This window comes from Panicum virgatum, chromosome 5K (genome assembly GCF_016808335.1).
Source record: "Panicum virgatum strain AP13 chromosome 5K, P.virgatum_v5, whole genome shotgun sequence".
Lineage (NCBI taxonomy): Eukaryota > Viridiplantae > Streptophyta > Magnoliopsida > Poales > Poaceae > Panicum > Panicum virgatum.
The window spans coordinates 42,001,882-42,061,447 of NC_053140.1; the positions used below are offsets into that span (position 1 = coordinate 42,001,882).

The window sequence follows — 59,566 nt, forward strand, 5'->3', positions numbered from 1 at the left end:
AAAAAATCTCAAAAAAAAAGGTTACATGTAAAATTTTTGAGCTGGCAACAAATTACAATTAATTTTTTCCCTAGCCTAATCAAACTTAGATGCAATAGGCCCTCCAAGGTGTGCCTTTCGGTACCACCTAGTTGCCTCTTCACCTCTTGTTCTCATTTTCCTCTTTAGTGGGTGAAACAAGTACAATCTTAGGGCTTCTCCAGTGACGAGTTTAAAGTGAATCATCGCCCGAGGTGGCATTCACCGGAGTCGAATCAACTACTGGAGATATGCGGTGCATGGAGGAGAGAGAGAGATAAATCGAATCCTGATTGGGAGTCGACTAATGGTGAATAAAAAAAATCAGGCCCACCTCTTAAGCTTTTTTGCTCACATGCTGCTGCCGCTCATGGAGGTCAGGGATAGCTTGCGTTTTTCTTTATTTGTTTTGTGTGGAACCCACACTTTATTTGTTTTGTGTGGAGCCCACATCGCTTTGATTGAGGAGTCGATTTCTTCTTTTAGAGTACGTGTCTCTCTCTCTCTCCTTCATGCACCGACGCGCCACTGGAGAAGCCCTTAGATCTTCCCACTCTTTGGGGAGTGGGGAGTAAACTGCAATATTGAAAAGAGCAGGCTTATTCGTATAATAAAATTCATATTAAATGATGAAATAAATGAGTGCCTATTAGTAGCTTTGTAATTCGTTGGGAGATATATTTAAACAGTAAATCTTCTTGTGCCAACTTGAGCAAAAAAAAAACACAAAAAAGGTAAAAACTTAGATTCAATTTGTTTGTTAGACAAAAAATTACAGTTAGTGTTTTCCCTAGTCTAATCAAACTTAGAAGTGGCAGGACCTCCAGGGTGTTCCTCCAGGTACCGACCAGTTGCCTCTTGTTCTTAATTTTGCTCTCCAACTGGTGAAACAAATACAATCTCAGATTGCAACATTGAAAAAAGAAAGGCTATTAGTTCATATAATAAATGCAAATTAAATGATGAAAGATTTGAGTGCCTATTTGCAACCTTGTAATTCGTTGGGAAATATATGTAAAAAGTAAATGCTCCTTTCTATCATCATAAAAAAAGCATAAATATGAACATGCTCCTAGAAAAACTTTTCATGACCAAATGAATTGCAAAATGGTTGAAAGGAGGACATTCACTACGATTGTCATTAGTAAGCCACCACATACAGCATAAGCTTCCTTGTTTTATTTTGGCAATTCATGAATTGTTCTAGGTATAAAAATTGAAATCTAAGATATAAAAATTATATAATTATTTTCAAATTACAGAAGTGATAGCCGCGTCATATTTAGATAACACTTTTGGAAGGTTTCGCATGGCAAACTGAGCTTCTAGCAAATGCGACATTAGTGTCCTATGATACAAAGCATAAAAGGAAATGAGATCCAACTATAACATTATTTGATTGGGTCCACGGACGACACCAAGTTATACTACAACGAATCACCTTAAAAAGGGTGTATCCAGTGTCGTAGGCTTCCCCCACAACGCGGAGTTTGGGGAAGGGTTGTTTTAAGCACCAAGCCTTTCCTGCCCAAATGTGAAGAGGCTGGGGCTCGAATCCGGGAGCTTCCAGTTACAGACGGTAGGTTCTATCGCTGCATCAGCCCATCTTGCTAACAACGAATCACCTTGAAAAAATAATTATATGAAAAAAGAACTCATAGATCATTTTTTCAGTGATCTAGTAGAAGTACTTAAAAGCTTCAAAATGGATAATAGAACAACATTGCATATGAAGTCAAAGGTATGCACAATTTATTCCTAGGGGAGTGGGACACCATGCAGGAAAAAATCCAATAACTATAGTACAAAATTAATAGAGGTATAAATTTAGATCCAATAACATAAAATTGGTAAATAATGAATAGCCAAGATAATACACAAGGCAGGAAGCATGACTCAGTGAATTCATCGACAAAACATGGAGATGATAACTAGAATAGAGGAGATTGAAACAAGTAACAAATGACAAAATAATTTGGCCAAGTCATAGAATAATAAAAAAAAGCAAGCCTGACGCTGCTGGCCGTTGTTTGGCTGGTCATGGGCTGATTGGCTGTTGTTGGCCTAAAATACCTATTGCGCTGCTCCCACCGAGTACTATTGAGCTAATTGTCTCTAGCGGCCCAACTTTACAGCTTCAGGCGATGAATTCACCAGTGTGCATATGTGATATATAGCTTCTCCGTCGTGCTTGTAAACCAAACTAAACTGGGCAAGCCCATTGTCCCTGATGGAGAACCACTCGGGCTCAAGCCCAAACTTGATGTCTTTGATGTTATTTTGGTTGGACCGCAGCCCAGTTGCACTCTGTTTTGACCTCTAAAAAATTGGGGGGAAAAGATTCATTTTACCTCCCTGACAATGGGTCGAGTCCATTGGTTGGTTTCTCCAAGTGGTTTTTCTTTTTTTTCTTTTATGTTTGTTTTGGATAAATTTTTGAAAAATTATAATAAATCACATAAAAATCATAAAATAGAAAATTTAATTTTGTTAGACTCCACATGAGTAGATCTATACAATGATTAGTAAAAATATTTGTTGTACTTTTAGATATATATTTTTCTGTAATTAATTTATAGCTACACTTTTCATGGTCTAATTATGGTGAAACATTTATGAAGGTCTAATAATTATATAATTTATGCATAGTAAAATTTTCATTGTATCATGTATGCTTGAGTTATAGATTCAGGAGTTTAATTCCAGGCTATATCATAGTCTTCACTTGCTCAAGCATACATGATTTAACGAATATGAAATTTTTACTACAGCTCAAGCATACAATGATTATCCTATCATACAAATTTCACAATAATTGGACAACAAAAAATTCAAGATATGAATTAACTACAGAAAAAATATATAAGTAAAAACATTTTTTACTAAATTATATCATATCGTCTTTTCACTACAAAGATCTACTCACGTGGAGTCCAATAAAATTGAATTTTCCATTTTCTTTTTATAATTTGCTATGATTTTCAAAGATTTATTCAAAATAAATATAAAATAAAATAAGGAATACGACTGAGAGAAACTAGCCGTCATGTGTATGGTGTCGCGAGTCCGAGCAGCCTAAATGGCCTGTTTTCGAGCCCATGGTGAAAACATAGACTCGGCCCATTGTCCTCGGAGATAATGAGAAGTTTTTCCAAAACCGGAAACTCTGTTTTGGTCGATACAGCAGCGCCACACCGGTGATGAATGAACTGAAGACTGATGAGCTTATGCGTCGGTCAAGTAGCTCCGTACGTTGCAGAGGTGATGCATGCAATACGGCACGCTGCATCGCATCGGAATGGTTAAAAGTTACTGCTCTACGCTCTTCTCCCCGCATTTCACGTGAAAAACTCGACGCGTGTTGAGCAGCGCGCGCTCCGGTGCTCCGCCAGCGGCGGTTGCCATCCACGCCGCTCTCTGCTATTTGCTGCTGGTCGGTGGGTCAGGTTGTGAGGAGTGGGCGAGTGGCCCACTATCAGTTGCTAAGGCTATCTGTATGTCAGTGAACTGCTATCTGGCGGTGGATCCACCCCAATCGTCTGCCACTTGACCACCTCCCATGATTCTCTCTCTGCTCCGACACACAACAAAAGAACCACCATCCTATCTCTGCTCGGCGGCCGGGCGTGGCGAGCTCGGGACGGAGGAGCGGCGCGGGGCAGCCGGATGCGGCCAGCTTGGGCGAAGGAGGGGCGCGGGGCGGCCAGGCGCGACGAGTTCGGAGGAGCAGCGGCGCGGTGAGCTCCCTCCGCCCGCGCGGAGGCCGGGGCAGGGGCGGAGCGACGCGGCCGGCCACGGCGACCTCCCCTCTACCCTCCGCGGAGGCCGGGGCAGGGGAGGCGCCGAGCCTGCGTGGCGCTCCTGTTGATGCATTTTCTGATCAACACACGAACGCGCTATATCGCGCGGTGCGAGGAGGGGCTCCTTGCAGCACCTCCTGCGTGGAGTGGTCAGACCAGTCAGAGGGACCGGTCAGACCGGTCGCCGTGCAGAACGGCGACGATCATATGAACGCTCGCCCGGGAGGGACCCCGTCGGGGCAAGCACGCGTAGGGTTGTCCTAGGCTCGGCAGGCCAGCTAGGGCGTTCTCAAACGCCATGGAGACGAGAGAAGAACAGCATGTCGAGATTGGAAAAGTAGGTTAAGGTAAAGAGATAAAAGATGTGTTTTTGATAGATTCGATTGGGTTGGATCCTCAATCGGCCGCGGCCCTTTATATTTATAGGGTGGGGAAGACTTACCTCACAAGAAATCTTGTTTACAGATCTAAATCTATTAAGAATCTCTAATTACAGTCGGATTCCTCCTAGACCGGTCAAACCGCTTGGTCAGCAGAGCTCCTCGTGCATGATGCTCTCCTTGGGCTAGGTGGAGCACATGCGAAGTTTTCGCGGGGACGGGACCGGAGTTCGGCGCAGTCGTCGCGGGCGGCCTCCATCGTGGGTAGACGGGCAGCGGGCGGAGCGCGGCCTCGGTGCGGGGCGAGGCGGTGCTGGGCGCTGCCATGGGCATCGGGCGAGGTGGCCAGGCGGGCAGAAGCAACTGGAGCGCATGCATGGAGGCGGAGTGAGCCGCGGGGGCAGCGGTGCGGGCAGGTCGGCGTCGTGGCGAAGCTAAAAACAAGCATGGAAACTCGCGGAACGAGGGAAGCATGAGCACCAGTGCATCACCTAGGTTCAATTTGAGCCGCTGGGCGAAAAAAATGGTGGCTGGAGCTACGAGTTCGACGACGAGGTGGATCTCGGCGGCTGACGGCACTGGCGGCCGCGGGATCTTCAATGCCCGGCGATTGGCTCCATGGGAGAGGTGGCTGAGGGGTCGAGCATGAGATTTAGAGGGTGTAGGAGCTCTAGCTTGGAGCGATTCGGAGACGATGAAGGGAGGGGCTCGGATTTTCTGGCCGGCGGCTCTAACAATCTGGGCAGCCACGCGCAGTCTGGACGAGGAAGGAAGGGTGTGGCGTAGCTAGCAGAGGTGGCCGAGTGGGCCCCATGACCCACCCTATTTTGCATCTCCATGGTATTATATGCAAATTTCAAGCTTAATCGTTGATTTTCAGATGTTTAAAATTGTAAGACACCTTATTACTATATTATTAAGTATCTTTGATGCGTTTTATACTTGTATAGTACTATATATTTGCCATGATAAAATTTTATATCAAGTTAGACCACCCTATCTTAAAATTCTAGATACACTATTGAGCCCGAGCAAATTCTAGATACACCGTTGAGCCCGAGCGAGAGAAGAGAGCAACGGCCAGCCTGGGAATAAGGACGAGGATGGAACGAATGCTAGAGGTTGGCCGAAAAAGTGGGTACTCGTGCCTAGGCGGTTGACGCGCGGCGGTTCACCGGGCTGGCGATGCGATGGGTCTCTGGTATGGGCACATTGTGGCCATGGAGTGGTGGTGCTTGGCCGTTGATGCAGCTCCTGTCGATTCGAACGGTGTGGCAGGCAATCAGTGCATGATACGGCGCGTGGCAATCAGTGCATGATACGGCGCGTGGCAATGCTGTACACTCGCCGGCGGCGATGGCCGATGTGCGGCGTTTCACGATGCGCGGGTATGTGAGCCACCCGCCCGAGTCATAAATGGAACAGAGCATGGAAATTGAGTTGAGTGAGAACGAGTCGAGCTGAATGAAGTAAGCCAAATCAAAGATTCAAATTCAAATTTTGATAAAATTTGTTCATATTTTCTGAATTCAAATTTTCATTTTGAATTACATACATAACCGTAGTGTTACAGACTGCAATGTGGGAGAGAGACGGTTTAGCAAGCTGGCGAGCCGCGAGGGAAAAGGCAAAGCTGCTGGTGATCTATGAAGGCGGAGCGGACGGCCGGCAGCGGGAATAGGAAGCAGAGCAGGTGTGAAGACAAGTAGGTCGGCGAGCACGGAGGTGATGAAGGCGAGGCAGGTGGAGGGCAGAGGAGAGAAGATTGGATTCAAATATTAAACAAATACCTACACAGTAGTTTCTATAAAAATATTAATTAGAAACTTATTTTACCGCGCCACGACTGTTGGACAAGTAGTGATTACTGTATCCGACAAATAAAATATTCTTGGACAAGTAGTGTTTACTATATTTTACTGATATAGTTGTTTCCTATTAGTTCATCTTATACTATATCTATATCTATAGTTTGTCAATTTTTATTGTCTTATGGTAACTTTTTTTTTCGCGACCGTGCCTGAGCACGTTTTTCATTAAGAGGATAGAAAAAAATGTTTACAAGAGGGATTGGTTCCGGAGAGATAAAACCAACCCTGACCCAAAGCACTAAACACGATTAGCCGGCTAACAATTCGCGACCTGATGGGAGCCCAAGAACTGGAAAGGCTGCCTCAAGATGCCTAAAACCCGCGAGAGACCAAGCTTTGATCTCATCCAAAACATGCAGTACAATATCGTCAATCGTGCGGACACAACGGTCGAAAGTTCTGTCATTACGCTCTTTCCAAATGATCCAGCACACTAAAATAACTAGAGAATCAAAGCCTCTTCTACCCACCTTTGGGATTTGCTTCCGTGCATCTGTCCACCATGAAGGAAAATTGAATGTCAATGTGCTGGGTGTGACACGATCCCACCCAATTTTACGCAAAATCATGAACCAAACCTCCCGGGAGAATGGACAAGTAGTTAGAAGATGATCAATGGTTTCCGATGACTGGGCACATAGCACACACAAGTCATCATCCTGCAGGCCATGTCGCTTGCTCCGTGCAGCAGTCCAACATCTATCATGGAGCACAAGCCAAATGAAGAATTTGCACTTTCCCGGAGCACGTGTTTTGCGAAGTACTTTAGCCCCCTCAATCGGGTGTTGTCCATTGAAAAAGGCCAAGTACGCTGAGGCAGTAGAGAAGGTCTTATCGGGCGTCCACCTCCAGCAAATCATATCCTCTTGATTCTCTAATAGTTGTATGTTGCGTATTCGATCCCAGAGCTGGATATACTGTAGGAGTACCTGCACGGTAAGTGCTCCCGAGATGTCCTGAATCCACTGGTCACCTTGTAGCGCCTCGGCTACCGTCCTTTTCTTTTTTACCTGAGCTCTGAGTGCATTGCAAAGGCATGACGGCAACTCGGGTAAGGAATGACCCTCGACCCAACGATCTGACCAGAATAACGACTTGTGTCCATTACCAAGCTCAACATAGATGGAGGCCTGGAACATTCTATCGACCACATGCTCACGTTCGATGGGGAGCTCATGCCACGACCTCTGATTCTCAGTTCGATGCAACTAGAGCCATCTCATGCGTAGGGCAAAACCAAACCATTGCAGATCAAGGATTCCAAGTCCGCCGAGTTCAGGCGGCCTGCAAACACGCGGCCAGGCTAGTAAGCAATGACCCCCTTTTGCCGACTTAGCCCCCTTCCAAAGAAAACCTCTTCGAATAGTGTCAATGCTTTTGATGACCCATGGAGATAGGTTGACAGCAATCGCAGTATGTGTTGGGATTGCCGACAGCGTGCTCTTAATCAGGACCGTTCTGCCAGCTTTATTCAAAAGATTGGCCTTCCAAGCCGGCAGCCTATTAGCAACTTTATCAATCAGTGGTTGAAGATCATGCATGGCTAGTTTTCTTACACCAAGCGGAATGCCCAAATAGCGGATGGGAAATGGGTCAATTTTTCCTGGAAAGTGGCTAAGAAAAGTCACCGTGGCCTCCAAATCACATTGGAATCGAGAGATCATGCACTTGGAAAGGTTTGTCTTGAGACCCGAGGCGCCCGCAAAAATTTCCAAAATTAATTTCAAGGACGTCAGGTCTTGCTGAATCGGGGAGAGGAAAACGACCACGTCATCGGCGTATAAGAATGACCTTTCCTTGACAAATCGTAGGGCGCGCCGAATGTTCTAGTGGAACTTCATAGCTGCTCGATCACAAGTCACAACCCTCGCATCGCAATCACATGCATCGCCGCCTCCCTAAGTAACTTCAGCCATGGAAAGAAGCCACGCATGATGCAGCTAGCAAGCTCCCAAGTGAAGGTCAAATGCCTTCAAATCACTCCACCTCCACTGCTCCTTCTCCAAAAGCCGCGCTGAATTCTGAATCCGCTTGAAATCCTACCCATTTAGCTCCTCGCCCCGTCTCCCCTTGGCGCCATTTTGGAGACTGCATGGGCCGCCTTCCTTGCACGCCTAGCTCAAGCTAGCTCGCTCGCTCGCGGAGTGGTCGATGGCGCTGCTCACCTCACCGCCGAGGCTCAGGAAGCAGCGGTGCCCGCCCCACACGATGCTATCCCTCTCGCCGTCCGTCCTCTCCCTCATACTGCTCATCCCCTTCCTCTCCCTCCTCCTCCTCCACCGCTCCTCCTTCCCGGGCTCCTCCTGTGCGCCGGCCCTGGCGGGGGCCGCCTCGCGCCGGGACAGCGTGGACGGCTTCTCGGGGGACCTGCGCGACATCGATTTCTCGTGGAATCACCTGCCGTTCTCGGCGTCTAGGCCGCCGGCGGCCAAGCTCAAGATCGCGGTGTTCTCCCGGAAGTGGCCCGTGGCCTCAGCGCCCGGCGGCATGGAGCGGCACGCGCACACGCTGCACACGGCGCTCGCGGCGCGGGGCCACCGCGTCCACGTGTTCACCTCCCCGCCGCCGCACACCGAGGCGGCGCCGTCGCCGTCCCCCGATGGGCCCCACATCCACTTCCTGGACGGCGAGCCGGGGCAGTGGCGCTGCGATGAGGCGTGGAAACTGTACGAGACCGAGGGCGAGAACGACCCCTTCGACGTCATCCACTCAGAGAGCGTGGCCGTGTTCCACCGGTGGGCGCGCGGGGTGGACAACCTGGTGGTCTCCTGGCACGGCATCTCCCTAGAGGCCCTGCACTCGGGCATCTTCCAAGATCTCGCCCGCGGCGAGGATGAGCCCATGTCGCCGGCGCTGAACCAGACTCTGGGCCAGTCCGTGTTCCGCGTTCTCTCCGAAGTGCGCTTCTTCCGAAGCTACGCGCACCAGGTGGCCATCAGCGACTCCACGGGGGAGATGCTGCGCGACGTGTACCAGATCCCGTCCCGGCGCGTGCACGTCATCCTCAACGGCGTGGACGAGGCGCAGTTCGAGCCGGACTACGCGTTGGGGCGCGCGTTCCGGGAGGAGGTCGGCGTGCCCAGGGGCGCCGATCTGGTGCTCGGCGTGTCGGGGCGGCTGGTCAAGGACAAGGGCCACCCGCTGCTGTACGAGGCCTTCTCCAAGCTGGTGCTGCGCCACCCGAACGTGTACCTGCTCATCGCCGGCAAGGGGCCCTGGGAGAACCGCTACTTGGACCTGGGCCGCAACGCCAAGGTGCTCGGCGCCGTGCCGCCGGCGAAGCTCAAGGCGTTCTACAACGCGCTGGACGTGTTCGTGGACCCGACGCTGCGGCCGCAGGGGCTGGACCTGACGCTGATGGAGGCGATGCAGTGCGGGAAGCCGGTGGTGGCGACGCGGTTCCCGAGCATCAAGGGCAGCATCGTGGTGGACGGCGAGTTCGGGCACATGTTCGCGCCCAACGCGGAGTCGCTGCTGGAGAGCCTGGAGGCGGTGGTGGCGGAGGGCGCGCGCCGCGCCGCGCGGCGGGGGCGCGCGTGCCGGGAGTACGCAAGGTCCATGTTCGCGGCCACCAAGATGGCGCTCGCGTACGAGAGGCTCTTCCTCTGCGTCAAGAATGAGACCTTCTGCGTCTACCCCGCCGAGTTCGATTGATTAATTAGCCCCCATTTATGTTTTTTGCTCGATCACTAGCTACATACTACTACTGTGCATGCATGCGTTTTATTATACTACTCTCTCTAATAACCATACAGATGTTATTTAAACTATTTAAATCGGTGCTCCCCTCTTGTTTTTGCATTGAACTCCCAGCTATATAGATGTTTGGAGATGATTTATTTATGAATATATATAGATTAACAAATCTAGATTTTTTGGGGGTTACACATTCTGAATCCATGTCTTGCTATTGACCTTCATCATAAGTATACACACAATATAATACATGCACGGTAGTACTTTGTAAACTTAAGTATGTACTCCCTGCATCGCAAATTATTAGTCGTTTTGGTTTTTCTTTGTGCATAAATTTTACTATACATTTAGATATAATATATCTGTCTAGGTGCATAGCCGACTTTATATATATAGAAAGGCTAAAACGACTAATAATTTAGGACAGACACTCCGTTCGCTGCATCCAGCCAACAGTATTTTTCTCTCCCATCAAACCAGCATCAACCACCAGCTAGCCAGCAGTACTTTTCTCTCACAACAAATCAACATCAGCCACCATTCACAGCATAGTGAATGAAGTCATAGTGAGTAGGTTGAAGTGTGCGTCATACGGAAACTAGCGGACTTTTTAGAGTTGACCAATGCTCATGTGGCAAGCAAGCGAATAAAGCACCTGCATCATTGACCTGCCGCGCATGTTAGAACGGCTGACTTTGAGGGATGTCTCGGGACTGGCTTGCTAGTGCCTGTATATCTGTTCTCCCTTTTACGCCTTCACGGCATCCATTTCAGTCAGTAGTATATTTCTGGTACTATGACTATTTCCACTGAGTCGCAGGCTTGCAGCTTAATTGCAGAGGCACGGATTGCCATTGCTGACTTGCTGTGTACCGTACTTTGTGTGTAAGCTTTGCGTAGAGGAATCTCTTTGATCCACTTGATCCAAATCAAAGCGTTTTACAAGCTAGCTAGTTCATTTTTTAACTATGGAAGCAGAACAATTCTGCATATTTGGATCGATGTGGCAAGGTAGGTAGATATTTTCTTTTCTGCAACGAAGTAAACATACAAATTTGGCAGTCGCGGTAGAGAAAAATTAGTTACACATAGATACAGTACCAAGTACAGAGGCGATAGCCAGTATAGACGGATGGCTATCAACAGCTCTCTTCTTTGCACGAGTGGCGATCTGCTTGTCTGCTCACGTACCCTGCGGACCCAGCCCCCTGGGCCGCCGCTTCGTTTGGTCTTCGCTCGGACGACACGTCCGACCAGTCGCCGGCCGCCGCGTCCCTCCCGGTGAACCTCTGCACGACCGACTTGAAGCTGGACCGGTCCGCCTCGACGTGCACCGTCTCGATGATCTTCACCGCCGGCGGCCTCGCCTCGCCCCCTCTCGCCGCCATGGAAGGAACACGCGAGTTCTTTTCAACCAATGCCCGTGCAATCTCCAAACCCAAGATGCAATGCAATGCAAGCAAGCATGTGCGGCGTCCTGCTGCCTCTTATAGCCGTGGTCAGGAGTTCGGTCGCAGACGAGGAAAGATCGGCCGGCATCTCCTAAAAAACTAGATGGGTCGGATGAGACGTGCAGCCACGGAACCCTCCGTGAACTGGAGCTGTCTGACGGCGGCGAGCCGGCGACCGTACGGTGGCAGATACGTCACAGCTGACCGGGAAAGTCAGGAGGGCAGGTCAGACTTCAGAGCAGCTGCACCGCGCCGCAGCTGCGGTCAGGGTTTTTTTCCCCCGACCGGTTGACCCAAACCGCCGGCCACCGGTTCTGGTTTACCGGACCGGTTTGACCGGTTACCGGTAGAAACCGGTCAAATTCAAATTTGAATTCAAAAAACTCAGTTCAACCGGTTCGTACCGGTATATAAATATACCGACCGGTTAGACCGGTTTACCGGTCGGTTTGACCGGTTTACCGGCCGGTTTGACCGGTTTGAATTCAAATCCAAATTTAAAATCGCATGTGTAACCGGTATACCGGCCGGTTTGACCGGTTTACCAAGTGGGCCTTAATGGGCCGTCTCATTTTTTCCTTTTCTTTTTTCTTTTAACTTTAAATGTCCGAAAAGTATGTTAAACGAACGAATTTTTGAGAAAATTTGACACCATTAGATTCATCGCACCTTGAAGTATTTTTAGTATTTTTTTAGGAATTTTTCTTTTTTGAATTCAAATTTGAATTTTGAATTTTAGCCGGTTGGGTACCGGCCGGAACCGGTCCGGACCGGGTCAAACCGGACCGGTTCCCACCGGTTAAGTGAACCCTGCCTGCGGTTGGGCCACATATTTCTCGTGTCGAAGTCAGCAATGCCGGTCAGGCCGGCCGACGAGGGGCTGCCGTCAGAATTGTGCTCTCACTTTGATGTTGCCTACTTGGCCTTTGACATGCCCCGGCCAGTGCTAGCAAACCAATGGGCGACTGGCCAAAACGTGCGTCTTTGAGCGTTTTTTTGCTCTAGCTAGCAGACCGGCCGACATGGAGCTTTCGGTACGCACTGCACAGATTCTCAAGTTAGATGACCCAACAAGACATCTGCATATCTCAGCACTTACGTTAAATCGGCAAAAAAAAAAAACTTGACCTGCGGGGGTGAGACCGCCCCCACGGCATTGTTTGAGAGGTAGAATGACCTTCTCACAGCAGGCCAAGAAAACCCCCGAACCCCTGCCCCACCCGTACACGGGGCCCGTCGCCTTGTGAGTTAGGCCGGGCTCCACAGTGCTTTGGACGTGGGACAAGCGAGGGAGTTTTTTTAACCCCAGAGCTGAAATTCGCCCCCGAGGGGGATCGAACCCAGGACCTCTGGGGAGTGCCTCCAGCGGTGCTACCACTACGATAGCAGGCCTTTGGCTAAATCGGCAAAAGAATATGAAGTTCCAGGACGAATCAGTCGGGCAGGAAGAATCAACTCATCAAGCAAAACTTGATCTGTGGTCCTGTCAGCTGGTCAAACAACATCAGCTATGCTCACACGATGGTGGTAAAGTTCTCGTGAGACGCAGGCAGCAGATGTACAAGGCCTACTCACATACTGCCTGACGTCTACTGAGATAAGAATAACATGGACAACAAATACCTATACCAGTATATGGGAAAAACTTACAGTGGAATGGATGCACCGGCATACAAAAAATTGGCACACTGCTAGAAGACTCGACAACAAAATATTTTATACAACAGATTCATAAGTTGGGGGTGGAGGTGGAGGTGCCGGGGATGCCTCTGTTGACGATGGCTTATCCGTTGCCTCGGGTGTCTCGGTTGAAGGGGCAGAGGTTGCAGCTTCAACGGGTGTAACGCCAGATGCACCAGCACTATTGATGTCCGCTGCAGGAGCTGGAGCAGCAGCAGGATCAGTGTTGCTTGCTGCATCTGTAACTGGAGCTGCTGCGGCTTCCTCGGTGCCTGGAGCTGCGGTAGCTTCCTCACTGCCAGGTGTGGCTTTAGCTTCCTCACTGCTGGGAGCTGCTGCAACTTCTGCAGCTGGGGTAGCTGCATCGGATGCTGTAGCTTCCGATGGCTTTGCCTCATCAGTTCCCTGCGATGGAGGAGCAGCACTTTGATTCATGGGAACTCCTTGAGCCCCAGGAGCACCTTGAGCGATGGGAGCGCCCTGAACCATTTGGGTGCCTTGAGGCGCGGTGGCACCCTGAACCATTGGAGCACCTATAGGCCCATTTGAGGCCTGTGCTGCATTAGGTAGGCCAGGTTTTGTGCCAGACTTTTTAATCACAATCGGAGGTGCTGATAAGGGAGGCATCCCAGGAGGAAGTATTTCAATGGGAGGCTTTTTCTCAGTTTCTCCCAAGCTGGTGAGTTTTGGATCCTCAAGAGAAGCCAAGAAAGCTGCAGCCGCATCAGTTTTAACTGTTGGTGTGTGATCCAGCTCCTTCTGTAGCATCTTGTTCCATGCTATAACCAAGTTCCTTAATGATGGACGACCATGGGCCTGGCGAGTTGATTATGCTAGTGAGCAATCACACTAATTATGGGTAATTTCAGGCAAATAAATAAATAATGGATACTACAGTAGCAGTAATGGGACAGAATGGAAGGACAAAAAATCACTTTATTTCATGAAACCCCTAATGGTTTACTCTCATAAACTAGGACTGGGCAATGCATGAAAGAATTCAATTCAACAGAGATCTTACTTGAGCATGTAAAACAGCCTCAGCCAACATTCCTGTGTCCTCCCATGCTTTCTCCATTAGGGCATTATCTCCCAGAACTGCAGCAGCAAATGCTGCTTCACGTCCATGGCCAGCTGCGATCAGATTGGTTACCAAACCCTGGGCAAGCACACTGGTGTTAGTGGTTATTCCTATGAACTTTTGGCAATCCACAATTCCACATATAACAATGTACAGCATTTGCCCCCAATTACTTGGGGTCATGTTCACACAATACATGGAGCATGTGTATGGAAGAGTCTTTCAGCATTGTAATCTCAAAAAGGAAAGACGCGGTGCAACATCAGGCCTCAGTTTGCACTTGTGCATGAACTGTGTCATGAATGTTATATCCCATAAAGCTGTACTACAAATGTTTGCAACTGTATATTTTGCTGTCAAACCTTGCCACTATTATGGATGGGAATTAGAATTCCTAATCATCAATAATCATATGGATAAGAAACCAAGATTCAAATGTAAATTAGCCATATATTGTGGTCAAAGTAACATACCGACAATCTAGTAAGCTCCCCATGGTTTGCAAGACGGAGTGCCAGGCCTCGCAGCATCTGTCCATGCAGAGCACCTTTTACAGAAGCTGCAGCTGCTAATCTCTTAAGAACTTCGCGAGCAATGTCAGCTTGCCCAGTGGCATCTGCTGCATCAATAAGGTCAAAAAATTCCTTGACAAATTTCACTATTCCCTGCACGGCATCTGAAAGACTTTCTTGCTTAGCTTGCTTAGCTACCGCCAAGTTAAGAATCTGTGTAACATCAGTGGCATCAGCGGCAGCTGTTTCTTGTCCCACATCTCGGCTGTTGCTCATTGTCAATAAACAAGCAAGTGCTCTTTTCAGGTCATTGCTCTGCATTGCAAGGTCAAACTCCAACCTGAGGGGTATCAACACAAATTCAAATAAAGAAAAAAAAAACAGATATGTCCATCAATAATATTTGAAATTCTTACTTTGAGAGTACAGTTAACTTGATACGCATGCCATAGCATGTTATAACATCATTTAAAACACAGCTCAAATAGCCACAAAGGTCTTACCTCTTAGATATTCCAGGCAAATGAAGAGCTTCAGTGGCATAGCCCATACCCAGCATAAACTGAGCCAGGTCATCGTGATGCTCTCGGCCAAGTCTTGTTGCCCTGCACAATAGTTTGGATATAATTATTATTATTCTCAGAACCTAAAGACAGCAAGAGGCAATCTACAGACATACCATTTCACAGCACTAACAGGATCCCCATATGCTGCAAGGCAACGACATCTTATACCAGGATGGCTGAGTGACAAGGCATGTGCACACATATACCTAGAAGGAACATGGAATATTTCTGAGTTACATCCAGGTAAGCATGTCAAAAAGACTAACAAAAATGTAACCTACTTGAAGAAAATCTAATCTCAATGTATTTCATTGTTCAAGGAACTGCTCTTGTTCTTTTGATAACAAAATGAGATACAGGTTATACATTACCTGTCAACAAGCCAGAGAACTCCATCTCTTACACCAACCACAACAAGAGGTCCAATAGGTCTCTTCTGCTCAGGAGGGAAGCGAGTTACTGCAACAGACACCCCTCCTCCAGCAACAGCAACTTCAGCATATCTTCTGTCATCCAGTTCTTTCTGAAAAACTGAATCATCTCCATCCAATTTGGATTGCTTTGGTACTATAAACGGTGGTATTGATGGAGCATGCTGAAAGGAGGCTAAACGAACAACCTGGAGTAGAAGTAAAGGATGTAAAAACAATACATTATGCACTAACGGCTTGACAATTTTCATGAAGAAATAACAAAATATTGAAAGATACAAGTCTGGTTGACACTGCATCCCATTACTGAAGAATGCATTACTGCATTAGCTAAATGTATTCTGAAGAGATATATTACTACTCAAAATAAAAATGCCAGGTTATACCTATCCTGATTTTTCAAAAATGGCTTTGGTTCACAGAAGATTTGATGATAAATTGTGGCCATGGAGAACTTTGATCCTGTCCATTCGCAAGGGCTAGAATACTTGCAACAATATAATATTATTTTTTTCAACTGGCATTCTCAGCATCATGTGAATATAGACACGTCAAGATACAATAATTCTGTTTCTCAAACAAATAGACAGCCTCAAAATATTGACTAATAAGTCATCTCTTTATACATTTTTATCTAATGATATAGCAGCGTGAAACTATATTTTTTATTTAAAATAGGACTTCAAAAAGAAGTACAGATGGCTAGATTTATCTCATATGCTGCCCCCAACTCATTGTCTTTGCTAGTTGGTCACTAAGGTGAAAAGTCGGTGCTTTAGAAACAAACAAAGTTAACGACGTGGGATAACTTTTGCTTTTTGTAGATAATAAATGTCACAAGTCCGAAACACCAAAAATAAAATAATTGTATATAAAGAAGTTGCAAATACAGGAAAGTACACATCACATATTGTTAGAGGGAATAATTGATCTATTCCTCCAACCCTAGAAGAGTGGGTATATATAATACCTATACATGGGCCTCTAGATGGGCCTCTATACACATGGGCTCAATATACACCAACACATATATCAGTTAAGAATTTCTTATTGTTTACACCAAGGGAATTGATCTACAGGGCATTTATATAATGTGTCTTGGTTTGCAAGGAAACAGTTAGAAAAACTCCGTTTGCAGTACACTACCAAGTGTTCTGTGGATAGAAAACATGTGTCCTAATCCACAAACAAAATCACAAAAACTCAGTGCCCTACAGGCAAAAATCTCTTACACTAACTTCAGGTAACACTTCAGAAAACAGAAGACAGTATATCAATAAAGTAGAAGTGAGTAACAAAAGCACAGCATATCGAATACGGTACCTGCAACATTGGTGGTCTTAATGATATTTTTTCACTAGCAGTAACCTGGGGAGCTTCAACTGTGATAAGAGCCAAATCTCCATGCTCTGCAACTGCCCTGCCCTGAGCTTCTCTTGCTTTCATTTCTTCTTTTCTCTTTTTTGTTTCAATGTCAATAGCTGCCACTCCAGCATCAACAAAGACACACCTGGAAATATTGTTTAGAAGATCAGGGGACAGAAGGCGTGTTGCATCAAAAGTTGAAAACATACTGCGCGTTCGAGAAAAAAAACTTGAAAATATTGTTTGCTTAACACAAATGTACCTAGACTACAGAATATACTTAATATGCAACTAAAATCCAGGAAACAAGCAAATCTCTTCAACATGAATGATAAATTATGGAACTAATCAGAAATGAACTGCACGCTCAATATTTTAGCACCACCAATTTCAGTTCCACTAAATGCGTTTTGAATTTTAAAATGCCTCTGAAAAGTGAAATTCTTTGTCATAAGCTGCCTATTGGATACTGCAACTCTAATCATAGAAGGAATCTTTCATAACCCACACATGGCATCATCCATTTTTATTTACAAGCTTGCATCACATAGCCATAAAATCATTGGCACATGCTTCAAAGGAGCATTAGATGCCATCAAAGCACAAAAAAGGAACACTAGAACTAAAGTAATTATATGCAGAAGATTAATATCTTACTCGATCGTTGTTGGTGTTGCCACAAATAACTGTCTTCGATGCCAAACGGCACCAGTTGCAAAGGGAATTGAAACATCTCCAAGGTACCTAAATTGGGGTCGCAAGGAAGAAATTACAATGTACTGCTGATAAGCGAATGCACAGTACTCAACAGTTTGGTCCCACACGGTCCACTCAGGTTGTGCAAGTAAGCCGCTTACAGGCTGATAGGTCTCCCAGCTGCAGCAATCAAATGCAACTTTAGTCTAGCAAATATATTAGCTGCAAATATCATCGTATTAGGAAGCAAAGTGTTAAAAATACACAAACTGTACCGGTACATCAATGCATTAGCCAAAAAGAGGGAATAAGGAAGCAACAAGCTCTAGCATAAAATGTCAAAAAAAACATCATGCAAATCTGTACCTGTATAGCTGGAAATTTTGTGGAGGCCCTTCTTTAGAAGAAAATGGATCATCAGAAGCAAAAGATGATCCACTTCCACCAAAACCTGATAGGGGCATCGATTGAACAGTCGATATAGCTGTTGCTGTCAACGGACTGATTCTACGAGAAGTACGGTATGTGACACCAAGCAAAGCACCACCATGCAATCCAATAACCTGAAATATCACAACGATTAAACTAGACTGAAAAATTCCTGCTGTTGAATTTATGTCAATGGTTTCTATTTCACATGCTAATCAAAGACATACTCAGAAGTAAAATCAAGAAATTTAACCTAGCAAACACCTATGTTTCTATCAGTGTCACTGATGCGTAATGCAACTACAGAATCGTATGAAAGCACAGCAGGTTTCCAAATGACACAAAACAAGACATGGTAAGTGTAAATATAAAATAAGATTTGATATAAAATTGTGAAGTGTGCTATTTCACTACCCACCAAATAGGAAGGTTTTTGCAACTAAGCAAGCATATAAAAACCGAATGAACAAATTATAGAAAATAGTTACAAATCATATAGCTTAAGTATGTTATATAAGTAGGTAAAGAGAGCTCAGTTGTGCCCAAGAAATAAAGCAGTGTCACTCTTCCAAAAAAAAATGCAAGCTAAGTTTGTTAGGAATTAGAATGTATGAAATGTAAGTTAAATTTTTTAAGCTGGAATTTTTCAATCACAGGCTGCCACGGGAGCATGTTTTGGACATATTATGAGGGTATGTGCGAATGATGGTGCTCCATAGGTTCAGACTTCCATCAGGATATAAATAAAGAGAAAAAATCAGGATTGAAGATCAAATTGGTGCTAATCACTGACCGGCTCACTACGACCATCAATCGATCTCTGCAAAACATGTGCTGTTCCGTCATCTAATAAGATGCGCACTTGTACTGTTGCAGCAGAAGCTGCACTAGCTGCAGCTGCTGCTGCTTGAGCTGCAGCAGCTGCTGCTTCTTTTGCCTTTTTAGAAGAACCGCCTTTCACAATTAGTGGCATTCTTGGAGCCAATGCAGTCTCCACTAAAGCATATCTGTCTCGACAGGTATCCCAGGCAAAAAGCTTCCCTGTGCCTGAATCAACAACTGACCAATCACTTGCTTTGTATACAGCAAAAGAAGGAATATCTGGCCATACAATTGCAACATACCTGCAAGAAAATATAGCATTTGCCATTAGAAAATTCATTTTAATCTGGGGAGCAACTATTAATGCCTACAGGGTATGCAAGCAAAAGGAAATTGAAGAACTGAACCAGACCACAAACCAGACTAATCGGTTTTTCAAGTTTCCAATGGCTTTTTGAGATTTGATCACCAAACCATAACAAGCAGTAACAAAACAAATAAAAATATTCAACTAAATTGGGGATCACTGGTGTGGTTTAGGGCCTAAAATATTTTCTTCAGGAAACTGATTCCAAAACAGTTTGGGACAAAACAAGTAGAATCCAAACAATTCAACAATTTTCCAACAGCACTAATGGTAAATGCAAAGCAGATTAAACATAAGCAGCATTGGCTTGTAAGCTGAAAGATTGAACCAAAATAACACAGCTCATAATCATAACATCCAATGTCTACCTTTTACTACTGGAAAATAGTGCAGTAGACGAATAATACAATAACCAGACAAAGACTACATCAAATTCAGCTAGGACCTAGGGCGTGTGTGTAGTGTAGCCACCACAAGCTAGTTGGTAAAGCAAATTGAAAAATGCTTGCATCTACTTTATTGTAGTTAAATTCTATTTCCTCCAATCAGAAATATAAGCCCATCTAGGATTGTCTAAAGTCAAACTTTTCTACCTTTGACTATTTCTAAAATTTATATAGATTTACACATAAGATCGGATGGCTAGATTCATTATGAAAAATACTTGCATAATAAATAACTTTCCATTTTAAGATAATATATAGATAATACTAGTTGGTATGTCATATTGGAGATCATGATGATGTCCTAATGGACTTATATCTGTTATTGGAGGAAGTAGATGACAATATGGCATGTGCATAACTTACTTTCCAGAACTGCTAACTGAAAGGACCGAATAAGAATCGTGGGGAGCAGGAGTGCTGATATGCTTCTTGGTCTGCTTTACAACCAACTGTTCTATTGATTCATTCCTTAATCTTCCTGTATCAGATGCAACACCAGCATTACCAAGGGATGGATTTGCTGTGTTTGACAATTGGAAATTCAGTAGCTTAAGTTCTCTTTCAACTATGTAAACAGCAGAATGTTCCTTGTTTCCTGTAGGTGTCGGTAAAGGAGCAATAGCTGGAAGTGCTCTTGGATCAAACTCGCTTAATATGATACCAATATTAGTTCCAGTAGCAACAAGATGTGGCTGTAAGGGGTGTGCCACCATGCAATACACCTAGAATAACCACGAAATTCAGTATATAGTTAGCAACACACTTGAGGAAAATGCATCAAAATGGCTCTGAATGTACGTAGAAACCAGCATTTCCAAAAATGAGAGTACTGACAATTTGAGGTAAAAAGAGAGAACCACTCTTTCATGTACTAAATTGTGCCTTTCGAAGAAAGTTATTCTCTCGGAAAGCAAGCTTCACTTTCAAGAATACATATCAAGCAGAAATTATAAAGTCTTGTACCACTCTAGTCCCTGGGATACTTCAATATTATATCACACATCCTCTTGAGTCTTGAATGACAGGGCTGGCCTAAATAAATGCATGTATAGGTGGTTCCTCACTTTGTGCTAAAAGGGTACCGTTCCGGTGTGCATGATTTCTGGAGGTTTTACCCGCAATTAATTAGGTAATGTGAGATTAAACCATCACTATCAGCTTGAATTTTGGCTAACCATCCTTAAAGATCAAATTAACTCTATGAAACTGTAGGCGTAGTGTATTGGAATAAGGAAGCCTTTGAGTTCCATTTTCTCTTTTTCTCAGTTAACGCTATTTGCGATGTGTGCATGCCCCATAGACACTCATGGTATATCAATGGTGAGATTCTCCTTTGAAGGGCAACTGCACTCCATCTCTTCAATACGTTCAAGTATAGCAAACAACGAAAAAAGAATAATCAATTCATCACACTATGCATGGCCTAACCCTTTGAAGTTAATAGAGCAGAGATATGTGAGTGAGATATTTCATATTTTCAAAATGTGTTAAACGTAAGATCAGATACAGTAGTACCACATAATAAAATATCATTGCTGAGATGCAAATTAGTATGCTCTATTAAAGGAATATAAGAACAGAAGAATACCCTCAGTTTCTTATGCTGTGCAAGGACCTGGGGAGGAACTAGTGATGACAATTCGCAGAGTGGTCTTGTTAAAGCAGAATAAGTTGGGTGTTCTATGGCCCTGTGATAATACAGAGTGCAGAACCGTGCAGACAAACCACGATTAGCGTCATTACAGAAAATCTACAACTACTATTCTTTGGAGATGCAGAAATGCATACCAAATATGAGAGTCCTTGACACAAGTTAGAATATCAAGGTTTGGTGCACGGGGATGACACCACGATGCAACGCTATGACAAGCAAGTTTAGGTACTGGTTTAATACGCCTGATTTCCTGCACAGCGAATGTGATACTGTAAGTTCTTAATGAAATAAAAAATAATAAGACAACTTCATGCAAATATCTAATATAAGTACCTTGAAAGTAACAGTATCCCATATGGCTAAAGTTTTGTCAGCCCCTATTGTAATGAGCTGTGGAGCACTCCCCATCACCCTTGAAAGCTCAACTGCAACTACACCTCCATCATGGGCCTTGACAAATACACACACACACACACAAAAAGCATTAACCAACCCACATACTAAGTGATGTTTTTTTTTGCGTATTATTTACAAATGTTCTATGTCGTCAAAAACTCAGAGTACCAATGTTGGTACCTTCATACTAATCTTGGGTACAAGCTCACGCGAGTCATGTATATGATCAGCACTCCACAATATCAACAGGCCGGCACTGCCACCAGAAACTAAATGTACCTGAACAAAATATAATTATTGTTAACGGAAAGATACAATAGTAGCATCCGGAGAAATGAATAACAGAAGAATTAAGAACAAGTAAATGTAAAAATAGCAAAAATGCAAATAGAAACTCGCCACGCATGCAAACAACAGAAACAGCATACTTGTAACCACCTAATGAAGCAAACAGAGTCAAAGACAAGACATAGTTATGTGAAAATTTACCTCACCAGCTGCAGACATGTATGTCATCAAGCAAGCTATTGCTCCTTTGTGTCCACCTGTATACCTTCGCACAAGCTGCAAGGATCAAACTGCTCAGCTCAATCTGCAGTAAGCCAGTAATGAAGAAAAGAAGGTAGGGTAGAGTATGTTTAACCTTCCATGTTAACATTGAAAGAACTCTGATTACGCCATCAGATGACCCAAAGGCAACGAGAGGGGCATCACTAGAAGATGACCTAGAGAGGAACTCCATACTGCAAAAATGAAAGCAAAATGTTTCGAATTACGTGCTGCACAACAGGTAAATCTTGAATAAATACAACACAAGCCATTTGTATCATACAAACAAAAGAATAAGGGGCAAACAGAAGCAGCTCCTTCTGATCTAATATTGGTGGTAATTGATTTATTTTCCTTACAGATTGCTGGACGGGTCAAAATTTAGCAGAAAATGCAACAGCAGCACCATAAATTGCAGGGCCGTAAGGTTCATAAACAAGGTTAAGGTTGAAGTAGTAGATACTATAAAACAGCTAAAAGTGCCATGAAAGGTCATGCGGAGCAACTCAGTCATTCATTCATGAATGTTAGAATCAACCAGATCAGGTCCTGGTTGCAGTCAATAAAGTATTGCTTTAGTTTCGACAGTACAAAATGAAGTCATGTAGATGTTTGTTAATGCCACCAAAATACCCAGTGAAATCAGTTGATGAATATGCTAATGATCCAGGATATCAAAAGGAGTACACTGGTGATGATCACTCAAAGTCAATCTACAAGGTGGGGTCTGGGGAAGGGAATTCCTAGACAACCTTAACCTCATAAAATTCTTTTTAAAAAATTCTGCAAAGAGGCTGGTTCAAACCCAGGACCTCCAGGCCTCAAGTAGAGAGCCTCTACCAGTGCACCAGGTCTGCCCTTCTTTAGGTGAGTTTAGTGATTTACAATACATAAAATAAATGGTGTAAAGTAGCGTAATAGCAGGAAGTAGCCTATAGGCCTTAATTGATGTTCAATGTAGGTCAAACCCTAACCATCATAGGTTAGCTTTTTTTTCCCTCCTTGAATCAACTACCCAGAATTAATATTGGTAGGAACACAACCTGATATGCATAATCCAACTAGGTTCACCTAAATGCCTTGAACAGATGAAAATAAGTTAATAGAGAAAAATAATGATACCATAGAAGTGATCTGTTGTCAAGCTCCTGTTTAGGAACGTCACGGCCCCGCATAGTCACCAAATCTAAAAATATGACTTTGTTCTCACAGCAAATGACAACAAAGTGCCTTCCTCGTGTTGATGGTGCCGGTGCACTGATTGTGGAAGATTGCTGACTGACTGCAGTTGGGGCCTCAGCAGCAGCGGAGCAATTGCGCCAATGTTGCCAAAAGCGAACATCGTCATCATAAAAGGAAACCTGCTTTACACTTGGGGAAGAACAATAGGCCCATCGGGAGTCAGTTAAAGGTAATACTTGCATGATCATCAGAATTGAGGGACAGAAAACTCAAATCGATACCTTCCCCCTCGGATGGCCTCAGTGGGCTTCCCTTTTGAATCTGCACATAATGTTGCAAATGGGTACAGTAAGCAAAAAGGAACATGTTTCATTTTACATCCATTGGTCTAGCTTGATAAAGGGTAATGAAACAAAATGAAGATAACAATTAATACTATGTATAACGAAAGTGGATGGGAGGGCAAACATGTTAAGGCAGAAACAACAAAAACAACAGTACAACTAGATTAAACAAGGATCAAGAGTTAGGCTGCATTCAGGATGAGGGGTGTTGGCATGTTGCGGATAAGCAAGTTTTGCAAATGACATTTGAAAACATAGAGCCTGCAGCAATATCAAAACAATACTTAATACAAGTTTTTGTTGCATTTGAACATAAGTGCAAGCCCAAGTACGAGTTGAAGGTTTATTCGTCACTTGGGATCAGATTACTACAGGAAATTAATAAAAGTGCCCTACCTCTACAAGGACAGAGAAATGACATGTGGGCAAACCTAACTCGCAACAACTAGTAGTAAATAAACGCCCATTTTTCAACAAATTAAGCGCCCATCCGTCACAATTGAACAGCGTGAATAGTATTACCTCTAAGCATAGAAACCACATGGCGTGCCCAAACCACCAATAACAAACGAAACGACAACTACTGCGCCACGTACCGTCTCCCTCGGCGAGCTTCTCAAGCTTCGCCCCAACCAAGCGCCGCTCGTCGACGCCACCCGCCTTCAGTTCATAGATCACCTAACGAATTTCCAAAGCACCGTGAGATCAAATGAGCCACCAACACAGCTTCGAAGCCGGCTCTGCACTGCGCGGTCAAATTGGCCGAGCGCTAGAAGGGAGCTGTACCTGGCGGTGCTCCCAGTCCCAGACGGAGACGCGGTCGTTGGCGTCGGCGGTGACGAGCCAGGGGTGGGTGGGGTGGAGCTGGATCTTCACGACCTTGTCGCTCGTCGGCCGGAACGCCCGGAGGCGGAGCATCTCGCCGCGGCCGCCGCGTGACGCGGCGGGGTCGTCGCGGGCGAGAGGCGGGCGGGGTCGGGAGCAGAGATCTGGAGTGTGGAGATCTGGGGAGGGAGCGAGGGGGAGGCAGTGTTGTGTGGGGAGCTCGCGGGTGGTGGCAGGTCGAGGAGATCTGAGACCTGCAGCGGTGAGAACCCGAGAGAGGGGAGAAAGTTAGGAAGAGAAGAAGAAGAAAGAGCGAGATGAGCTGGACGAATGGGCTGGCAATGGGCCTTGTTTGCTACGGCCATGACGAATTCCAAGTTGAAATAGATGGGCCGGAATGTTCATAAGCCTCTTACCGGTGCAGGCTGCAAATCCTACCTGCGTCGCCGAATGAAATGGTGTGTGTCGCCTTCGGTTTTAGGCCCAAAAGATGGCTCTGCAGATGATGAAAACGGGGATTATTAGTTCATTTTCCAGTGAAAATCGGATCATTTCGAATGCTGCAATCTTGATTCTTGCAGACCACGTATTTACATCACGAAAATAAATGACTCACATATTAGTCTCTGTACTAACTAGTAACCACATATATGGCCTGTGCATAAGAACTTTCAATTCTCCTTTTTCTCGCTATACCTTTTAACCTGCGCTGTTGCTTCCTTGACCACCTTTTCGACTTGAAGCTGACTCTAGCACTCTACCACACGAGCCAGGCCGCGGCTGGTCAAAACACAAAGAAAAGAATGTGAAGCCGCCGGATCGCAGAAATAACAGATATTATTACATGAGGTACCTGAACAGTGAGCCAGAACGGATACTGTACTCTGTTACCCGAACACGCGTGACATCAGTGGCGGAGCCACGTATCGGCCATACTGGGCCCTGCCCCCCCCCCCCCCCCCCCTACCTCAGATGAAATTATGTAGGTCTAGTTGTTCTGGTCTTCAGGAGCCCACCAAGCAATCCAGGAGTCCACGGTCCAGACATCTGGTCCAGGAAAAACAGCGGCAACGAGTTCCTGAATGCGGCCGTAGCTTGCTCCTTGCTGCCTCGCTGCCCGCGGCCTCGGCGGTCGGCGCGCAGCAACGCGGCAAGCCAGACTGCTAGAAGGTTGGTCTCGGTCATCGCTGCCTCTGTGACTTCCGCGGCTCCGCGCTATCCGACGGTGCAGACAGGCTCGTGCTGGTGCTGCAGTCTGGCCCCCCCTTGGTAGGATTCCTGGCTCCGCCACTGCGTGACATGCTACTGCATGCGTAATGAGATGCCCCTGCCCTGAAAGAGATGCGAGTGCCTTTATTTTGCTATCACAGGGGAGCACCTGAACTTTGGAGAAAGCAAAGGTGAAAGAAACGTAAACGGGACAAGAGCGACGCGCACATGGTGATTCATGCTGCACCGGGCCGCCCTTCGACATCCGGCCGCGCGCATCAGAGCCGCGAGTTGGCGGTGGACTCCGGGGTCCCGGGCCGCTTCCGGCAGTCCGGCGGGGCCAGGGGCAGCGTCACATGCCCCTACCCGATGTCCCGATCGATCTCGGTGCCCCCTCCTTTGGTGAGTTCAGTGGCTCCATCGATCACCTCTCCACGACGGCTCCACCCGTCCACCGCGCCCTGGCCTAGGACGGTCGCGCCGCACCGTCACATGAGCCCCAGCTAGGACGCCCAACTGCCTGCCCAAGCACGTCGGGCCATATTCCAGGACGGCCAGGCAGGGATGGCCCAGAGCCGGACGGGATAAGGCAACGTATCGCGCGAGGTGGCGCCGGGCGGACACGTGCGGAGGCCACCGGCGGTTGGACGGTGCGTGCGTGTCCGGTGTCCCCGTTACCAAGCAGCAGCAGCACCGCAGCAGGCAGGCAGGGGCGCGCCAGCGGATCCAGCGGCGTTGGCTCGCCGGTCGGGGGCGGAAATGGCAACGCTAACCGGCGGGCCGTTTTTTCTTTTTTATATTTAAAAAAATTAAAATTTCAAAAATATATGTCCGTTTTGAAATATTTCAAAAATATACCCCGGTCGCCCTCCCATAGGGCGACAGGCCCAAAGTGTAATTTTTTTTTTCAAATTTACAACGAAGTCCCTGGAGAAAAAAAAGGGGCTGTCGCCCCCCCAACGGGCGACAGGCCCTGTCGACCATCCCTCGGGCGACAGGGGCCTGTCGCCCGTTGGGGGGGGCGACAGGCCCCCCTTTTTTTCCCCTCCAGGGACCTATTTTGAGCTATTCGAGTGTGTATTCGTTATCATCGTCCGCAGGATCTCGGCCGCTGACTCCTACCGCACCTAACTTGTCCTTCATTAAATCACGGGAAAAAATCGCAAGAATTTCCCTTATTTCACGAGTATTATGGAACCCACAAACATAATAAGTTCACATCAATAGTATCTATAGAAATAAATGACAAGTAATCTACCACAATCATAAACATCGGATACAAATAAGCAGTCCACAGCTATCTCATTACAAATAAACATCAGAGATACAAACATCAGATACATCTAACCACCCCTAGGGCGTCGGACCCTCTTAGCCCTCTGCTGGGCACGGACATGGCCCTCGGAGTAGGTGAGAACATCCGGAGACCTCACCTGTCGCTCAGGACGCGCAAGGGGCTGCGATGTCTGCTACTGAGAGATCCCAAGTGGTGCTCCTCCTAGCTGTGAATACCCCAAGACATCGGGATCACCTTGAGCGGCAGGCTCTTCTGGACTCAAGCTGTCGAAGTCGTCTAAGGTGAAGGTCTCGTTATCTGGTCGAAAGGAGGAAGAAGAAGGTCCGGCGCTCGCATGGGGTAGAATCCTACGCAAAAAATGTGGATGTTAGCGTACGCTCGTATATTTTGTAATGTCATGTAGAAACCGAAATACGAAACATAAACTAACCTGTGTAGGCCGGTATCTGTGGCCCCGGTACCATCCCTGGATACGGTCTGCCAACTGGTGCTGTCCCTCTAAACATTCCAGTATGGCCGAACGCAGTAGCTGGATCGTATCCTGTATGTGATATTAGTAAATATGTAGGAACACTTGATGTAATTTTAAAGAGATATGTACGTTACCTGCACTTGGGAAGAACTGCGACGTCGGCCCGTGCATGGTCGAGGGACACGGGAACGACGACGAGGCCTGAGATGACCCGTGGCTGTCTGCACACGGCTTCCGAAGTTGTGCACTACCTGACGCAACTGATCACGCTGCCTCGACCATGCCTCTGTCTGCTCAAACTGGGTCATTGGGGATCCGGCACGTACCCTCGTCAAGTAAGTCGAGCAGTCCGTCTCCATCATATTGCATAGGCGAAGCTGCATCAATTCAGTAAAGATACAGTTACAAACACATAAATTATTTTATGAATATGATTATATATATATATATATGCAAATATGATCAAGAGACTCACCGCGCCAGCTAGTGCCTCCACGTGGTGCCAGCCATAGCCATCCTGAGGCCTCGCCTGGTGTGGCTGCGGGTGAGTGTCAACAAAAACCAGACGAGCCCGAGTCCGGGGTAAGTACCAAGTGAGGTAAACCCTAAAGGAGCTGTCTGTGTGTGGTCCTGTTGGATGGACCAAGAGCTCGTCTGCCTGTTTCCATTGGTCCACCCACGGCTGGATCTTGGTGAGCCAATCATCAGAGCACGGCAAGCCACTCCTTGACAACCTACAAAGTGGACCACGAAGAATTGTTAGATTCGACACGAATGTATGAGCCAAGTTCATTCATAATTACCTGTGGTCCTGGCGACTGACACGCTCCAACGCGGTGGGCACCGGAAACTCCTGGCGCTGCCCAAACTGTCTCCTGACTCTCCAGGGGCAATATGCCTCAACCGCGATGTCATAAATCAGGACGGCGGAAGTAAGCCACAGGCTCGCATTCGCGGAGCAGTGCGAAGACAGGCCTGCTGGTGCACGGGTAGCCACAGCCTCTGGGCTGTAAGACTCCCAGACAACGTCCTCGGGCGTCAGCATGTCGAGCTCCGAAACAAACTCAGGATATGCGCGTCTAACCCGCGCATGTGCCTAGGACCTCTGCATTCCGAATAAGTAAAATTAAAAGTGCGCTAATACATCATATAACAATGAATAACAAAATTAGATTTGTTGCGATCGTACCTGACGCCAGATCCAGATAGTTCCCATAGTGGGCCTCTCGTCCTCCTCGTCGCCGTACATGCCCCCGTGGTAAGGCTCGTGGCTGACAAAGGGCCGACCAACGGCTAGCCTCTCGTACGACCAAAGCTGTAGCAGTAGTGGGCACCCTGACAGGATAGCGTTCCTCACCCCAGCTGTAGGGCGGTACGTCCTCGTCCCCATCCGCAATCTCCAGTGCATACGGAAGGAGAATCCTATCGGCCGAGTTGCCATGAGTGTTGTTGAACATGATGTAACCAAACAACCAAAATAGATACGCCTCCAGCGATCTGGTCACACTGTACTCGTCGGCATCCGCAGCCAACAGGGCAGGGTGCATAAACAATTAAGATTAATGGTTTCAACTATCAATGGAACATGTGAACTGTAACAATTAAATTTATATATGGAATGAATACGTACTATAAACTGTAGGAACCAGGTCTTCGAAGGACCTGCTGCTCGCGGGTGCGGGTTGATCGGACCTGCTTCTTCCACGCGGTCAACCAGGGCAAAACGGGCCTCCAGCTCATCCTTCCATGAGGCCGCCACCACACGCGGACCTACAGCCTCCCCGCCGATAGGGAGGCCGAGGAGGTAGGCCACGTCCTGCAGCGTAGGAGTCATCTCCCCACACGGGAGGTGGAATGTGTGTGTCTCCGGCCTCCATCTGTCAACGAGCGCCGTCAGGAGGGATCGGTCGAGCTGAATAGGCCCAACCTCGACAAGACGGCTCAGAGTCAGTAAGCCGGCCACACGTAACCTGCAAAAAAACAAAAAATGTCGAAACAAAGGAATACCGGCGAATACATAAGTGATAAACAATAATATTTCATTACATACCGGTCACACCAATCGTAGTGTATAGAGATCGCCTCGCCGGGTGGACGAGGACGTAGCACCTCTAGGGCTCGGTGCTCAACAGCTCGAGTCGATCACTGGGTCTAGCAAGGAGTCCATCTCCATACCTGCATTCAAAAATATATGAGAACACATAGGTAAATATATATTTCATACAAACTGGACACATAGGTACAATAATAGTTCATTACATACCTGTAATATTTCATTACTACATATTACAAATAATGAAATACAATTGTGGATCATGACACCGAATGCCTTCCGCGAGCAATTCTCGCCGATGCTCGTCTGAACGTAGGAGGTGCTCCATCTCTGGGATTTCCGGAAGGACCGACGTCAGCAGCATCGTGAAGTGCATTCTGAGGACACTTCTTGTAGTTGTGACCCAATGCTCCATATTGGCTGCAACGCTTTTGTGCCTTACTTGCTTCCGACTCGTCCATACCATTCCGAATACGACGTGTCTGACGACGGCCTTTGCCTTTCTTAGTGGCTGGATCAGGAATAAACATCTTATTCTCATTATCCTGAGTGAAAGGCCCCACAATTCTAATCCCGTATACCTCATGTCCCCAGGTGGATACAGCTGCTTCCTTGCTGAAGTACGGTGAAACAAATACTCCTGGCTGCAACGCAGACTCTGCACATGCCGCAATGAGATGGGAGCATGGCAAATGCAATAACTTAGGCTTCATGCAGGAGCAGAAGACTTTGCCATCAACTGTAATCAAACTCTCCTGTACCACCATATCTCTACGGATACCACGACCACTTCTATCCTTGCATAGAACCTCAAATCTATGCTCCATTGTACCTGTCGATATGACGCGGTGCAGTTTGGCCTTTTCAATCTTCTCTTGCATATATTGTGTCACTCTTTTGCAAAACTGAATTTGGGGGTTGCTGATGTTTATATTTGCAGCTGTGTAACGCTCTCTGAAATACTTCATGCACCCATACATGATGAACTCAACAATCCCCACAAGTAGAAAGGCATGACAAGAACGCATAACCATATTGAAACACTCTGCATGGTTCGTTGTCTGAATACCATACCGTATTCCGTTGGTATCATAAAGGAATGACCATTTCTCCTTAGGTGCACCTCGAATCCGGTGTGAAAATGGCTTCTCAATTGAATCCCTAGCCTCTGCAGCCGGACTCATGCCTGCTCCTGATGCCCTTACCTTCACTAGCTCTGCAGTCAACTGATCAAGCATCTGCCATGATGCATTGAATTTTCTCTGTTGATTTTGGGTGCACAACCTCTTAAACAGGTTCTTAAGATCCTTGTTCTTGAAGTGTTCATAGAAGTTTGCACCCATATGACTAATGCACCACCTGTTTTGGACATCAGGCCATAATGGAGGCGTTGTCGCAGTTCCACATTGCAATTTCAGTATTGATTGCAGGATACCTGCATGCCTATCACTAATAAGGCACACATCTGGACGTGCAGCAACAACATGAATCTTCACTCGTTCAAGGAACCAATACCAACTGTCTATGTTCTCATTCTCAACAAATGCAAATGCGAGCGGAACAATTTGGTTGTTGCAATTTACACCGATTGCGGTGAGTATCTGACCTTTATACCTTCCAGTCAAAAATGTGCCATCAATGCAGATCACCGGAAGACAAAACTGAAATGCTCTAACACAAGCACCTATGCAAAAGAAGGCTCGTTGCATAATTCTTTGTCCCCTAGTTACGGCTGGTACAAGGTATGTGTCATAAAAGCTTCCAGGATTTCTAGCTGCAACCTGGGATAACATACGAGGTAGGTTATCATATGATGCCTCGTATGTGCCGAACCGCATCTCGAACACCCTTTGTTTAGCCCGCCATGCCTTCAAATAACTGATGGTGTACTGGTAAGTCTGCTCAATGTGTCGAACAATCATTTTTGGCTCATAATTTAGGTTGTCCATAATAAACCCATACATTTGCTTTGCAACAAAGTCGCATGATATATTGCGATGCGAGGGAAGAACTTCTGACAGCAAACAAGTGTGCTCTGTGACAATGGAACATTTCCAGTTTGACTTCCATTTCCCCTTGAATGCATGTACTCGCCATGGACATCCAGCATTCACACACTTCACCTCATATTCTTTACTGCCAGACTTTACGACTCTGAATTCTCGTTTCAATGAGATTGCCCATAATCTCACAGCATTTTTTACGGCTTCAATGTTTGGATATGTTGCACCTTGCACTACCTCATTCCCTCTGTACTCCCACTCCTGATTTCGTACATCTTCTGCGACATGACTGCCAAAACCATACTCTTTCCACTCTTTTGGCAATGAGTACTGCTCGTCATCAGATGAGTCCTCACATTCTTCCATCTCTATTGCGGTTTGGTATTCTGCCTCCATCTCGTCCACAATGCTATGTATCCTTTCTCCCTCATCAGCAAGGCCCTGTGGTCCCATGTTTTGGTTCTGTCTCTTCTGACTCATCTTGCTCAACATAATTGGTCTCTTTTCGAATACTCGGAGTTCTTTGATTTGCACAATGTTAGATTTCATTTTGTGTCTTCTCCTGAATTTGAACAAGAATGGCCAGAGGCCACCCACGCTCTAGAGCTGCTTGCATGTACTTCTGCCAGTCATCAGTGCTGTGTATCATCATTAATTCACATAATTCACTTTCTACCTCCCAATTAACAAGAGACTGGACAGTGATCACATGTGTCAACGGATCAACATAGAACCCACGCTGCAGCCACTTACATATGGAACCAAAACTCCTTTCCAGAGGTTTATCTATGCCGCTAGATGTGCGCTTAAAGTCAGAAAGATCTACTCCATTTGGCCCATACATAACATTGTATTCACCATAAAATACTTGAAACTACATCTTGCTCGACATATCTGTATATCACATAATACGTATCGAGTTATACTCTTTACTTAACTACCTTATTCAATAATCCATAAAAACTAAGTATGAAATTCAACTACAACGTATAAGTATTCATAAGTACGTGATGACACTCAAATTCTATACTGCATATGCCAAATTCTATTCTAAATCATAATTAATTTATAAACACGTCTCTAATAGTACTGCTTGTAATAATAAATACGTAGAACTAATTTTCTAAACTAATTTACTACTACGTAACTACAAACTAAAGTATCATTGAACTCCTACTTAAATGGTTCTACTATAGCACTAATTAAATTAAATTACTCACCCCTACTTAAATTACTCATATTTAAATACGTAGTACTTAAATCTAACAATATATAAACTAAATGTACTAACCTGCAGATCACAAGTGCTGAATCCGGCAGGGCTTCACCGCTTTCCTTCTCCTCACTCCTCTCTTTTTTTTAGATTTTTGGTGGAATTTTCGGTCTCAAATGAGGAGGGAAGGGGAGGGCTGGACCTTTTATAGGAGGCTACCCCGGTCGCCCCCGGGGGGGCGACAGGCCCCCCCTGTCGCCCGCGTGGGGGGCGACAGGCCCCCCTGCCGCGCTACCGCGCCCGTGGGCTGGGCCCAGCGGCGGTCGCCCGTGGGCCGGGCGACAGGCCCCTGTCGCCCGTTGGGGGCGACAGGGCTTTTTTTTTCCAGGGACCTCATTGCGAATTTGAAAAAAAATTTACACTTAAGGCATGTTGCCCTATGAGGGGGCGACCGGGGGGTATTTTTGAAATATTTCAAAACGGACATATATTTTTGAAATTTTAATTTTTTTTAAATATAAAAAAGAAAAAATCGCAACCGGCGGCCCGAGGCGGCACGCTTTGCACGGCTGGGCTGGGCTGGCCTGGCCGTTTCCAGGAGAGGGACCCGCGTAGGGTGGCAGGCCGGGGGCCGCGTTATCCTGCTGCTCCTTCCCTCGCCGGTTCCGTGCTCGAGCTGCATGCTCTGCCCGCCGTTGCATTGCGTGGATGGCGGGTGCGCACTGCCCGGCGAACAAGACCTGCTCGGACGACCGTGGGAAGCTTCAGCGCGAACCTGGCGAAAGACACGCGTGTTTTTACGCACGCAGCAGCTGCTGCTGTGGCACCGACTTCCGGAGAAGATCCCATCGCCGGCCTATCTCGCAGGAAACTTGTAGCGATCGACAGGTAGCGATCGTTTCAAACGGGCAAGCTAGCTAGCTAGCTAGCTCGCCGTAAAACTAGCTAGATAATTTGATCTCGTTGCGCCCCTGGTCCTGTGTCATCAGTGCTAGCTCGATCGCTTGGCCTGCACCCGGGCCGCCCCGGTGGGGAAAAGGGGAAGAAGGCACGCAGAGGGCGGTGGATCTACTGTGACAGGCATGCAGATACGGTAGGTGCAATCGAGAGAGCCATAATTTGTGGGGGTGACAGGCCCGGCACCGGCGCGCGGGGCGCCACCACTGTTATCGAGTGCCGCCGGGCGCGTCGTTGCTGCAGTGCGGGGGACCAACGGAGGGGAAACCTAAGACATTGCCATTGGTTTTCTCTGACGACGTGCTACGATCATAATCATATCCGACTGGGCCAGCAGGCACCGAACTCCCCCATGCTCTGTGACAGCGCGTGCACCGACCATCCGCACCCATGGTGATGGTGGTCCGCCCGGCCTCGCGAGTCACGACGCGACGCGACGGTGGAAATCACTCCGATTAACCTGAGATGTGGAAAAGCATGGACACGAGCGATGTGGAATCTATCTGATGAAGCATGCGACGACAGACAGCTCCTCCAAATCTGCCAGTATTCCCACCGAGTGCGTGCGTCCACCGTCCGACGATAGATCTCGCTGCGTGCACCCCGTCAACTCCAGCTCGTTGTTCAGGAATCAGGACCACTGGATCAGACGCCGGCTGGAGTCTGACGAGCACGACGCAGCACGCCGTGCCAGCATAGCGTACGTTCTTCATGCGCGCTCCCCAACAAAAAGGACGTCAACTAGCAAGCGGATCGGAGCAGCAGACGCCGCGGGCCTACTACGAGGCTGGCCATTGCCGGTCCAATCGGAAACCGACGTACGTAGGTGATCAGGTGATGTGATCTCTGCGACAGTTAGGCCTCCTCCGGCGGTTGCGCCGGCACTGGCGAAATCGTCAGATGAGAAGCAATTCAAGTTGCCCACCACCCTTACCCAAATCCCTACGCGATACGCGATGCTGAATATGCGGTTGAACACATAGTCGATGTCCACGCGTGCCCTTCCCCTTCTTTTTTTCCCACTCCACTCTCTCTCGTGACTTCCATTCCAAAATTGTCCGCTCCTTCCTCCCGTGCCTCCCTCCACCTCGACGATGCCAAAACCCTAGATGGAACCCCACCCCACCTCTCCGCCGTCCTGTTCCTCGGGGCGCGGCACCAGCCATGGCGGAGCCGGCGCTCCTCGACCCCTCCCCGTTCGACCTCCGCCACTACCCGGCGCACCACTTCGACCCGGATCTCCTCCGCTCCCCCGACCGCGGCGGCGAAGGCGACGACTCCGGCGAGGGCTCCGCGGCCGGATCCGGCCCCACCGCGTCCACCTCCGCCTTCCCGGTCACCTCCGCCGCCAATTCCGCCGTGGCCAGCGCCGGCGACCGCGAGGTGAAACACGAGGATTCCGGCGGCGGCGAGGCGGATCTGGGGAGGGAGGCGCTGAGGAGGGGGCTGGCCGCCACGATTCGCTAGGGAGGGTGGAGGGAGGAGGGCCGCGCGGATCTGGAGCGGGAGGTGAGCACCGGAGAGGGAGGAGGAGGTGGTGGGCCGTCGCCGGCGAGGTGGTTTGAGGAGCGGCGCCGGCGAGGGCGGTGGAGGGAGCTCCACGGGCGGCGCACCGGGGAGAGCAGGGGCGGAGAAAGAGCGAGGAGATTTTTTTCTTTTTTTTTATTTTTTACCTGAGTTTTTTTTATTAATTTTTTCTGTTGAATTTTTTTATTTGTTTCGTACAATTTTTTTCTCTTGAAGGTTCCTCTCTCCAAATTTTTTCTTTGAAAATTTTTCTGCTCTCTATTTTTTCCTTGAAAAAATTCTTGCTGCTCCAAAAAAAATTTGAATTTTTTTTCTCAAAAAATTTTTCTTGAAAAAATTTCTTGAAATCAGAAAACGACAAAAAACTTACTAAAATAGGAAAAAAATGAACGGTCGGAAAATCGACCATACGGAACTAGTATGGTTGACCGTAAATTAGCGGTGCCCAAATCCATACCCGTTGTATTTGGGTAGAGTATCGATTATCCATCTTAACTTGAATATGGGTAGGATATATATGGATAATACATGTTTTACCCACATACCCGTTAGTTAGTTATTTTCTATTCTCTTATGTTTGGTAGCTCCGCTCTTTGACGTGGGGCCTATGTGTATGTGTAGCTACACTGCTTTGCACATAGTTGCTACCGATTACACTGAGTCATCTACAACAAATTTTATTCAATTTTGATAAAATTTTATAGTGTGAACGCGAGGTTTTATTTTCAGGGTCCGGCTCTTGACGTGGGGTCCACATGTAGGTCTAACCACATTGCTTTACACAGAGTAGCTACCGATCATACTGAGTCATCTCCAACAAATTTCAGTCAATTTTTATAAAAATTTATTGTGTGAACGCTATGTTTTATTTTTAGGGTTCGGCTCTTGACGTGGGGCCCACGTGTAGGTCTAGGCACACTGCTTTGCACAGAGTAGCTGTCGATCATACTGAGTCATTTCTAATAAATTTCAGTCAATTTTGATAAAATTTTATAGTGTGAATGCGATGTTTTATTTCCAGAGTCCGGCTCTTGACGTGGGGCCCACGTGTAAGTCTAGTCACACTGCTTTGCACATAGTAGCTACCGATCATACTGAGTCATCTCCAACAAATTTTAGTCAATTTTGATAAAATTTTATAGTGTGAACGCGAGGTTTTATTTTTAGGATCTAGCTCTTGATGTGGGATGCATTTCATCCAACTTCACTTGCAGGTCTATTGCCCACCCATTGGATTATCTATACCCGTTAAGTAATTATCCACTCATTTGGATATGAATTAATTGGAGATGGGTAATATATGGGTGTGGGCGTGGATAATCCACCCCTACCCAACGGCAACGCTAGAAGCAATAGAAAAGAAAAATCGAATGCATGCAGTTTTTAATTCTCACGCTGCTCTCTCAGCTCCTCGGCAGCCGAGCTAAACAATCGCTAGCGGAATCTGTTTTCCACTGTTTAACGATTAAAAAATTGCTTTAGCCCGCGATGTCGCCTCCCGTTGGAGGAGGCCTTAATAAGCGTCGCCTCCTGAATAAAAAAAGGTTGGCTGGCTAGTAAAAGCTATACTATGCCTCATAAACACTATGCCTCATAAACATCACAAGCCTCGCATAGCGATAAGGAGATCTTTTGAAAGAAAAAAGAAGGATCATCTATGTTGGCGATAGTAGCAACAACATCAGAAGTGGAGAGCACGTCCTAGAAAACGAGATACGTACGAAGCAAGAAACGTCGAGAGCAAAGGGCCAGAAAGACTAGGGTAAGATAATGTAACTAGCTAGGCCTATCTACAACTACACTACAACGGCCCTAATATCTTCGTGAACACACAAACGGATCGGACACAACGAACGCGCTTGTGGCCCTGTTCCCACCATGTATGTAAACGCAAAAAAACCGTAAACACAAAAAAAAATGCAAAGGAATCTTTCTAATTTGAAGTACTAAATGAAGTCTATTTACAAAACTTTTTACATGGTTGGGCTGTAAATCGCGAGACGAATCTAACGAGCCTACTTAATCCATGATTTGCAACAGTGATGCTACAGTAACCATCCGCTAATTATTTATTAATCATGGATTAATTAGCATCATTAGATTCGTCTCGCGATTTACAGCCCAACCATATAAAAAGTTTTGTAAATAGACTTCATTTATTACTTTAAATTGGCAAGATTCTCACGCAAAAAAAATTTGAGTTTACAATTAAAACGATCTAAACAGGGCCTGACTGAGCATCTGTGCTGATGGGGACTTCGGGTTAGTTGTCGCTGTCGCCGTATCTTGATTCTCGACAGATGAACCGAGCCCTTCTGATCGGATGATTTGGTCGGCCGCCTGTCACACCCTGAAATTTTTGAATTTCTGGATGTGATTAAAATTAAAAATAAAACAGCAATTTTCTCTTAGATTTTAAAATTTTCCAACATTTATTTTCTTTACAGGGAATTTCGTACAAGAAAATAAATATTGGTTGTTCTTCCAAATTAAATAGGGTCTTTTTGTGTGTGTTGCATCTATGCTGCAGTGCATTGTCTATTTGTTTGGGTTTCAATTTGAATTTGAATTCTTTGAATTCGAATTTTAATTGAATGTGTTTGTTTCTTCTCAAGAAATTGCCAAACTTTTTCTCCCCCTAACCTGTTTTCAGCCCAGCCCGGCCCATCTTTTCCTTTTTCCTTTCCTTTCCTTTTCTTTCCCGCGGCCCAGAAACCACCTAGCCGGCCCATTCTCTTCTCCCGGCCCAGTCCGCCTCCCCGCCCTCTCTCCCGCTCACGCCGACGGGTGGGCCCTGCCTGTCGGGGCTGTCCTCCTCCTCGCGCCCGACCGGGACTCGAGCCGAGCCTGAGTCCGACCGCGTCCCACCTCGCCGCGGTCTTCGTGGCCCGCACGCCAAGGGGTCATGCGCCCCTATAAATAGCGGCCGCCCGCGCCCCCTTGAAGCCCATCGAACCGCAGCCGCCGCCCCAGTTTGCGCAAACCCTAGCCGCCGCCATTGATGAGCTCGGAGCTCGGTTTCACGCCGCGCCGCCACTCCGCCGCTCCTCCTCAACAAGTTCACCGCCCCGGAGTTCCGCAAGGTTGAGAGGACGCTCGCCGACCCATTCTTTCTCCCTATCCCTCGCTCTCGTCCGCGCGGCCTCGCCGGAATCCGCGCGCCGCAGCTCGCCGTCGCGAGCTCTCTGTGGCCGCCTATGCCCGCGCGAACCCCGTAGTCGGGTTCGCCACAACACCCTCTATCTCCCAGGCCCAACCGCGTTCGGTTTTGTGCCCGGACGGCCGACTTTGGCCAAGTCCGGCGAGCCCGCCGCTGCAAACCCGCCGCCGGCGACGCTCCGCCGTGACCAGCGCCGCTTTTCCCCGCGCCGAGTGAACCTTGGCCCTTGGATCCAGATCTAACGGCCTACACTAGATCTAAACCCAGTCAACTAAATCCATACCGGTCAACAGCGGATCTTTTGCAAATAAGCCCTCCGTTTTATGGAAATCAACCCGCAGTCCATCAGTGTTCAAAAATAATTATGTATAGGTCCATCCTTTTACGTTTTAAACCCTGAGTTTTTCTAAAATCCAACCCGCCGTCCGTGAGTCGTGTTTTTGCAATCTAACCCCTGCATATAAGGTTTATTTATGTTTAGACCCCTAGTTTCTTTTATGCTAGCCCCTGGAAGTTCAAAACTCTCACAAACAAGCCCCTGGTGCACCATTTTAGCCATATCTTTCACGTTTTAACTCCGTTTTCATCGATTCTCGCGCTCACGTGATCCTTGCGACGTGTGCGATAGCTTTATGACCTTGTTATCCTCTATGAGCACAGTTTTCCGTGTCTTGCAAATATTTTCCGCTAGCTCTTAACTCTATAGTTAATCGCGACTAAATCCCTGAAGCACCGTTTAACCCATAGAATCGCCGTTTTAGCTCCGTTTTCCGTGTTTCTTGCGCCTTCGTAACCATAGCAGCGAGCTCTATCCTTTAGTGCGTTCTTTTAAAGCTTTTCTTTTGTTATGGTGTAATGTTCTTAGTTGTATCTTTTTGTTTGTTTTGTATGGTTGCTCGTTGATTGCTCCGAGTAGGAGGATCGCTGTTTGAAGATTGACGATCAAGAATTCCAAGTGCGCAAAAGCTGAAGAGCAGTAAGAGTAGCTTTTCGTTGGAGAAAGGCAAGTGACCCTAACCATCTTTCTGTCTATACTTATTTTCAAGAGTATTATGATGATTTAATTGGAACATGGAGAACCACCCAAGAAAACCGTACAACCACAATACTATATGGCTCTGGTCTTGGCTAAGTAATTAGATGAACTATATGTTGTATTGGGGTTGTTCTGCTTGGTGGTTATGAGTTTGTGTTGTGGAGCGGGTGAAGGAAGCTGCGTCTTCTGATGGACCGCACGGTAGGGACCAACACATACATATAGGGATTCTTTGTAAAGGCCTCGTAGCGTCCCTATGCAATCACACCTCGGAAGTGTGGTATTGTTCCTGATCAACACATATGCGTGGTTGGGTTCAAAGTTCTTCGGAACTTTTACGCAAATTGTGGTGAAAGTGTACAACCTCTGCAGAGTCAAAACTAACCAGTTAGTCGTGCTCACGGTCAAAAGCGGCTTGGACCCTCACATGATTAATAAACTTAAAGATGGATTTAAATCATTTTCTGGTTATTTCTTTGTGGCCTTGCTGAGTACCAACCATAAGTGTACTCACCCTTGCTTATTGCTGCTCAGAAGGAGAAGGTGTGAGAAATATTTTGAAGATGGTGCTGAGTTCTAGGCGTACGTAACCCCCAGTCGATTGCCTGTGAAGTTTGGAGTCTCCGTTTCCAGAATAAGTTGTATAACTCTGATAATCTTTTAATTATTGCTTTTTCGTGATACTGTTACTGATTATTTACTTATAATGTCTCTATATGTATGAAACTTGATCCTGGCATATATATAGTTATGTATTCGGTTTTGTTCTTAAAACCGGGTGTGACATCGCCTCGCCTGGCCTCGCTCGCCTCTCCTCTCTTCTTCTCGCCGTCGGCCGGCCGGTCGCCGCACGCCGGTCGTTCCGCCTCGATTGGCCGGCCATATTTCGGTTTAGAGGACAGCGGCCGCACGCGCGTCGCGATTGGGGGAGCGCTACGCTACCGTACAATACTGTGCACGAGTGTGCAGCGTACTGGCGGAAGAAGAACTTAAGAGCAACTACAACAGATTAATCTTTCCTTTACTCTTTCTCACCATATAGAGAAATCTTCTTTCTCAATTTTAACATATATAGAAGAAGTACTCTAGCAGATTGATTTTTCCTCCTTTCTATATGGAAAGGGAGATACGATGTCACCCCTTTCTATTGGGGATTGGAGAAAAATTATTGGGGATTTAGAAAAAATAAAGGGGAAAGAAAGATGGAAAATCAATCTGCCGGAGTAGATTTTTTTTCACATTAATCCCCTATATTGAGAAAAAGTGAAAAGAGGAAAGGGAAGATCAATCTGTTGGAGTTGCTCTTGCGGCGACAGCTTGCAGCTCCGAATATACTTTTTTACATGTTCAGCTCTGGTCTAGTCAAGCAGATTAAACGAAAACGACCACGGTGCGCAGAGAGGGCGTACATTGTAGTACAGAGGAAATCCAACTCCACCAGCAGCACGAGCTGCATGCGCTCTCTTCGGTGAAATAGCCCAGTGCGAGGACGAAAAATTAAAAAAAAAAGATTCTTTTAATTTAGTACTCGTTAGAATCGCGTTGTGATTTTGTCAAGAAAAATGTACGGAATGGTATTAAATAAATTAAATCTGTATCCAGACTAGCAAACGGATTAGCCGGCCGGTGCCCGAAGTCACGGAGCAATCGACGACGTACGCCCAGCAACACTCCTCTAGAACCATGCATACGTGGATTGTTGGTTTGGCTTGGCATCCATTGTCCTCGCGAGTTTGAATGCCACGCCGCCTCGCGCGACCCGAGTGCCCGAGTAGGCGAGTATTCCTAATTTTGGTACGATAGTTGAACGAAGCAAAAGTCCATGCACGTGCAACAGGCTACGGAATGGGCCGCAGGACGGTGAGTCATCAGTAGGCCGGCCGCCATGCATCTTGCTCATATTCGCCCGATAGCTCGTCTCTCCGTGCTATCGTTATCCGCTTGCGAACTGCACGCGGGCATGGAATTTCGTACTGAACTAGAACCTTCTTGAGTTTCATAATAGTTACACAACTTTAAAGTGCAAGAAAAATGTGTTACACAGATGATGAAAATAATAAATAACAAAGGAAAAGCCATATATGAAGCATACTGTAAGGTGACTAATTATCAGTTAATTTGTTTTTCTGTTCCGACCCAACAATTCATTATTATGTTGTGATTTTTTTAGTTTCCAATTAGCGGACCATAGTTTCAGAAGTGGCTGAGACTTTGCACATTTTCATTCACTGACCAGAACATACGTGGTCCCATTTTTTTTTAATCAACCACTAGAATGCAAGATTCTTCCAGAATTCTTATGTTCGACTGGTTACTACTTGGGCCTTAAGATCTCGTTAACACATAGTATCTACAAGGCTGGAGCTGTTTGGTTTGAATGGAAATTAATAAGCTCTCCCATGTGTTCGTTCGGTACGAACTATATGAAGTCGTGCGTTTTCTCATGTCGATCTTATTCTGACGGCAGGCGGCAGGCCTGAATGAAGACTTTCCACCAACTATAGGTAGTGATTCACTGACATGGACGGGGATAGTCAGAGATATACTAGTGGACGACATGACCTTGTGTTACCAATCCGTGACGTAGAAATTAAACGAGCTCTCTATGGTTGACAAGTCCACGGCCTGGCCCCGGCTGGTCAAGCATCCGTCGGATCATTTCCACAATCAAAGAATTAACGTGTATTATCTCCATTGGATCCGCCTAAGGCGGCGACGGTATAAACCCACCTACTGATGAAGAATAATTCCATTGATCATGAGCTCCTCTCTCTCTGTCAAAAGAAACAGTTCGTACATCATTAGCCCCAGCCGAGCGGCCGGCTAGCTTCCGATTAGCGAATTTGCGCATATCCAAACTGCGCTATCGATCGGGATCATGAGTGGCCCGTGGCACGGCCAGCTGGACCAACCCGAGCCTCCCGCGCGTGCGCCGTACCGGAGAGCCACGCCTTATCCGATCCCCAGACGTGAAACGTACGTGGTCACAAACTTGCAATAATTAAATTTGTTTCATTAGAAAAACAATAATTAAATTTGTTAATTAATATACTACCTAATCCGTAAACTTGCCATCAGCATTTCGTGCGCGTTCCTTAGTTTATTCCGATTCGCTTGTTCGTTGGCGGGCTGCGCACACGCCCGGACGCGCGCGGATTCGGTCGGCCAACCAGCGACCCGCGATGCGGGCGCGGCCGGGCTCTCGATCGCTTTCCCCCAACGACGACCCAACGGCTGATCGACTCATCGCCAACGCGACGCCGCCCTCCCCCGACGTGCCACGACCGCCACCGTACCGACGCTGCTAAGAGCGAGAGATCTCACGAAATCCCGGCACGACGGGCGACCCTGACTTGCGGCGAGCTGAGCTGCTAGCCAACTTCGTAAAGCAACCGCCGGTGGTTGGCGCGGGGGGGGGGGGGGGGGGGGGGGGGGGGGGGGGGGGGGTTGCTGACGGAGGTGAGGTGGCGTCGGCGACGGTGATAGATCCGCGTGCGCGACTGCGCGGCCCCACCTGATTGCCGTTTCTAACTGGAGAGCCCGACGTGACGGGGTGTCGCCGGGTGCTGGCTCAGCGGGTCGCTCCGTTGTCCCGTCGATAGGGTGGAGACTTGGTCGGGGCGCGCGCGCGCGTGCTGGCGTAGCGTCGGAAACGAAGGGGAGGATCGGCCTGCTGGCGCGGATCGGACGCGGACGGTTACGTGTGCGCCGCGGCCGACACGTCGGAATGCGCTGGAGAGACCGCGAGCGGCGGGCGGATTCTGACAGAGACGATTCGTTTCGCGCCCCATCGGTGTCATACCGGCCGTGCCGGAGGGGGGTTGGTAGTCGGTAGTCCGCCCGCACACCTACGTGCATGGGGTGGGTTTTGACGACATGGTCTCGAGCGAGCTAGTCACGTCCAGATCGGCGATTTGACCGCTACCAATACAAAATCCACCGGGCTAGACGCTCGGCTACGGCTAGCCGCCCTGCCAGGCCGGCCTGCAGCTGCAGGGGCTACTGGCTAGCAGGCTAGGGAGGCTACCCACAGGCCACTGTAAACTCTAGATCTACAAGTGCACAGATCGAGTGAGGATTCTTTTGATCTTTCCATTTCATGAGTGCAAAGGGATTCCTAGATCTAGAACATAGAGTACACTAGAGTATACTGAGAGAGAGGAAGAGACCATCACCACCAGAAGAGCTTGAGGCGGCCATCACAGGTTCGCTAATGGAGATCTGCTCTAGGGCAGCGACGAGCGGTGCAGAGGCGTCGTGAGCGTAGCGTCGGAGTCGAGGACAATGGCAGCGACGCCGATGGATCAGCGTCGATGGTGGTGGCGGTGAATCTTCCCGCTGCTCCAGTGCCCCCTCTAGATCGGCTAGGGTTTAGGAAATGTAGGTGAGGGTACTGGCGGTGCGACGAACCTCGTTCCTGGTGCCCCGGCCCCTTCACCCCTTTTTATTTTGGCGCTGTGCAGCGGGGGCCCACCAACCATTAAGGGTTGGGCGCCCCCGATCAGGGCGCGGATTAAGAGCCTAATAGAACATTGGGTCTATTAGGAAGGAGATCAATCCAACATTCTCCACCTTGATCTCACTTTGTACTTTAACTTTATATACTTTAACTTGAAACATTTTCCTTTAGTTGTTCCATCACAGATTAATGAATAGAGCATGCTTTATCATTACGGTCCAAAACCGATAGACTCAACAGCTACCATACACATCACTGTTTTGAAACAAATTCTTTATCTTTTGGGCCCTTTTTATTCTCCAGGAATCACAGCCTTTCCCTTAAACCCATGCCGGCTATGTGTTCCATGAACACATTGGGTGGTAAGCCTTTAGTGAGCGGATCCGCAAGCATTTTCTTTGTACTTATATGCTCGAGTGTAATAGAGTGATTCTGGATTTTCTCCTTCACAACATAAAATTTTATGTCAATGTGTTTGACAGCACCACTTGACTTATTGTTGTGAGCATAAAACACTGCTGGTTCATTGTCGCAGTACATTCTGAGTGATCTTTGAATGCTGTCTACCAGTCTCAAACCGGGTATAAATTTCTTTAACCATTCAACCTGCCCCGAGGCCTCATAACATGCGACAAATTCAGCGTACATCGTCGATGATGCAGTGACGCTTTGTTTGGAGCTTTTCCACGATATAGCTCCCCCTGCGAGTGTGAACACATAACCGGACGTGGACTTTCGGTCATCGATGTCCCCCGCAAAATCCGCATCTGAGTACCCTTCTATCTCTAGGGAATCGGATTTTCTGTATGTTAGCATGAGGCCTTTTGTGCCTTGCACATAACGTAAAGCTTTCTTTACCATGATCCAGTGTGCATGTCCTGGATTACTTTGATATCTGCCAAGTATCCCGGTAACAAATGCTAAGTCAGGGCGTGTACAAACTTGAGCATACTGTAGGCTTCCAACAGCTGAAGCATATGGAACCGCTTTCATTTGATCGATCTCATACTGGTTCCTGGGACATTGAAATTTACCAAATCTATCGCCCTTGACTATTGGAGCAGCTGAAGGCTTGCACATATGCATACTGTACTTCTTTAGAACCTTTTCTAAGTATGCTTTTTGTGATAGTCCTAATACCCCTTTTGTTCTATCTCGGTGAATTTCAATTCCCAAAACAAATGAAGCTTCACCGAGATCTTTCATATCAAAGTTTGAGGACAAGAATTTCTTTGTCTCCAGTAGCAGACCAACATCGCTACTAGCAAGTAGAATGTCATCCACATACAGGATCAGTAAAATAAAATTTCCACTTCTGAACTTTGCATAAATGCAATTATCCTCCATATTTTCTTTAAATCCAAATTTTTTATGGTTTCATCAAACTTTAAATACCACTGCCTAGAGGCTTGCTTTAATCCGTAAATGGATTTCTTTAAGCGACATCCCATATGTTCTTTTCCTTTCACGACAAAACCTTTCGGTTGAGCCATGTAAATATTTTCATACATATCCCTGTTAAGAAACGCCGTCTTTACATCCATCTGATATAATTCTAAATCATAATGTGTCACCAATGCCATTATAATCCTGAAGGAATCTTTACACGAAACCGGAGAAAAGGTTTCGTTATAATCTATCCCTTCTCTTTGCGTAAAACCTTTTGCCACGAGTCATGCTTTGAACCTTTCTACATTCCCTTTGGAGTCATGTTTTATTTTGTAAACCCATTTACAGCCTACTGTTTTGGCTCCTTTAGGAATTTCCTCTAAGTCCCAAACACCATTGGAACTCATTGACTTCATCTCATCCTTCATAGCTTCCAGTCATTTAGATGACTGAACACTTCTCATGACTTCTTCATATGAAGTGGGATCACCCTCCATATAAACTTCTTCTGTATTATAAACTTTATAGTCGCTAGAAATAGCCGACCTTCTTTCTCTTTGTGACCTTCTAAGGGCCACTGCTTGTGGCATATTTTGTGCCTCAACTTCTGGCACATTTTCCATAGGGGGCTGTAGCTCCTCCTCCTCATGTCCAACCACGGGTTCAGGCGGTTCCTGGATGACAGGTTCCAAACCTTCACTCACTGTTGGTATGGGTAGAGTTGCGACAGGTGTTGACACCGTAATAACTGGAATAGTTGGCGCAGCAACAATCGAAGAAGGTACTGGCATCACTATTTCAGGAACTTTTGGTGCAGCATCAACAGGTAGTGAGAAAAATGGCTCTTGAATCATAGGAGTAGGCACATACACCCGCTTCTCCTCAAGGTCAATTTCTCTAGGTACCATACTCCCCCTGATCATTTCATTTTCTAGAAAGACAGCATGTCTCGTTTCTACAAACTTTGTATGTATGTCTGGGCAGTAGAAACGAAAACCTTTCGACTTTTCAGGATAGCCTATAAAATGGCAGCTTACAGTTTTGGGATCCAGTTTTCCAATATTTGGATTAAACACTTTAGCCTCAGCTGGGCTCCCCCAGACCCGTAGGTGAGTCAGTGAGGGTTCTCTTCCTGTCCATAGCTCATACGACGTTTTGGGCACCGATTTGCTTGGCACTCTGTTGAGAATATGGATGGCAGTTTTTAACGCCTCCATCCACAGACTCAAGGGCAATGTGGAATAACTCATCATACTGCGCACCATATCCATTAGTGTATGGTTGCGCCTTTCAGCTACTCCATTTTACTAAGGCTCCCCCGGTGTAGAGTATTGGGCAACTATACCATTTTCCTGTAAAAACCTCGCAAAAGGTCCAGGAACTTGTCCATAAGAGATATGTCGACCGTAGTACTCCCCTCCACGGTCTAATCTTACTATTTTAATTATTTTGTCAAGCTGATTTTCAAGTTCAGCTTTGAATATTTTAAATTTATCCAATGCCTCAGATCTTTCTTAAATTAGATAAATATAACCATAGCGGGAGTAATCGTCTGTGAATGTTATGAACGAATCATATCCATCCACACTTTTCACAGGAAACGGTCCACATATATCAGTGTGGATTATTTCTAATGTTCCTGCACTTCGTGTGGCACCCTTTTTGATTTGCTTTACAAATTTTCCTTTAATGCATTCAACGCATTGTTCAAGATCAGAGAACTCTAACTGTGGAAGAATTTCACTTTTCACTAATCTTTCAATTCTCCCCCTCGAAATATGGCCTAAACGACAGTGCCATAATTTCGATGAAGTATCTTGAGTTCTCTTTCTTTTCTTTGTTTCTTTCTCTGACAAGGATTCATTCACATTCATATTACATACATAATGCACTTTATCACGCATAGATAATAAATAAAGATCATTGTAAAGGACAACATCACCAATACAATTATTATCAAACCATTCACATTTGTCATTCACAAAATGACAACCAAAACCATCTGTGTCTAAGCGTGATACACTTACCAAGTTTCTTTGAAGTGAAGGAACAAATAAAACATCTTTTAATACAAGCATGAAACCATTAACTAGCTCGAGGGAGACATCGCCAACAGCTTCCACATCTGCTTGTACTCCGTTCGCGACTTTAATGTGTCTTTCGCTTCTTTGCGTAGTCCTTGTCGAACAGAATCCCTGTAAAGAATTTGCAACATGCACAGTTGCACCAGAATCAATCCACCAAGTAGATTTAGAAAACTGTATATACAGGGATTCATTAACAAATGAAATTACATTCTCACCATTCTTTGCCATTATCATCTTTAAGTAGGCGGGACAATCTGCTTTACGATGCCCCTTGTCATAGCAGTGAAAACACTCATCTTGAGCTAGAGGGCGCTTTTGCTGATGCTTCTGTGGCATATGGGCTTTGTCCTTGACTTTAGAGGGAGAAGCAGCATGAAAAGTCCTTTTCTTGTTATTATGCACAAAATTGACAGACCCACCATTCTGTTTCTTGAGTCTATCTTCCTCTTGCGCACACATGGCAATTGCCTTTTCCATATTCCACTTCTCTAGCTGTGAGTTATAGTTTACAGCGAACGTTGCAAACTCTTTTGGCGGAGAGGCGAATACCAGGTGTACCATAAACTCTTCCTTGAGATCCAAGTTCCTTGGTTTGAGTTTGGAGTTCAAGGCGCACATCCCCATGATATGATCTCTTATAGTACCGGCATTACCATAGTACCTCTTTGTGACCAACTGCTCTATGATCTGTGTTGCATATGTCTTTGAAGAACAAGTAAACTGGTTCTTTATCTTTTCAAGATACTCTGCAGCTGAATCACACTCTCCAATTGAACCCAGAATGTTAGGATCAATTGTGTTCTTTATAACTGTCACACATTTCTAGTTGGCATTATTCCACTTTATCTTTTGGAGATCATAAGCCATCTTTAAAGGAGCATAGTCCCTTTGCTTTTCCTGCCACTCAGCATCAGTATCAGATTCCCCTCTCACTGGAGCCGGTGGCTCAGTGGGCTTTGGAGTGGTGATCATCTCATCCACCTCTCCACAGACGAAAGCAAGATCAACCTTCTTGATCCATTCGCCATAGTTGTCTCCTTTTAGAGTTGGGATATGAATGATGAATCCCATCAAGTTCATCCCCGCTGAAAATTTCAAAAAATAGTGAGAACATAATAACAACAATTGCATGTAATAATTCCAACGTTGGTCAAAAATAGAACATACAACTGTTTATGCAATTAAATCTATATCACCGTTGGGCAGAAATAGAAATAAATGCACAAGAACTATGAAATTACAGTATTGTAATTAACAACGTTGGTCAGAAAATTAACAATATCATAATCCTCAAAAATTACCTTTTAACCATGCTCTTAAACTTTAATTTTCTCATTGGTTCGAATTAGAGTATAAAAGCAACTATATAAACTTTAGCAGCGGAAACATGTAGGAATTTCTATTTCCAGAAGTAAAACTATAAACTTTTATCTCTAAACAATAAACACGTTGGTGCAAAATTGAATAAAGATCAAACTATAATCAAAACTATTCAAAAACTATTGAAATTGCTTCTGGAAAATAGAAAAAACAGTAAAACGGAATACTTCATCAGGCGGCCCATAAACATAAAACAGCCTGCGGCCTGCTCGGCCGCCTCCTCTTGGGCCCGAGGCCCGACAGCCAACGGCCGGGCCGCCGAATTGGCCCGCCGCGGCGTCTCCTCCCCCGCCCGCATGGGCCGCCTGGCAGCCCAGAAGGCGAGGCGCTATCTCGGCCGCCGATCTTGATCGGACGGTCGCCTGCGCGTTTCACCGGATCAAAACCCGACGTCGACGCGGCGTCCCCCAAACCCTAGGTCATTTTGCCCCTCCCCTTTCTCTCTCCACTGCGCAGCGGCGACGGCCATGAGTGTCCGGGAAAGAAAGCGGCGGCGCCGCCGCTGGCCCATTCGCCGGCGCGCGCGCTCACCCGTGTGGTAGCGCCCCGCCGTCGAGCGGCCTGGCGGTGGTGCTCTTTCGCATCCGCACGACGCGCGCGCGGTGTCCCGGCAGCGAGTGGCGGAGCGTCCTGTGCCGCGCCCCGACGAAGCGGGCCGCATGGGTCTGTCCCGCACGAAGGCGGCCGGCTGTGGCGGCGGTGCAGGTGAGTACCCACCACCCTTTGCTCTAGGGTTAGGGTTTGCTGTTCGATTTGATTCGAAATCGACCTTTTCTCTTGATTTGCTTTCGATTCGTGGTGAAATCTTTCTGTCCCCATCTCGATCTACACTCTAGTGTAGGCGACTGATACCAATGCAAACTCTAGATCGACACAGTGCACAGATCGAGTGAGGATTCTTTTGATCTTTCCATTTCATGAGTGCAAAGGGATTCCTAGATCTAGAACATAGAGTACACTAGAGTATACTGAGAGAGAGAGGAAGAGACCATCACCACCAGAAGAGTTTGAGGCGGCCATCACAGGTTCGCTGATGGAGATCTGCTCTAGGGCAGCGACGAGCGGTGCAGAGGCGTCGTGAGCGTAGCGTTGGAGTCGAGGACGATGGCAGCGACGCCGATGGATCAGCGTCGATGGCGGTGGCGGTGAATCTTCCCGCTGCGCCAGTGCCCCCTCTACATCGGCTAGGGTTTAGGAAATGTAGGTGAGGGTACTGGCGGCGCGACGAACCTCGTTCCCGGTGCCCCGGCCCCTTCACCCCTTTTTATTTTGGCGCTGTGCAGCGGGGGCCCACCAACCATTAAGGGTTGAGCGCCCCGATCAGGGCGCGGATTAAGGGCCTAATAGACCGTTGGGTCTATTAGGAAGGAGATCAATCCAACAGCCACAGGTATATAGCGTTGCCTGCGTGTGCATGTCCCCATGCTGAGCGGCCGCGGTCGGTGACCAGCGAGTCTCGAGTCTCGACCCGTCGTGCTCCGGGTCTGGTGGCGCGTTACGGCCCGGCGACATGCGGGCGCGCCTGGTTGGACCGCCCGGATCCCGGACCGGACGAGAGCGCGACGGCAACGGACGACGGGCGTGTCGCGTGTGGTCGATGGACCCACGAGCTCCGGTGGTCTGTCTGTCCACCGGCGCGCCGCACACGTACACTCTAATCGGCATCTCCAGCAGCCTCCAGTCCAACAGTATTTTCTCTCATACCGCTCCAGCACCAGTTTCCAGCCACCAGCCAGCCAATAGTATTTTTCTCTCATACTACTCCAGCCACCGGCTCCAACTCCAGCCGAGCGAACAGAGTGGTAGTGGTCTGGTCTGTCGGTTTCGTGATATAGCGTTCTTGGGCCTCGTATGATGCCCGTTTTGGTACAGAGCTAGGGTGTTCTTTTGAGGTGTGCCATCTAGATACTAGAAATATATGATCCAAACACAACGGCACACCGACCCCGGTTTCGACAAAGAGTTTTGCCAGTTCCTTTCAAAAAGAAAAGAAAAAACGGCACGCTGACCGCCCAACACAACAGTGTGCCTTGCTAGTCACTCGATCACACGTAGAAGAAGCCACTGTAGTCCATTTTACTTTATAGTATATTGCGAAGCTGTACGAAGAGATATTCGGACATGAACAGACAGCGTTTAACATAACAAAGAGAAAACAACGATCAAATTGCACTGTGACAACTCCTAGTTAGTAATAAACTCCGACTACATTTATGAAGGTACTGCGTACTGCAATGTAAACTATATTCTTTTTTTTTTGAAGAAAATGTATGTAAATTGATGTTGCTAGTCAAATTTGCATCCTAGGAGGTTTTCAGCTTGAAAGATCAGAGCACAGTGCTGAGCCCGTGCTAGCTGCATGTGGCCATGTGCTCATGTATCGACATTCGGCAGCATGTGCACAGTGCGCCTCTAAAGTCCAAACCAGATGCTTCAGCAATTTCTCACCCCCCCCCCCCCCCCCCAAAAAAAAAAAAAACTCAGAGCACCCGTCGTGTAGCTAGTGTGGTAGTGGTAGTTTACACTACCAGCTGCCTCGCCGAGCCCCGAGCCGGGTAGCAACTACCAACGGCCGCGGCAGGCCCCGTCGCCGGCGGCACCGGCGGGCCATGTGCTCCCGGGCCTCCCGGCTGTCGGCATGAATATAGGCAACGTGGTGGGCTCGGCACCCGCCCACCAACCGCGCGCCTACTGGCTGCAGGGCCGCCCGCGGGGCCCGAGGCAGCCGCTGATCTACCGCTACCTTACGTGGCGCGACGTACGGTCCACCACCTGGAAAGCGACGCCCTTTTGGCTCGCAGGATCTCCGGCGGGACCCGCTGACCCCGAAATCCCAGATTTGGCTCTGTCCCCTGCGCCGCGCTATTCGGTTCCGCTGGAACATCATGCGTGAGGGCAAGCAGGCCATGTTACCGCACCGTGCTAGTACGCCGGTAGCGTAGCGCCCCTATATAGAGGTAGGTAGGCCCGGGGCACCCAACTTTTAAGATTGCGTTTTGTATCGGAAAAGTTGAAACTAAAACTCGCAAATTTTCTAGAACATCTCTCTCCCCCTTACTCGAAGTTCGAGATTTTGTATAAGATCCAGTGATTTCAGAATGGATTTTACGGAGACCGTATCGCCATGCATGTATTCAAGTGTGGGTTATCATGGTCAAGCAGCGGCGGATCCACAGGGGGCTGAGGCTCCAGCCCCCCTAACTCCATGAAGTCCATGGGTCCCCCCCAAGCCCCCCTACAATTTCTAGCCATAGTTGAAAGGGAGGACAAAGAAAAGAGGAGGAAGAAAGGGAAGACGAGCCCCCCCAATCTTCAGCTTCTAGACCCCCCCCAAGCCCCCCCCTACAATTTCCAGCCATAGTTGAAAGGGAGGATGAAGAAAGGAGGAGGAAGAAGAAGAAAAAAGGAAGGAAGAGGAGGAAGAAAGGGAAGACGAGCCCCCCCAATCTTCAGCTTCTAGATCCGTCACTGTGGTCAAGATACTAATGCCGGTTCTGTTGACATGATTATTTGGGGGCAAAGAGGCGTACGTGTGGTTTTATTTCCATGTTGATACAGTGATTAGCTTTAAGGATAGAGGGAAAAAAATATGCACACATAAGTAGTTTGAAATACTACTCATAACAAAAACAAGCAACTATCGATAAATTTTGGCCAAAATAAGGGTGCCAAATAGCCAAATTCAAAAAGCCTGCTGAAAAATCAAAAGGTTTGACCGTATACATCTCGATACATGCATCTTTCATTTTTTGACCGGCGCGGGTGGTGGTGTTGCCAAAGACTAGAAATGGGTCAAGATTGAATAAATATTTTAACTGAGCAAAGGGATAGTGCTGCGATTCACAGAAAGAAAAAGGGGCATTGCTGCAATTAATGACTTGGTAGACCGGTAGTTGACAAAATTTACTTATAGTTGTTGGTTCGTTAGGAGGAAGTATTGCAAGTCATTACTTGGTAGTTATTGTCAAGTTCACTTTGTTGGAGCTATAGTTGTTTGTTTGTTTGTTGAGAGGGAAAATTCTGTTGTTCTACTCCACTTTCTACGATAACGAAAGAGGTATTGACCGGCTTGCCAGGCTAGTTGATGTAGGGTTTATCTTGGTTTTCTTTTAAGACCGTGCAGTTAGACCTAGGCCCTGTTTAGTTCAGGCTAGTTGATGTAGGGTTTATCTTGGTTTTCTTTTAAGACCGTGCAGTTAGACCTAGGCCTTGTTTAGTTCGCGAAAATATTTAGATTTTGACACTATAACACTTTTGTTGTTATTTGATAATTAATGTTCAATTATTGACTAATTAGATTTAAAAAATTCGTCTCGTGCTAATCAGTTAGACCGTGTAATTTTTTTTCAACTACATTTAATGTTCCATGCATGTGTCTAAAAATTCGATGTGACAGGTACTGTAGAAAATTTTTTGGGAACTAAACAGGGCCCTAATTTTTCACATAAACTGGATCGACACAGCCCTCTATAGCGAAATTGAAGGAACCACGCTGTCCCATTTAAAGGTTCTTTGAGAAAAATCGAGAGTTAATAACTAGAATCTAAACAATCAAATACTCCACCCATTCCAAAATGTAGGTCATTTTGACTTTTCTAGATTCATAATATTTGTTAAGCACCTAGATATAACATATGTCTAGATACATAGCAAAATATATGAATCTAAAGATATCAAAACGACCTATATTTTGGAAGGGGGAGTATATGTTATTGGATCTTTTGATACAGCACAATGTAAAGCAAAACATGAACGATGGAAAAACGACACTATCTCGTGAATGAAGTGAGTAGTAGTACATATAGTACCTCCAGTCCTCCATGTGGGGACACTATAGTCACTGGAGCACGGATCCTATAATCCAGAGCCGGGAAGAAGCAAGGCACTGACTCCACCATGTGGCCGCGCATGTGGCGCGCACATTACAATTTGCATCCTGCGCAGCGCCGTTCAGGGGCTAGAGCTACTCCCTCCATCTCAGAAAGAATATAAATCTCGTTTTCTGAGAAGTCAAATTATTTTAATTTTGACTAAATTTATTCAAAAAATTACTAACATTTGTGTCTTCAAATAGATATAGTATAAAAATATATTATAAGATTAATCTAAAGATACTTATGTTGTAATACTGATATTAATACTATTTTGTATAAATTCGGTTACTTAAAATTATTTGAATTCTCGGGAAGCGAAATTTACATTTTTTTTGACGGAGGGAGTAGATCTTTGCGGCCATTGATTCCTCCTCCCGGCCGGCCGGTCCCTGTTTGCGCAAGTCCAAATGGCTGGACGGAGTACGCACTACGCACTCCTTATCTGAAGCATGTGCACATCGTCATCTTTCACAGTCCATTTTTTTTCTTATCCTGTCCAGGACCATGGGCACACACTCCTGACTGCCTTCTTCCATATGCATGCACGTCGTTGGATCTTTTGTTGCTTGCGTTGCAAAATTCTTCTATGCTAAAAAAAACTTGTTCTTTTCTTCCTCTTCGATTGGCACGTAGAGTACTGTACAGTCGTTTCGCGTGCTAAGAAAACCGTCCGCTCGGGTTAGGCTAGGTTTCATTCAACCCTTAGTCTGGTACCAGGTTCCCAGTTTTCCACACAGTACAGCTCTGGTCATCAGACGGTACGGTCAAACATAACGTTACCATCTTATCTACACACCACAAATAATCTTGTTGCTCTGAGTCATGCCCCGGTCCCATGCATGTCATCACCACGCCACATTCTTGTCAATGGCCAAATGGTAAGCTTTTAGTTAGATCATGATTTGGTAGGCTAATTTCCTTTTCATCAGTGTGTGTGTGTGTGTGTGTGTGTGTGTGTGTGTGTGTGTGTGTGTGTGTGTGTGTCGTTTAGCTAGGCAGGCACACTGCCGTCCACTCTGCAGGACGCCATCATCATTGACTGATAAAATCCGCTATGCGCGCATGAAGGGATCCGAGGCTTTTCTTTTTTGTTATTTTTTTCTCACGGAGATGGGGAAGCAAGGGAATCCAAGTATCTGATGGACTTATTTTCTGTAGAAGAGATTAATTAATTGAGAGCAAGCAGTTTACTAGTAATTACCACCACAAGTCCACAAGAATTGGTATCACCAGGTTACGTACTATTATTACGACCACAATGCATGTACAGAGGCCGTACTAGATCCGCGAGACAGGCTTCACGTGCAGAATAATTGGGGCGCAACGCATGGTCTTGCATGCATGCATGCACTCGATCGATCAACGGGGAAATAAGACGTCCGGCCGGTCCCCTGACGACGTGTCAACTCATTCCAACAACACAAGCTAAGTAGTACTACTGCATAGTGAAACGACGCTAGCTAATTAAAACGTACTAGCTAAACGTACTAAACCTCATTTATTCCTCAATCACGCGCGCTAGCTAATTAAAACGACGCTGCGCTGGCCATGGACCGCGCGCACGCCCGTCCGCCCGCCCGTCCGTTCACCGGCGGCGGGAAGAATGAATGGTGGTCGGCCCCTCGACGTTTACGTGGCGACGGCTGCGCGTGCGGCCGGCACAAACGTACAAAGCTATAGCTGCTCTTGCTTGGAGTTGGAGTCGGCCTGGACGCTCCCGACGAGCCCGCCCGCGTAGGATATTCTCCGCCGCCTCGACCGCGACACCACACACACCACGTCTCGCTCCGCCTTGTAGTGTCCGAGAGATGATACCCCCCGGTCTGAACGCGCGGCCGGCCGGCCGGCCGGTGAGCGATCGATGACGAGCTTGCATTGGTGCGGCAAGACTTCCCGCGGACGGAAACGAATATATCCACGCCCCCATGGCAAAAGGGGATAAGCGACGACGCGCTCGACGGACAGCGATGCGAACGTGGGAGCGCGGCGCGGACGTCCCAGATGTCGCCGCGTGCGCGAGGGGCGTCGTCGGGAGCAACGTCAGGTTTTGTTCTTCGAGCTAGAAAGTGCGTCGTCGACCAACGGATTGGATTGCTCATCCGGCATATATATATATATATATAGTACAACCACCACGTCCACTGGCATATCGGATTGTCCGGCACGCGCATACCTTTTTTTTCCTTTCTTATTACATCCTCGGTCCGTCGTCCATTAACCCGCGGCGAATACGCGCGCTTTTCTTTCTGTCACGGCCTTTTCTTTGCACCGTTTAGACCGGCTTTTCCCCCTTTGGAATCGTACGCGTTGAAGACCCAACAGTAAACGTTTCGCAAATGCGCCCGTCGAGAGGGCTAGCTCGCTAGCTGCACCGCGCGGGTCAATCGCTGGGGTCGTCGTCCATCACGACTCGGTGAAAAAGCCGGTCGTCGTCTGTTAAATTCTTCTTTTAGACCACCGGTATAGGAACCAGGCCACCACCACTACACGGTTAGTCCGCTAATAAGCAGCCTCTCTCAGATATCCTTTTCTTTCATAGGAAGGAAGAATATTCGTCGTCTCGAGTGATATTGTATCAACGAACCCCAATAATCAACTTTACAGCGTGCTTTATATATGCTTGCGTCACGTCCTTTTTATCGATTCCGATCCTTTTGCCCATGCGTGGGTGTAAAATTCGAATCGTTTGAATTCAAAAGGAGACCGTTCGTCCATGCAAAGTCGCACACGAATATATACAAAAATAAACTATATAAAAAAGAAGCTTTTGGACCGGCCGTCGTGCTGATGTTTCCATTATTATCATAATATGGAGCAGTATATTACACTTATTATACATGCACCGTACTACGGCCATTGAAACATTTTCGCTACATAATTAGTGTGCAAAAACGATTGGTCAATTAGTGCCTATACTTAGTAATAACTATACTAACCTATACGTGCCCAGCGAGAGTACACGCGCGAATCATATCTCTTGCAGCTCGATCCGGGCGATGGCGTGGATCCGTGTTGGCAAGGACTCGGCGTCAGAAGGAAAATGTGCGCGCCAATAATTTCCGCAGGCAAGTTGGTACGAGTCTGGCGGATACGGATTTGAATTGAATGAGGGGGGTGGTGACTCGGAGCCTGGTCAGGGTTTGGTCCAGCGTCCGCAGCATTGGGTTCGCCGGTCACTCACCCCTGCTCTCTCTCTCTCTCTCTCTCTCTCTCTCTCTCTCTCTCTCTCTCTCTCTCTCTCTCTCTCTCTCTAGGTCTGGCCTGGTCTGGTCCATCCTATCCTATTCCTATTGACACGGCCTGCACTGCATATATATTGTGACAAAGGTTACCAAGAGAGAATGGACTTGAGGTTAGGAGGATATATAGGACGCCGGCCATCACCTGTCCTTTGATTCCTAGACGGACTGGACGTGAAAAAAAAGTACAAAGTGGATTATGTACGTTTTTTAGTGTCTTTTTTCTGTAGGAGTACTCTCTAAATTAAAGCAGAAGAAGAAAAATATGAGATAAGGATGCACATTCTTTAATGTATAGCATTCATGAACGCATTACCTCAACTTAAACTGCAATCTGTATCAACTGCTGCCAAGATCTCACTCAAATCCAGTGATAGTTAGGTTAATAATCAGTGCTGCCAACTTGCAAGCCGGGTCGTTTGCCTTTGGCGCCAAGTTTGAAAGTTCACTTTCCGATCCCTTCGTTAAACCATAAGTCCATAACCACCAGTACCACTTTACTTAGAGTCCAAGAATCTACCACTACAAGAAACGTGAGTATCAGTGACGAAAACCGATATGACAAAGATATAAAATGTCATAGAATAGTCAGTATTCTATGACGATTCAAGCATTTTCGTCATAAAATTGAGCCAGACGATTATCATTGTGACGAATACATATTTTCGTCACAGAAGATGCAACAGACAATGACGATATGATAAATTTGTCACCAAATATCAAATTATTAGTGACGTTTCCATATAAATTGTAATTCTTACTCAATATTATAAGAATTACAAATTTGAACCATAGAAATAGGATAAATAACATATATAAATATTTATATTTAATACAAAAATATCTTCAAGAAAATCTAATTTTTTTGTATAAGTAAATCTAAATACATTTATTATAGGGTTTTGTTTGCTAAGCCGAGTTCAAATGACACCTCGGATTGCATTTTATAATGTCCTTGTGCAACAATAGTCCCTTTAGTATATAGTAAGTGTTTTGCATGTAACAGAGCATATCCAAATGACTAACTATTTGGCTACCTACCAATTATGTAAATAATAATATAAAATGCCGTGCAATGGAAGTTCCCAAAGATATTGGCTTGGATATTCCATACCGATGCAATATGTGCAAATATCATATATTTCTTAATTTTCTTCTTTAAACATAAACTTTTTGTAATTTGACTTGTATAATGGTCGAATGATTATAATACATATGACATATCCATATGTAGCAGACAAAAATCCTGTAGCAGACAAAAAATTTCAGCCCAACTTACTCTCGCACCAACAGAACGCGCCAATCCAGTCCAAATTTCCCTTCCCCGCCAGCCCACTCACGATATACACCCCCCAACCCAAACCCTAGCTTCCCCAAATCACACCAAATTTCCCCTCCCCTCCGCGTCGTTCCTTGAGGCGGCACCGGCTGCTGCTGCTGGCTCTCTCGGGCGCCGCTTCCTCGACGCCGACATCACCGGGCCGCCGCCTCCCGCAGGCGTGCCCGCAGGCGACGCAGGCATGCATCTGGCTCGGCACCTTCCCGACCACGGAGATGGTAGCTCGCACGCCATCGCGCTTCGCGGTGCCAGCGCTGCCGCGGCACCGCACGTCATCATGTTCCTCCGTCCAGCAGTAGCCAGAGCAACCTGAGAATCACTGTGGTCTGCCCCCCTCCCCTCCCTCCCATTGAGAATGGATCTAAGAATTTCATGCACCAATTGTTTTCTAATGTCTGCAGGTTTAATCGGTTTTCGCTCAGTGCATAGTTTCAACAGTTGTTTCATATCTGAACTGATTTGATTACCCATCTGAAAGTGGAGGGGTATTCCTTTCTTTGAAGGTGTGGTGTTCGACGAAATTCCTATCCAGCCATTTCCATAAGGTAATCCCCTTTTTCATCCATAAAAACCATGCCTGCCCAATCGCCCAAATTATGTATTTTCTTGGGGTTTCACTGGAGATTGAAAGATCAATCAGTAAGTGGAAAGAGGGAACAAGCATGTTTTAAGGAGAATGCATTACCCTATTGTCTGCTTACTTGCCTTTTCTGTACCCTTAACTCTAAAAAATGATGATGGATAAAAACAGGGTATACAGAAAGGTTTCAAGGGACAAGCTCAACAACCTAGGACTTCAGTTCCTTGTTTATTATTGTTGGTCTATTTACTGCATGCCCTGATGTTACTACATTGATATAATTTAATGTGTTTTTTGGTTGGTTTTGAACTGCATTTCACAGGAACTAAGAGAGCGGATCAAGCCATACCTTTTGCAATGCATAACCACTGGCCGCAATCTTTGTAAGATCACCTTCAAAATTGTTTCTTTATAGTGATACTGTTTACCTTTGTTGGCCTAATTTTTAACTTTTGCAATGCATGACCACTGCTGGATCAATATAGAGCTTTCTTTTCCCTCTGGTAGTGTTTGAGATACACTTCAGAAGAACTTAAAAGCAATTGGTCTGATAACATGATCATTAGCTTACCAGTAGCCTTTTTAGTCTGTGATCTACTTCTAGCATAAAGCTTGAGTGACAGTTTGGCCTTTTGGCACTAGAATGTTCTTGCAACTTGATTGATAATTCTTTGTCCACAAGTATAAAGTTAGAATGCTAATACAACCCTGCTTGTCATGTCAACGATAAA

The 59,566-nt window shown here is 46.6% G+C and overlaps 3 protein-coding genes across 4 annotated transcripts; 1 reads left to right on the top strand and 2 right to left on the bottom strand.

Moving 5' to 3' along the window:
* The first annotated feature begins 7,966 nt into the window (after positions 1-7,966).
* On the top strand, positions 7,967-9,891 carry LOC120710020 (D-inositol 3-phosphate glycosyltransferase-like). The gene has a single exon (XM_039995652.1). The coding sequence runs from the start codon at positions 8,221-8,223 to the stop codon at positions 9,721-9,723; it is 1,503 nt and encodes a 500-aa protein (XP_039851586.1). The 5' UTR covers positions 7,967-8,220; the 3' UTR covers positions 9,724-9,891.
* Positions 9,892-10,745: 854 nt separating this feature from the next.
* LOC120710021 lies at positions 10,746-11,196 on the bottom strand. The gene has a single exon (XM_039995653.1). It carries the CDS (start codon positions 11,151-11,153, stop codon positions 10,905-10,907), a length of 249 nt encoding a protein of 82 aa, XP_039851587.1. The 5' UTR covers positions 11,154-11,196; the 3' UTR covers positions 10,746-10,904.
* Positions 11,197-12,647: 1,451 nt separating this feature from the next.
* LOC120710022 lies at positions 12,648-24,866 on the bottom strand. 2 transcript variants are annotated; one of them, XM_039995655.1, is made up of 21 exons: positions 24,523-24,866; positions 24,333-24,414; positions 23,674-23,713; positions 23,333-23,581; positions 22,305-22,404; positions 22,151-22,225; positions 21,842-21,940; positions 21,599-21,715; positions 21,400-21,515; positions 21,200-21,299; positions 19,975-20,333; positions 18,770-19,100; positions 17,914-18,110; positions 17,509-17,727; positions 16,810-16,996; positions 15,427-15,674; positions 15,169-15,261; positions 14,993-15,094; positions 14,451-14,829; positions 13,918-14,055; positions 12,648-13,712 (listed from the first exon to the last, which is right to left on the bottom strand). In XM_039995655.1, the coding sequence occupies exons 1-21, from the start codon at positions 24,652-24,654 to the stop codon at positions 12,933-12,935; spliced, it is 4,143 nt and encodes a 1,380-aa protein (XP_039851589.1). In that variant the 5' UTR covers positions 24,655-24,866; the 3' UTR covers positions 12,648-12,932. The 2 variants fall into 2 exon arrangements, with proteins under 2 accessions (XP_039851589.1, XP_039851590.1); XM_039995656.1 differs by having other exon boundaries at positions 12,657-13,712; positions 23,333-23,571; positions 24,523-24,833.
* Positions 24,867-59,566: the final 34,700 nt, after the last annotated feature.

What these genes read in the sequence shown, in the direction of transcription:
- LOC120710020 (XM_039995652.1), top strand. Translation starts at nt 8,221, where the DNA reads ATGGCGCTGCTCACCTCACCGCCGAGGCTCAGGAAGCAGCGGTGCCCG.
- LOC120710021 (XM_039995653.1), bottom strand. Translation starts at nt 11,153, where the DNA reads ATGGCGGCGAGAGGGGGCGAGGCGAGGCCGCCGGCGGTGAAGATCATC.
- LOC120710022 (XM_039995655.1), bottom strand. Translation starts at nt 24,654, where the DNA reads ATGCTCCGCCTCCGGGCGTTCCGGCCGACGAGCGACAAGGTCGTGAAG. An exon ending in GGGACTGGGAGCACCGCCAG is followed by an intron (nt 24,415 to 24,522) that starts GTACAGCTCCCT and finishes GAAATTCGTTAG; the next exon opens with GTGATCTATGAACTGAAGGC. An exon ending in CAAAATTTCCAGCTATACAG is followed by an intron (nt 17,728 to 17,913) that starts GTACAGATTTGC and finishes TGATTGCTGCAG; the next exon opens with CTGGGAGACCTATCAGCCTG.